The sequence below is a fragment of the Panthera onca genome, chromosome B3, assembly GCF_046562875.1.
Source record: "Panthera onca isolate mPanOnc1 chromosome B3, mPanOnc1 haplotype 2, whole genome shotgun sequence".
NCBI lineage: Eukaryota > Metazoa > Chordata > Mammalia > Carnivora > Felidae > Panthera > Panthera onca.
Window position 1 is genome coordinate 129,925,596 of NC_138344.1, and position 72,089 is coordinate 129,997,684.

General features: G+C 38.7%; 1 long non-coding RNA gene across 1 annotated transcript; it reads left to right on the forward strand.

Moving 5' to 3' along the window:
• Positions 1-13,607: 13,607 nt before the first annotated feature.
• On the forward strand, positions 13,608-56,117 carry LOC132668526 (uncharacterized). Its single transcript, XR_009605596.2, has 3 exons — positions 13,608-13,839; positions 51,421-51,564; positions 56,028-56,117. It is a non-coding gene; the product is annotated as an uncharacterized LOC132668526 (long non-coding RNA).
• Positions 56,118-72,089: the final 15,972 nt, after the last annotated feature.

Sequence of the window (72,089 nt, forward strand, 5' to 3'; positions counted from 1 at the left end):
AGAACACTACAAGAAGACATTAAGTGTGAAATATGAGCATTGGTCTGTGACTCACATTGAATTTTGGAGTCAGCAAGATTGTCCAGTAGATCACAGGTTTAATTTAACAGTATCGGAAAGGTCAAGATTGTATATTGAGTTGGAGAAGAGTAATATAAAAGAAGGGCAAAGGGATAAGGCCAAGAGAGCATCAAGAATCAAGAGGCAGACAGAGGTGGAGACAGTAGAGGGTAATAATAATAAAAGTGGTCAGTGAAGAGGAAAGAAAGGTTGAGAAAAGAGAAAAGAAATGAAAGAGGGAAATAGGCAACTGAGCTTCTTGCCCCACAGAAGCTTCAATAACTTAAGGACTGATTAGTTTCTGTTGATTTCTACAGCTTTAAGCCTGATGGAGGCTAACCCGTAGTGGATTCAGAAGGGATTGTGAATTCCAAATGTAAAATGTGTGATTGTGGTCTACTCTTTCCTATCTGCAAAGGAAAAATGCAAAAGAAATAAAAGTTTTATCACTGACAAGAAACAGGAGGAAAGGAATTAAAGAGGAAAATAGATTTTAAAAATTATGGTTAATGAGATGAAATCATGTCAAAAGCGGGAAGGAAAGCGATCAAGAGTTAAACTGGAAGAATTGGTCTGGAATCAGCAAGTAACAGCCTCTTTCATGGAGGAAAAGATGGAAAGTGGAGACGATAGGCATACATGTGACTATGTACAGCAGTAATTGGGATAATCTCATAACTCGTGGCCCATCTTTTCCTGCGTGAAATAGAACATTTTCCCTCTACTGAAATAGGGAGCCCCAGGGGGTGAGTAGAGTATTTTAGGGAGATGGCTGTGGAAAGGGAGTTTGCATAAGTTAAGAAAAGTAATTGTTAAGTGATGTTAAAGTCCCACTTGTGTTCTGAAAGTATGAATCTGTGTGAAACCAAAACGCTCCATTGTGTAGTGCCCAGGCATCAGATGTAGAGACAAAGACGATTAATCCAGCATTGAGGCTGGTTGGAAAAGAGGAACAGAAAGAGAAGAAATGAGAAAGTAGAAGTTGCAGGTAATAGATCGGAAAAGTAGTCTATGTTGGGTCTAGCCTCAAGTAAGGAAGAACCTGAAGGTGAGGAAAATTAAGAAGAAACACTCCCCGCCCCCCCGACACCCATTACCACTAGGCTCAGATCACACTGACCTTTTCTCTGTTCCTTGAAAACACTAAGTATTTTCTCAATCTAGGCCTTGTTCCAATGATTTCTTCTGCCTGGAACAGTCTCCCCTGAGATCTTACTGATTTTTTCTTTTCTTTTTTTTTTTTTAATTCTTTTAATGTTAATTTATTTTTGAGAGACAGAGACAAAGCATGAGAAGGGAGGGGCAGAAAGAGAGGGAGAGGGAGAGAATCCGAAACAGGCTCCAGGCTCTGAGCTGTCAGCCCAGAGCCCGAGGGGTTCAAACTCACGGACTGTGAGATCATGACCTGAGCCAAAGTTGGATGCTTAACCGACTGAGCCACCCAGGGGTCCCTATTTTTTCTTTTTATTCTGATTTCATCTCAAATGTCACCTGCTCTTGGAGGCTATTTCTGTGGACCTTATCGAAGTTGCTGTTCCCATAATCCTTCACACATTCAAGTAAAAGGTAATGTCTTTTGTATTATTTTGTATTATATTCTCAACTGCTTTATCACCTGCCCACTCACTAGAAGGTAAGCTGTGTGAGAGCCTTTACTCGGTGTCCCTGCCAGCAGGTCCATACTCTTACCATGGCACCTGGCACCCTGGAGTGACCCCAGGAATTTGTGTGGCCTGATCAGGGTCGTGCTGAGAAAATAGAATATAGAAGCTTTGATAGGTGGACTAATTCTGAATGGGAGAATATCTAGCATATGGCTACAGGGTAGTTGCTGAAACAGAGTATAAGTGAGATTACTGTCATGGAGGAGAATAAGGGAGAAGGTCTAGAGAGAGGTCAGTGGAGTCAGCAAATGGTTTTTAAATCAACAAGATTTAGAATGCAGACAGAGGAAGACTAAAAATGATGACTCTGGCTGTGTAGCAACCGCTAGGAGTTTCGAAGGAAGGTGAGACAGACTAGAGAATGGCACCGACACCTTGTGGCCCGAGGGACTCAGAATAATGAGCAGGTTTCATTTTAGGACCTTAAAGGGAAGTGTGGCCCCAGAGAGAGCCAGTCCTTAATTGTAGCAGGAGTAGTGTCTGAAAAAGCTGAAGAAAGAGAAGGATGTGTTTAAAATGAATGATTGGTTCCAGATACGCAGCGTGTTTCTTTTTCTTTATTTCTGAATCTCTTAGCTTAGTTAAATCATAAACAAAACATAATATTTTAGGGTTTGAGTTAGAGATAATATGTCCACACTGGTGGCAGTGTGGGGCTCGGCATATATTAACACTCAATAAATAATTGTTCAATTACCAAATGGATGATGAGAAATCTCATCCAAATCCTCATCAAGGATCCAGCACATGTGGCCTTGATTTGATTTGATTTTCTGTCTCAGTGAAAATGTTGACATTGTCATTATGCCCTAGAACTGCTCTCTCCAGCGTGGTAGCCACTAATCACATGTGGCTATTTACATCTCAAGTGAAATTAGTTGAAATGAAATAAAATTTGAAAGTCAGCATTTCTGTCCCACTTGCGATATTTCAGAGGCTGAAGAGCCACTTGTGGGCCAGTGGCTACAAGGTTGGACAGTGCAGATATAGAATATTCCCGCTATCCCAGAGAATTCTACCGGAGAACACTGCCATAAAACAAACGCAGCCAAGGCTACTTTTCCCAATTCATTCATCATTTTGTGTGTGTTTTTGACATTTCAGTCTATTCTATACCTGTTGCTCTAAGACACCGGAGAACTGTATTAAGATACACACTTTTTTTTGTTTTTCATTGACGTTATACTTAAGTCTCCTGCAAACATGCTTGGACATCGGGTCCCCTTCAGTTCAGGCTTCTTAGACCAGCCTATGCTGGCTTGTTTCAATTTCCCTTGAACCCAAGTTGCTAAAATCCTAGTGTCCCTGAAGCCTGGATCTTTAAGTTATCAGAGCGGTGACTGATGAACACCACAAGAGAAAACATGTTTTCTGATGTGGCATGTTAGAAGAAGATGTAGGGCCAGCCGGGTGGCTCGACTGGTAAAACATCCAACTCTTGATTTCGGCTCAGGTCATGATCACCAAGTTTGTGGGTTCGAGCCCCACGTGGGGCTTTGGGTTGACAGCACAAAGCCTGCTTAGGATTCTGTCTCTCCCACTCTCTCTGCCCCTCCCCTGCTTGTGCTCTCTCTCAAAATAAATAAACATTAAAAAAAATATATAGAAGTTGTAGATGAAATTATATTCCCTGGTGGGGAAAGATGTGTCTAAAAGGCCAAAATGCAGGTGAGTTCTTTATTCTAACTCCTGATGTTATCATTTGTCATTCTTGATTTTTAAAAAAAAAAGTTTTTTAGAATTTTCTTTCTGCTTTCATCATCAGTATTGTTACTCAACTGTGGGTTACGCTTTTCTTCAGTTGGCTTCATCTTTAGCATTTAGTATGTCTTGTTTCTCTATGACTGCAATCTCATCGGTGTGCATTTGTGTCATTTAGAGATCATAATTCCAAGTTTCTCCTTCTCCAGAATGCAGTCAGCCTTATTTATTCATTACCCTTCTTCCAATTTGCTTGAGAAGTTCATTTTAATTACCCAAAATTCAAACATGCATTATACACTGTGTACTGAAGGTAAATATTGCAGAAGGAATATACCTTTACTAGGTTAGTGATGCGTGCATACTTAATTTTCTAAGGATGTTGTGTGCTAATGGTCTTGCACTTCATCAGCCTGAATATGAAAAAAATATATATATATAAACAAAATACAATAAATGTACACAGCTTTTAAAAATCTTATTACTGTTCTCATGTTCAGGAAAGAAATGATGTTAAACCAGATGGCAATCACACTGTGCCTCTTAAGTTCCTAAAACATGTTTCTGAAAATCAATTGATTTAGAATTTCAACCTCCAGTTTTTAGCAAATATTCACGATAGTGATGAGCCATATAAATTTTAGAATCTTCTTATCAAAAATGCACGTGAGCTTTATTGTGCAGCTGTAGTAACGTATAATGAAGGAAACTGGATTCTTCTTTCAGCCTTTAAGTCTGAGACCTTTGCTGTTTTCTTAGATTTGCTGTTTGCTGATCTTCGGATCTAGGTAGCCTTCTGCAAAAGTGAAGGCTGCCTAGATAGAACTAGCGAAGGGATCCACCTGGTCCTTCGATTAGAATGGCCACTAAGAATGAATAGGGAGCAAGGTGAAAGATCTCGCCTGTATCTCCAGCTTTGCAGATGCTGCAAACTGCTTCCAAGAATCTAGCTTTCTACAGACGTGTTGTGCCTGGCCTTACATGAGTCACATTTGTAGCGAAGTGGAGACATTTTTACTTTATGATAAATGTTTTGGTTTTGGAGAGATGCAACATCGGTGTGGTTCAGACTAACAGCGGTTTAGTGATTTTGTGTCTGTTCTAAGCATACATTCTGGTTATGGCAATGCTAGCCTGTCCACAACATACACTCAGAATGCCTGGGGTATCTGTGACCTGGGCTAATGAATTGTGGAAAGATAATTTCCTCTGCCTATTTTTCCCTTTAAACAAATTGCAGCCTCATATTTCAACCAAATGACCTTTCTAAAACTCCACAGTGACTAATTATAAGAGAACGAGAGAGAATTTACTATTAACAGAAATGAGATTAAGTTTTGCTATAACCTTGGGAGGCAACATAGCCAATGATGTTTATAATCTGGGGTGATTAGAAGGGGGTCTCCTCCAAAGGCAGTTGCAGATTGCTCCTGGCGCTGTGCTGCTGAGCTGAGTCTATACAATGCCACAAAGTCAGCAGCTTAAATTCCCTGTCTGGTTTTTATGTTGCTAATAATCTTCAATTTAGTCGTGATGAAAGGGAGGAGGGAGCCAAGAGGAATAGAGAGGATGGGGTATAAAGTGACAATATGAGAAGGTAGAAGTAAGAAAAGGTAACAGAATAAAAGAAGTATAACCATTTATCTGTTCCCTAAATACTAAGAACCTATTATTTATGAGGTACGAGGTTCTGGGTATTCAGAGGGCAGAATGGAAGACACATGCATAACCTCCAGCTTGGTGGTGCTTACAGTCAAGTTGGAGAGACAGACCAGAAATAAGAAAGCAAGTAAATAAAAATGTCATCACTATTTGTGAAGTAGTCTAAAGAAAATGAACAGAGTACAGAGACTTGTTAATACTAAGAAATTCTCCCAAGATAAGAGAATGGGTTTTAGATTTAAGCTGAAGGATGGGAAGGATCTGGACATTGCAATATCTTAGAAAAGAGGAAAAAGGAACAGGGTGTATGGCATCTAAGAATATGAAGAAGATAAGTTCATATATTAATGGTACATAAGAGGCCTGATAAGGCAGAGAATGAAAGTACCAAGAGGGAACCGAAAGGAGGGGAAATTGAACACATGTGTCAGACCCTCTACAGTGGATGGCAGATCAATATGCCTGATTCCAAATGATGGGATTCCTTCAGGGTTTTGAGCGCGTGACATGTCTGATTTATATGCATGGGGGGTGGATGTGTTGAACATGGACCAAATGGGCAGGGTAGAGTTGAGTATGATGATTGCGTCCGTGTGGAGGCACAAGATGGCGGTGGCGGTTGGGCAGAGTGAGGCAGCCATGGAGATGTATGCAAAGACTTGACAAACAAAGAGTATTAGATTGACTGAGGGACTGGGCATGAGCTGTGGACCATTTCGAAACATTTCCCGTATTTCTGACTTGAACAACTTTGATGAATTTAGATGTGTCGAATAGGTGGTTATAGGTTCTAGAGCTTTGCAAAGGGACCAATGCTAGTAAATTAGTCATGGTTCCCCAGAGAAATAGAACAAATAGGATAGATGAAGGCATAGATAAGACATAGATACATATTGAGATATATAGGACGGATAGATAGATAGATAAGTATCGAGAGAGAGAGAGAGAGGCAAGGAGGGAGAGAGGGAGGGAGGGAGACAGGTATTTATTATAAGGAACTGACTCATGTGATTATGGAGGATGGCAAATCTCAAGATCTGCTGTCTGCAAGCTGGGGAGCCATGCTTTAATATGGGTGTGTATTTTCAGTCCCAGTCAGATGGGCTGAGAACCAGGCATACCCATGGCGTCCTTTCAATCTGAAAACCAGCAGGCTCAATACCCAAAGAAGAACCAATGTTTCAGTTCAAGTTCAAAGGCAGGAAAAAACTGATGTCTCAGGTTGAAGGTGACTAGTCAGGCAAAAGGAATTATCCCTCTCACTCGGCCTGTTTGTTCCTTGCAGACCCTCAACTGATTGGATGAGACAAGCCCTCATGGGGAGTACTGTTTTAAGTACTCTACTGATTCAAATGTCCACCTTATCCAGAAACATCCTCAGAGGCAGACCCAGAATAATGTTTGATCAAATACCTGGGCACCCTCTGGCCAAGTCAAATGCACACATAAATGACCATCACAGCTAGAAATAGAAATTTGAGACCTACAAGAATAGAGGCAGTATTTAAGCTGTGGGGATGAACGAGTGAACACAGAAATAACATACATATAGAAGAGTAGAAAGCCTAGGACTAACCCTTAAGGAACTGCCCGTTTTAAAAGTTAGAAAGAGAAGGAGGATCCAGAAAAGGATACCGAGAAGGAATATCCTGGTTCCAGGAAAACCTGATAAATGAGGAGAACAATCATTCACTCCCCATTTCCTAGTCAATGAAATTTACTTTGAGACTTTCTTTGTTTAAAGTAATCCATGGACTTTCAGTGTTCTTCACTTTCCCACTCTTGCTGGGCTCCAAATAAGCCTTTCCCTATTTTGAGTACCCACCTGACTTTTACCCTACCTCTGTTATGAACCACATAACTTTTAAAAAAAAATTATGATCCGTAATACTTAAAAATTACGTGCAGACTTCTTATCCTTACCAGAAGTTCGGCTTCTTGAGTATGCAGATTGTTTGTTTGAATTCCCCATGGGACTTTCAGAACATACCTTTTGTATATTGTAACTTCTGCGGTCAACGGTCATTGCCTTCTTGGAGACTTCTTGTGCTATGAGCTTGAGAAAACGAAAAATAACATTTCCCAGACACCTTCTAGATGGTTATATATGTAAGTTAGATTTTTGCCAAACAGAAGCAATGGCTTGAGAATTGGGAAGTTTTAAGTTATTCTCTTCCTTCCCCTTCTTCTTCTGGCAAGAAGCGCTGTGATGCTAAAAACAATGATGGCCCCGCACAGGCATTCCAGCCTGTAGATACTGGTTCAGTGCATGAGGCATGACAGGGGCAGTAATCAAGGCTCCCTGACCTCCAGAATGTGGCCGTGTCACCATACGGCTGTGTCCCCAGCAATATTTTCGTGGTGTCCATCTGACTTTTCCCACCTTTCAACAGTTTTTCAAAACTATAATCCCCTATAGTCAGTAAATTTATGCTCCAATTATGCAGAGGCTTGAAGGAATAAATGAAATAAGGTAGCAATCATGACATTGCTGTGACATTAACTGCAGTGAATGTGAAGTTGGTGTCTTTGGTCAGGCTCTGGGATGTCCCACAATCCAGTGCTAAGAAGTGACATACAGACGATGATAGTGGGTGAAGACTGAGATAGAGGCAAAGGGGAAAAGAAGAGTGGAACCTCAGCGAAAGCTTATCTGTGGAGTTCATGCTGGAGAGGACAACAAATATACCCAAAGGGTCGTAATGTTCTAGGTTGAAGTGCAGAGAGGTCGATAGTTCCAGGAAAGGTGGTTGAAGAAGCTTATATCCAAAGTGCATTATTTGGTATCTTTTTAATATTCAAACAAAAGATGCTGAAATACTGTATGTATGAAATATTAAAATGCTAATGTATATTTATGTCACATAACAAGGGCCTAAATGTCTGACATCCCAGCTTTGGTTTCTCACTACACAAAGGGCCCTAGCGTTTTCCAAACATTGCTCAGCCTTTTGCCACGATAACTGTCTTCATGGTGGTAAGACAGCTCTCGCAGCTGGAAGCATTGTGTCCTCAAAATGCAAAAAACACAAGCAAGGAGAGAGACTCAAACTTTCTTTATCCTGCTCTCTTTTTATTCCAAGAACAATCCTTTCCAGAGCTTACTGCCTACTTGCCCATGCCAGCTTCAAGAAGGCTGAGGTAGCAAGCGTCTATTCTTATAGGGAACGGAAAGTAAGTGTTATAGGCTGAATTAATGTCACCTAAAAATTTGCGTAGTGAAGTCCTCACCCTCAGTGCCTCAGAACGTGGCCTTATTTAGAAATGGAATTGTTACAGATACATTAGTAAGTTAAGAGGAGGTCATCTTAAAGTATGGCAGGCTCCTCATCCAATATGGCTGGTGTCCTCCTAAGGAGAGCATTCATGTGAAGATTGGAGTTGGAGTTATGTTGTCCCAAGTTAAGAAACTTTCAGAATCTAGGAGGTGGCTTAGGAGCCTTCCTTGGTGACTTTGGAGGGAGGATGGAGGGCCCTGCTAACACCCAGATTTCAGACCCAACTTCCAGAACTATGAGACCATGAATTTCTGTTTTCCTAAGCCACTCAGTTTACAGTACTTTGTTACGACAGCTCCTGGGAACAAATACATTCAATATCTGTAAAAGCTACATGATTTTCCTCAAATGTGGTTAGTAACATTTCCTTTAATTTTGATAATTAGCGGAGATATCATAAATCTCATAATATTTAATGATAATTTTTGAAGTATTCTGACATATAAGGCAGAGCCATCATAAACCTGGAAATATATTTCCCAATATTCCTAAGGATTTCTATGGGTGTTTAGTTTTGATTATAATTTTTATTTATGGAGATAGTTGTATTTTATGTAGTTATCCCGATGCATGTTAACTGTGCTAGGGAAGGAGGCCTACACCGTCCCGTGTTCCCCATTATCTTGGTATCATCGACACACATAGAGGCAGAATATGGTATTGCAGAGAAGAAAGAGGGGCTTTCATGCAAGGCTTTTTGGAAAAGTGTCATGTTGAAACTCTGAAATCAATTATGTGATAAGCTCTGATTTGTACTTATGTAATGTTAGCATCACCACTTATTTTTTCATTTCTAAAAGAAGAAATTAGAAGAGACACAAAATTGATTAAGTAAAAATCGAGTAATTAAGGCCATCCTACTATAGTTGCAAAATGTGTGTGTGTGTGTGTGTGTGTGTGTGTGTGTGTGTGTGATAAGATCTGACAGCCTTCATGACACTTTTTTGGGGGGAAACCTTAGCCAGTACATTAGCTATACTTACTAGGAGGAAAAAACCTAATTTCACCCAATGAATTTATTGTGATGGAATGTTTATTGGCTGAAAAATAAATAACACGTTCCTGAGATCCATCCAAGCAACAAAACTGATGTGAAGCATTCACTCCTAAAAAGAAAATCCACAGAAAATGCACCCATATTGAAAGTCTAACACACCAGAATGGAAAAGTCCTGGAAGGCCATGGCCAAAACATCTTTGCTGCAGCAGGAAAGAAATTTAAGTAAATCTTGGGTGTAATAAACACCAAAAGCCAGGTTGAAAGGAGCTGCAATGAATTGGTCTGCTTTACTTTCCTTTAAATGAGAAGAATATGATTATGGTTCAGGCTTTTGTACCTATTGAATTCACTCTCTTGACTTTCTTTTTTTTTTTTTTTTTTTGAAGCTTCAACTCTTAATAGTCACAGTAATGAAAGTAAAATGAAACAAGACTGTATTTTCTTGGAGCTAATTTCAACTCTAAAGTTTTTAACCTTCTGCAGAAGTACATGGGTGGCTATAACTGCTAATAGGCAAGCTTGAAGGTCTAATTCACACCCATGGTCCTGTCGTTTCCCAGTAGAAAGATTCGTGGCTCCCAGGTGGTTTTTGTTGCAAGTGACCTATGAAGGTCTTTTCCACCAGTGAAAGTAACAAACTCTCTTCCTTGGCAGGTGTTGGATTCTGTGATACACGGCACCGATTTCAAATCAAGTTCTTTAAACACTGTCTGGTTAGACTAGGACCAGAATGTGGACAAGAGGCATTAGCCCCAATTAAAAAAGAGGTCTCTGAAAATAGACCTTTTTTCGTCGGTTCAAATCCCAATAGGCTTGAGAAAAACAACAAACAATACAACAAAACAAAACATGGTTTAACTGAATTTTTTTTTCAAACTCTTACCGAACCCTGGTTACTATCCATTTGTTTGCATTTAACCTTTTTTACAAAACGCATTTTTGCCTGTGTGGGAGTGAAAAAACTGAGGTATAAATAATAAAAGGGCAGTTCAGGACGCCTGGGTGGCTCGGTCGGTTAAGCGTCTGACTTTGGCTGAAGTCATGATCCTGCAGTCTGTGAGTTTGAGCCCCACATCGGGCTCTGTGATGGCAGCTCAGAGCCTTGAGCCTGCTTCTGATTCTCTCTCTCTCTATCTCTCTCTCTCTCTCTCTCAAAAATAAGTAAACATTAGAAAAATAATAAAAAAAAATTAAAAAGGCAGTTCAACCTTTGTAACCAGATTACTGAGTAATAAAATCTTGGAAATTGAAAGGAACCCTACATATCTTCTAGGGTTTCTGCATGGATTCCTTAGAAATTCTCCTTGAAACACATTTCCTCAGTCTGTGCTTGCAAGCTTCCAGTGAGGTGGAGCTCGCCATCTTGAACAACTGCCCACTTAATTTGGGGGCAATTTTGATTGTGAGAAATATATTGCAATGTTCACTTGAAATGTCCACTTATATTTTCCTTCTACTGATGTACATTCAAGACTTGTCCCCAAATAAATCTAACTCTTCATATAGACTACTGACCTTCCAATATGTGAATCATAGGGAATCCTTTTGTAAGCGAAATATGCATCAATCTCAAGGTCTTTCTTCCTCATTTTTTCTGACCTTTTATCATACCTGGGTTTGTCAACTTTCTTCTGAAAGTATGATCTCGCAGTAGGGTTGCAGATACGGAGTGAAATCTACTTGGTTGTGGATATGGCTCTTTGATGAATGCATCTGAGGTCTATGTGGGCTTCAGTGGTGACTCAGTCACCCTGCTGGCTCCCATTAATCTTGTAGATGGAAAAAATGCCTGTAACATTTTAACCCGTGCTGCTGTTCAGGCTTGCCTCTCCTGACTCTCTTGAACCTTACGCTTTCTGACCCAGGCACAGAATATTGCATTTATCTTTATTAAATGGCACTTCTTGAACTCAACCCACTGCTTCACCCTGTCAAGATGCTTTTGAGTCCTGATTCTGTCATCCCCTGTATTAGTTATCTCCCTGAGCTCCTTGTCAGCCACAGATTTGATAACAGGCCTTCTTCGTCCTCATGGAAGTCAATGATAAAAACGCTAAGGGGGCCACGCCAAAGAAAGAGCAATGGAGCTGGCAGTCCTCCAAGCTGTGAAGGCTGTGTGTATCTAAATTTCATTCAACCAGTTGAAAAATCTACTCGACCATATTAAAGTTTCATACATGACCCTATCTCATATGTAAAGATATTTTGAATCTGGTCCCTACTTCCTTCCTTGACATGATCGGGTCCTTTATTTTCAGCTCTTGTTGTCTTCCAGCCAGAGTAGCAAGCTTTCTGTCCTTTATGGATACTGGGCTCCTTTCCCATCTCAGAGCTTTTGTAATTTTTCTCCCTTTACCTGAATTAGAAGAATTATTCTTCTACCAGATATTTGTGTGACTGGCTCCTTATCACTAAAGTCTTAGCTCAAAAACCACCTCCTGGAGGAACATTTCTTATCTCTATTTCTCGACTGTCGACATTTTGAGCTGGATAATTCTTGCGGGGGACGTTTTCCCCGAGAAATGTTTTGTGATTTTTAATATCTTCTTTTACCAAAAATAATATTCTGAAATCGGCTATTATTTTGATGCTATTTACAGCTCTTTCAAATTTCCTCTTAAACATATGTCTTTTAATTATTTCCTTTTAAACATTAACCTTAGTGAACATTTTCGATATTGATCACTAATCAAATAAAATCAGGTGCAGTTTCTGCTGGTCGGAATGCAAACTGGTACAAGCCACTCTGGAAAACGGTATGGAGCTTCCTCAAAAAATTAAAAATAGAGCGACTCTACCACCCAGCAATTGCACTACTAGGTATTTATTCATAGGATAAAAGTGTGCTGTTTTGAAGGGGCACAAGCACCCCAATGATTATAGCAACACTATCAACAATAGCCAAAGTATGGAAAGAGCCCAATGTCCATTGATGGATGAATGGATAAAGATGTGGTGTGTGTATATATATATATATATATATATATATATGTGTGTGTGTATGTATGTATATGTGTGTGTGTGTGTATATATATATATATATATATATATATATATATACACGTGTGTGTGTGTGTGTGTCTGTCTATACATATATACACACAATGGAACATTACCAGCAGTCAAAATGAATGAAATCTTGCCATTTGCAACAACGTGGTTGGAACTAGAGTGTATTATGCTAAGTGAAATTAGTCGGTCAGAGAAAAACAAATATCATATGACTTTACTCATAAATAGAATTTAAGGTACGAAACAGATGGACATAAGGGAAGGGAAGCAAAAATATAAAAACAGGGAGGGGGCAAAACATAAAAGACTCTTAAATACAGGAGAACAAATTGAAGGTTGCTGGAGAGGTGTTGAGTGGGGGAATGGGCTAAATGAACAAGGGGTATTAAGGAAGACACTTGTTGGGATGAGCACTGGGTGTTATATGTAAGGGATGAAACACTGGATTTTACTCCTGAAATCATTATTGCACTATATGCTAACTAAAGTGGATGTAAATTAAAAAATATATATGTATATGTATATATATATATATATATATATATATATATATATGCATCAAAATCCACGTAGCATATCTGCACATTTCTTCCCTAAATAATTTTCTCCACCTGATGTTACTGATAAGTATCTGAGCAGATATGCACCTTCCTAAACCTTCATATGCAAATAAAGGTATGGAATCATTCTAAAAAATCAGGTGCAATTCTTTTTGTAAGAAATATTCTACAAAAGAAAATGCGCCTATGTACCTTCTGTTGGATTTAAGACTGTTTTAGGTATTTCACCTGGGTATTCCATTATACACAAGTAAATGTTCTTGTTTTGCCTCAATAAATCACTATTCTCCTTCCATTCATATCCCCACAATAAAGAGCCTCTAAAATCGCACTTTATAATTTTGTTCACTCATCTCTCAATCATACACGAGAGATCCAGTTAAAATGCCTGGGTAGGTTTTCTTACAAAACAAAGAGAAGAGAAGAGTCATGGTAATCTTTCTGTCACCTGATCTGGAACTGGGTCTCAAAGTAGAAAAATGTGCTGATTTGACCGCACGTACGAGGCGCTCGCGTGTGTAAGTGCCAACGTAAGTGATTTTTCTCTCCCTTTCCCCTAACTTGCTGCTTCCCTGCACCGCTGACTAGCCTCCTTATGACAGCAAAATGAGACTGGAGTGTTCCCATAGCAGCCGTAAAGGCCCTTACTTGCCCTACTTCCATTCCTCATGACTTGGCTATGAGTAGATCGAAAGCAAACTGAGGCCAGGGGCCTTATCTTGTTCAATTTTGCATACTGCGTGGCTTTCATTTTCATTATGCATCAATCAGAGGTCCAGAAAAGTGTGTCTTCTTTTTCTTCTTTCTTTATTTGAACTCATGAACTATTAATGACCTGCGGTTGGCAACAGGGGAAGTATCCAAACATCAAAGTAACAGCAACTCCCTGCTTGAGTCTTACAAGTGAGTAACATAAGGCAAGAAGAAGAGCTTTATCTGGCATGTGACAATCTGTGTAAACTATTGGCAGTGGCTCATTAGAATTTAGATCAAAATGTTCATGATTTAATGGTTCTGATTCACAAAGCATCGTCCACAGGCGTTACATTCCACATTGACCCGCAGGCAATAGTGTTCACCCACGTAAGATCAACTAGCATTCCAAATTCACTGAAAGCCACACAGCCATACCACAAAACAAATAAGCTTTATCTTTCACCTTAGAATTGGGACATTCGATTTTATGTATATGGAACCTGGTTTCGGTGTTCTGCCACAGCACTTTCGTAAGCACAGCTGTATTGCAGCTTTTTATGCTCTGGGCTGTTTACCTCATCTTGGAGCATAAGGACCTTGTTTGAAGACCCTGTAAGGAAGTAAATATGTACGTGTGTGTGTGCACACTCATATATAATTAATATTAAAGAAAGAAACACTTTACCTCTAACTGATGCATAAGCAGCCTGCGCATTAGCGTACAAAACTCGTAGAAGTTCTACCAAAAAAAGACCAGTCAAACCTGACTCAGCTCATCATTTTACCATGTTTGACCATGAGTAACTTTATTCAAGCAGCACATATTAATTCCTGTGCTTCACCAATAACAATTTGAGAAACATTAATGTGGAGCCATAGGGAAAAGTTAAAGAAGCAGGATATGTGACTTTCTATATAGTATTAAAACATTTCCCATAATGGGGCCCCTGGGTGGCTGAATAGGTTGAGCGTTCGACTCCAGCTCAGGTCATGATCTCATGGTTTGTGGGTTCAAGCCCCACATCAGTCTCTCTGCTGTCAGTACAGAGCCCACTTTGGATCCTCTGTCCCCCTCTCTTCCTGATCTCTACCACTTGTGCTCTCTCTCAAAAATAAATAAAAAAATTAAAAAGATTCCTCTAAGAAGAAAACTATCATTATACAGATAGTTGCCTTTAGATAGTGTTACTTTCTTATTATTGCTATTTAATATTCATGTATGTCTTTTTTTAAATGAACATGCTATAGGGAAAAAAGAGGCAAATTATGATGAAGAAGGCAAGAGCTAGAATATGCACACAGTGGTCCTCCCTTATCCACAGTTTCACTTTCCAGAGTTTCAGTTACCTGAAGTCAACCGTGGTTGGGATGCAAAGGATGTCCCTTCAGACATATCTTCAGAAGGTCACTAGCAGCCTAATCTTATGTCACAGTGCCCACGTCATTCCCCTCATGTCATCTCATCACGTGGGCATTTGATTACCACCGATCATGTCACAAGAAAAGCAAGTAGAGTACAAGAAAATATTTCTTGTATTTAAAAAAAAAATTTCTTTAATGTTTATTTATTTTTGAGAGAGAGAGAGAAAGAGAGAGAGAGAGTGAGCAGGGGAGTGGCAGAGAGAGAGGGAGACACAGAATCCGAAGCAGGCTCCAGGCTCTGAGCCGTCAGCCCAGAGCCCGACGCGGGGCTCGAACTCACAGACGGCGAGATCATGACCTGAGCTGAAGTCGGACGCTTAACTGACTGAGCCACCCAGGCGCCCCAAGAAAATATTTTTTAAGCCTTCATTGACATAACTTGTATTACAATATATTGTTATAATTGTTCTATTTCATTACTGTTGTTAGTCCCTTACTATGGCTGATTTATAAATTATACTTTACTTTAGATATGTATGTATAGGAAAAAACATAATATTTATAGGATTTAGTACTATCTGTAGGTTCAGATACCACTGGGAGGTGTTGGAATATATCCCCTGCAGATGAAGGCGTACTATTACATACCATATATGTATATATTATATATTATTATATATATATTATATATTATTATTATATATTATATATATTATAATTATATACATTATATAATTTCCTTTATAATTAATCAAGAATCACAGCGTGCCTGGGTGGCTCAGTCAGTTAAGCGGCCAACTCTTGATTTCAGCTCAGGTCTTGACCTCATGGTCATGAGATTGAGCCCCCCATCAGACTATGCCCTGACAGCATGGAGTCTGCTTGGGATTCTCTCTCTCCCTCTCTCTCTCTGCCCCGCCACCTCCCCTCCTCAATAATCAATAAATAAACTTAAAAATAAAAGAATACCAAGAATCATAAGGACAGGAATTATAAATTCCATGACAAATTTTTCATATGTTGCCTTATTCCAAAAAACGAGATTTATTTTAGTCCAGTATCCATCACTGCAATCTTGTGATATAATAACAAATACACATTTTGGTCTTCATCTCCAGTTTGTGTCACATAGCTCCTGAAACCCTTGTAATTTTCCATATGAGAGCTGTAGGGGCATCTTTTCTTATAATATTTAGTTTTGCTCTGAGTTGCCGAAAGCTCCTGAGTGATCAAGGTGAAGCCGGTGTATTTTGTTATCATAACAAGTCCCTTTCAACCACACTTCAGCTTCTGTGAACGAGGTAAGTTTTGGAAAGCCCTTCAAAATAGGGATAGGTTGCCAGAAGAATCAACCCTGTTGTCAGACTGTTGAGATGTTGCACCCACTCTCTGTCTCACAGGAAGGGGAAAGGGATGGAAACTGACTCAATCACCAATGGTCAATGATTTGATGAGCCATGCCTATGTAATGAGCCTTCCATAAAAACCAAGAAAGGATGGAGTTTGGAGAGCTTCTGGGGTTGGTAAACAAGAATGCATCCATGGGATATAAGGACGGTGTGTCTCAAACCCAAGGGGGAACAATCTCCTGTGCTCAGCACTCTTCCAGACCCTGCCCAATGCATCTTTTCATCTGGCTTTTTATTTGTATATTTTAATGTCCTTGGTAGTAAACTGGTAATATAGTAAATAAGTTGTTTTCCTGAGTTCTGTGAGCCATTCTAGCAAAGTAGTCGAGCCTAAGCAGGGGTTAAGGGAGCCGCCAATCTATAGCCAGTCGATCAGAGACAGGTACAACCTGGATTTGCAATTAGGGACTGAAGGTCAAGGCTTTCTCGTGGGACTGAGCCCTTAGCCTGTGGAATCTTTTACTATCCCCAAGTAGATCATGTCAGAATTAACTTGAATTGTAAAACACCCAGCCGGTGTCACAGAATTGCCTGGTGTGTGGAAAAACCCACACACCTAGGGTCAGAAATTGAAATGTAGTATTAAGAGGAAACAAGCCGGAGTGGTTTTTCTCTTAAACAATAATTGGTGAAAATGATTATAAAACTTTTTTTCAAATGTCTAAGTACCTGCTTAGACTTATCTGCCAGGTTTTTTTTAAAGATTATTTTTAACATTTATTTATTTTTGAGAGAGAGAGAAAGACGGAACGCAAGTGGGGGAAGGGTAAAGAGAGAGGGAGACACAGAATCCGCAGCAGGCTCCAGGCTCCGAGCTGTCAGCACAGAGCCCGACGTGGGGCTCGAACCCACGAGCCCCGAGATCGTGACCTGAGCCGAAGTTGGCCGCTCAACTGACTGAGCCACCTAGGTGTCCGGCTGCTGGTTTTAGCTCAGCATGTTGTCATAACATAGCATGAGGAAAACTCCCATTGTTTGTATTGACCCTGTTTGTGTATCCACAATCTGAAGAATTCCACCAGTCCTATAGCTGTTGACTTCCATACTTCTGCTCCCCACAGTGTGGTGCTATGTCACAGGTGCTGGCTTTCATGAACACTTCATGAGATGAGTGTGGAGAAGTCATTGGCTTTAGAGTAGATGATATGAGTGCTGGTCCTAGGTCTGAAACTCATGAGCAATGTGGTCTAGGCAGATCATTCAATCTCCAGGTGCAACAATATGGCCGTTTAAATGACAAAAGCGATGTGGCTGCAGAGAACATTCTGTGGGTTGGTAACATTCTTAGTGATGCATACTGAAGCCGGAAGACAGAGGCTTCAATAACACAGGATCTGGACACAAGGTATTTTATCTGTGAAAGAATGAGTTATAGATGTGTTATGAAATAAATTTCCATCCCTGATCTGTTCAGTTGAGTATTCAAATATATACCTGACTAGAGTATTTTCTCAATGTTGAAATAACATGTAAAGAAATGGACTTCTATTTCCAGGAGTGTTTAGAGTATCCTACTAAGGATTACTCAAGACCTGGTTTGCCCCAGGGAGAGACCACGTGCCTAAAATTTCTTGCAATTGTTTTTATTTCATTCCTTGAGCTAAAACAGGTAACTCAATTTGTGTTACCTGACTTATTACGACTTTGGAACAAATGAATCACTTTAGTCAAGCACACAGAGGGGCTTCAGCAAAGGGAGGCTGGCTACCACAAAGGGCAACCCGGGTGAGAAACGACCAAATCAGCAAGGTCACGTCATGGCAGAAAGACCATCAAATTATGAAACCATCACCCACAAGTGAGGGAGACTGAACTCAGGTGAATAAAAGGCTAACACAGTTATTTTTAAGATCCAAGTATTCTTCTTTTCTTTATTTGTGAGATGAGGGGATAGACTCCTTATAGATTTTAAAATACCACCATTATTTGAATTCTAAAGGAAAGGTATACTGCACACTAGTAGTGAGAAACTGACCATAATATTAGCTTTAAAGAGAACCAAAGTGGGAAATATGAAAAGATTCGAACTGGATTTAGGTAAGTATGGGGATCTCAGCGTCATGATTGACTGAGATGGCCCGGGCGAGGCAAACATCTGAAGGTGAAGAGGGTGTTATGTAATGTGGCATTCCATTGTTTAAGGGTAGGAGAAAGCAGAGGTGAGTAGGTGGTGGGGATAGGTCTGCCCACAGTAGACAGGGTCCCCAGCCTGGTGGTGCTATGCACCTTGTATTTTGTCCCGTGGTAACCCCAGAACTTGCACAATACTTTTCACTAGAATATATTACACTCAAACAGTATGTATTTGTAGTACAGGTATGACTTGATCTGTTGCACTTTGCTTTATTGAACTTGCAAGGACTTAGTTCTTTATAAATTGAAGCAAACTTGCATTGAGCAAGCCTTCTGGCACCATTTTCCGAGCAGCGTTTGCTCACTTCTTGCCTCAACGTCACATTTTGACATTTTTTTGCGTTATTTCAAGCTTCCCCATTATTATTATTGTATTTGTTATGGTGATCTGTGATTGCTGACCATGACTCACTGAAAGCTCATATGATGGTTGGCACTTTGTAGTAATAAAGCATTTTTAATTAAGGTAGATACATTGTTATTTTAGACATAATGCTATTGCACACTTCATAGGCTATGGTATAGTGTAAACATAACTTTTATGTGCACTGGAGACTAAAGGAATATCATTTGACTTGCTTTGTTACAATATTTGTTTTATCGCGGTGGTCTGGAACCAAGCTCTCAGCATCTGTGAGATATGCCTGCATTGATATTTCAATAAAGAGAAAAGTCACAACTATCACAATAAGATACCTAAAGAACTAACACGTCACACGCACGCGCACACACACACACACACACACACACAATTGATGTGGGATAATTCCATCTGCTTAGAGAGAAACTCGTATAAGAACTAAATCAAGTCACATTTACTTCCAAGAAGGGATTTCTTTCCCCCACAAGCGAGGCTGTGTTTAGTAAATTGAATACGCTGTATGATTTTCATTCAAATACTGGCACAATTGAGAAGCTGCACAAAATACAGTCAAATAAGTCACTGAGACATCTGCATCGAGATTTGAATACGTTTACTCTAAGTTTGCACAGCCAACTTATTAGCTATTTTCTTAGGCATCGGGGATGATTTGAGAGGTGGAGCTCGTCAGTCCAGGCGAGGCCACTGGATGGCATATCTGGGTGCTGCAGGAGAGTTTTACTTAACTTTATTTCAAATTTAAGAGAAGTACATCATCCAGCAGTCCATAGTCTCTTACATTTGTTCTATTTTTTTTTTTTTTTTTTTTTTAGCTACGTGTGTCTTAATATGCTAGCCTTTGTATATCAAGTCTTTAAAAAAAAATTCTCCTTTGGCTCAAGGTGCTCATCAGCCATCTGGAACTGCTTCCCAAGCTTCATCCATTATGCAAATGAGATTTAGCATTCGTCATGTTTCATCTACTGATACTAATACATTAATGCTGGATGTTACAGCTTGAGCCCCTGAGAAGACATTGCCTTTTTATCAGTCATTGGCTTGAGCTCATACCTCATTACTTTTAATGGCTCTGTGGCACTTAAGGTCACTGGACTCCTAACGGCTGCTGCCTACGGTGTTACCAACATGAGCAATGGTCTCGATTTAAGTGATGCAGCTTTCCCATTTCATTCTTTTCTTCCTGTTCTTTTGTTTTATTTTAATTGTTTAGTTACTTGCACTTTTTATCACTTGGAAATAGATAGTACTGTTTGAGCAAATAGCAAGACGGCTGTCTTTCAGAAATACAGGTAAACAATACTCTTTCTGAAAGGAAATTTCATATATGTATGAAAGCTTTTATAGTATTTTTCAATTATCCCTCTTACAAGCGTTCTTCCTTTTAACATATAGTGTAGTGGTTAAAACATAAAACACTCTAGAGACAAACAGCTTTGTTTCACTCCTGGCTCTTCTATATTCTAGCTGTGTGAGTTTAGGTAAATTACTTAACCTCTCTGTGCCTCATTTTTTTTTTTTTTTCATCTGGCAAACGGGAACAATAAGAGAATTATCTCAAAGGTTTGTAGAAAGAATTAAATAATTTAATATTAAGTGCTTCGATACTCTGGCACATGTGTTAAACAAATGGTTATTAAATCAAATGGCATTGGTATTAATAATGTATAAATCTAGAAGTAATTTTAAAAACAACTATGAATAGGGGTGCCTGGGGGGGCTCAAAGCATCATTCAACTCTTGATTTTGGTGCAGGTCATGATCTCATGTTTCATGAGATTGAGCCTCACTTTGTGCTTCCCACTGAAAGCATGGAGCCTGTTTGGGATTCTCTCTCTCTGCCTCTCTCCTGCTCGCACATACATGCACACTCTCTCTCGCTCTCAAAATAAATAAGTGAACTTAAGAAAATAACTGTGAATAAAATTTGAGCTATTATCTAAATTAAGTTGTTAAAAATTAAATGAGAAAGGTAGCTCTTCTTAATGTTAATCAGCATAAATATTAATAAAATGTTGAATTTTCAAAGAAAATCTTAAAATGCATAGAAAAATTCAGAGAGCGCTATTTGACACATAATTATGAAATAATTATATATACATATATAAAGAGTGCCCTAAAATGGTGTCAGATCGAGACAACATTACAGACAATGTCCTGCAAAAAATTAAGGAATAGAAAATTCCAGGGCTCTGCAAACACTTCCGAACAAACTCTTAGTGTGTGTTTATGTGCACCTGTCTTATTTGAATCTAGATGTAAAATTCCTAAAACAAATTAGCAAATTGAATCCAGCATAATATTAAACTAATATCATGATGACTTTGAATATATTCCAGAAATGCAATAATGTTTCAGTAATGAGGGAACTGTAACATTTTTCACTATTTCATAAGTTAAAAGAGAAGTAGTGTTGGGACTTGCCCTCTAAGAGGCCCAGTTAAGCACATGAATTAACCTTCTCTCTTTCTCCAAATCCCATTGATACAGCAGAAAATGCGTAAGAAAATGTACATTAATAATAGCTCTAGAAAAAAAGCAATACGTATTAAAAACAGAGAATATATTTGAAGGAGGGTAAAATGCTTTCTCAACAAAGCCTCAAAGGTAGAAGTAAAGGTAAATATTGATGTATTTGATCGCATACATATTCAAAAATTATTTAATGCCAGGAAAATATAAACCTTGTTAGACGGCAAACAAGTAACTCAGAAAATTATCTACAACTTGTGTGACAAATAGTTTGCTGGGGTGCCTGGGTGTCTCAGTCGGTAAGCATTCCGCTTTGGCTCAGGTTCACGATCTTACAGTTTGTGAGTTCGAGCCCCACTTTGGGCTCTGCGCTGACAGCTCAGATCCTGGAGCTTGCCTCAGATTCTGTGTCTCCCTCTCTCTTTCTCTGTCGCTTCCCTGCTTGCACTCTGTCTCTCTCTCTCTCCCTGTCTCAAAATAATAAAAAAAAAATCATTTAAAATAAGAAAACAAAACAATTAGATTGCTTTATGTGTAAAATTGCTTACTAACCAATAAGCCTACATAAAGCTCTCTAACAGACACAACTGCGTCTCACTAAGCAGGAATTGTGTAAGAACAAACCAACAAACATGTACTGGGCTTCTAATATTCACAATGACTCACAAGGAACATGGACACAAATACATGTGCATACATACAAGCACATACAACCACTCAGTCTTTTTATACAGTGTTAAGTAATACAGTATTGAGTATTACCTATAAGTATTAATATTATAGTATTACATAAAATAAAAGATTTCAAAACAGAACGTTTAGTAGCTTCTATATGCACTCAATTCTTATTATTCACAGAAACTATGTTCTATGTAAAGTCATTGCAAATGCGGAATTATCGAATACAGAACTTCTTCTCCTAGGAGAAATATGGAGGGTAGGTTCCTGCAAGCCCTGGCCACAAGAATCTCATTAATCTCAATATATAACCTTCTTTTATGTATGTTTCTATGTAAGGATCCCTTATTTAATAAGTATTGTTCATTCTTTAGTCAACTTCAACAGCCACCTGTGCTATAATTTACTCCTGAACAAAGCTTATGTAACACACGTAGTTTTCTCTATAAACCATGTCACAACCTTCTTGCACGTGGGAATGCTGGGCAGTACCTCAGCAAGATGCTTGGGGGTTATTTTAAATAAAGGAATCACCCACAAAAAGGGCGAAAATGTGAAAAAAATGACAATAAATAAACAACGAAAAGGACACTCGTTGACGGCATGAGAGCTGAAACAGGAAGTCAGAACATCACCTTGTTTGACTTCAGCTGGGAACGCCCGCATGAGGTGAGAAAGTTTTATTAGTTCTCGGTGAGTCCACAAATGACCAGGAAAGCACCATGAGTATTGACTCCAGGGTCACAAATAAATTTCAGCAAGTAGACCAATTTGCAAATACAGAATCCATGAATAACGAAGACCAAGTGTAAGTATGAGTAATGACCTTTTTGGATGGAAGTGAAGCAATTTGTCAAAATAGATTGCCTTAAAAGGAAATTTACAGGATCATAAGAAAAGGTGAAGTCATGGTATGAAACTAGCCTCAGGTACGGTGACCTCCAGGGTAAACCACGTCCCGCTCTCCATTTTTCTGTCCCTCTTTTGTTCTGCTTTTCCTTCATTGAGGTTGCACGGTGCTGGGAGCTATTACAGTCTTCCATTCAACTTGCTTAGCAACTCTACTTGAGACAGTGCGTCAATATCTTCAATAAACGTCATAGGCAGTAATCATGGAGAGCACTTCCTTCCATGCTTGTCTCTGAAACAAGCAAGTGGAATTAGGTCTACAATGAGGGAGTCTTCCTGGGATTCAAGCCAATGAAAAGCACCCCGTCTACCAACAGAGGGTGGCAGAGAGAGCCAGATATGGATATCCTGGAAGACTTGAATGCACTGTTCTTGAAGCAAGTTTCATACCATAAATGTCCCTGTTTTGTGACACAGTGATTTTCCTTCAGCTTAAACCAGTTTAAATCACTCCCATCCAAACAATTCTTTGCTAAAACCACAGACCGATATTGCAAAAAAGGATATTCTCCATAGGGACAGGGATAATCTATTAACCTTTTTTTTCCAGGTAATTTCAATGAACAGATGCACACCAGAAAACATATAGAAAAATATGAGTTGCTAACTTTGGATGGATGGCTTTTAAGTGACTTGTTTTGTTTATTTATTTGAGTTTTCCTTCTTCTCTTTTTTTGGTCTGTGATGAGCATAAATTATTTGTGTATTGGAAACATATCAGAACTAATATATACAAAAATATAAATAAATATATACAAAAATATAAATATAATATATATAAAAATATACATGTACATTCAAGTTAGCATGGGAAGAGTAGGGACTGACTCAAAATTGTCATTATTCATAGCACATAAGACTCTTGTTTGTATCAGGTGGGATGTGGGTGAAGAATCAGCCTCCACTGAATTATTTAGCTCTCTTTTTGATAAGGCTTACTGTCCTTGGTGCCTGCTTTATTTATCTCTTTCCCTTTGTTGGAGGCCAGTTGTGCTGATTTTAAAAGGTGAGAAATTCAAATAATGTCACATATGCATTGTAAACGTAGTTCAATGCAAATACATGATGTGTTTTGAGCAAAACCTTGGTTTTGTCTCAAAGTGTGGCCATGGGCCACCTGCATCAGAGTTGCTGTAGTACTTGTTAAAAATGAAAGACTCAACACATCACATAATGATCAGAATATTTAGTGTTGGGGTACTGGAATCTGCATTTCTAAAAAGCTTATCAGGTGATGATCCTCATATCCTCCAAATTAAAAAAAATGTTCATTTATTTTTGAAAGAGAGAGAGAGAGAGGGCGGGGGAAGGACAGAGATAGAGGGAAAGAGAGAGAATCCCAAGCATACTACACACCTAGCATGGAGGCCAAATCCGGGCCCCATCTCACGACAGAGCCATCCAGGCGCCCCATCTTCCAAATTTTATAAACCAATGGTCTAGTATGATAAAAACCTACACTGTGTTCATAACAATATGTCCTGAACTCAAATTTATTTAAATTAATGTTCACAAGTAGACGTTATTAGATAGTCATCAAAAGCAAATATCTTTATGTGATTTTCAGCTGAACGCAAATACCGTCTCATATCTAGATCAAGAGGAAAAATTAAAAAGTAAAATGTATGTTCTCAAAGGTAGAACAAAGTTTTTATTTCCAGAGACTCAGATCTTAGAGAAAAATGTACTGATAGGCTTTAGTATTCAAGGAAAATAATAGAGTAAAACAATGGCTTTCCTGCCTTCAAACAGAAGAATAAAAACATTATCTAAGAACAGCAGGAGATTGAATTAGTGGTAGAACTAAAAGAAAATGGACCTGAGATCAATTTCCAGCAAATAAGAGAATCTGATGCTACTGAATTGAAAACTAACTTTCATTACAATGTATTTTGATTATAATCCATGCCCCGAGTTCATGTGTTCTAAGAATTATGTATCAATTTTCTGAGTCATTTTTAATCACTCCACAGAGCTGGGTGTTGCATTTGAATGACTGCATAGGGTTGGCACCATGGAGCTGTTTCTAAGACTCAATTCAATAAGAAAATATATGGGAAGACACTTTATAAACTTTTAGGTATTTCTCAACTATTACACAATATTATTTGTTACTGCATTTGCTTAACTGCCATAGAGCAGATTTGCATCTTTATACGATAACGGTGTGTTTTCAAGACATTGAAACGAAGACACTTTTATAATAAATATGATTAAAATTTAGAACAGAGAAGGTTTAAGGATGGAAAGACAAATAACATCCATCCATTCATTTAGCAAACAATGCTGAGTTCTTGCCGTGAACTACACACAATTAGTGGTTTGAGGGGCAGTTTAACTGGGAGGCAAAAATCATAGGTAAATAGATTGCAGCCTATATGTGCTTTGATGGAGGCGAGTGCAGAAAGTTCTGGGTTTACGTATTAAGGGGTATATCCCTCAGACTTCTAGGGTCAAAGAAAATTGTCCACAAGAAGAAATATTGATATCAAGCTGTGTGAGATGACAGGTAGTTTGCCAAACTCATACTGGTGACTGGAGGCTCTGAGTTAAGGACCGGTAGATGGGGTATGGCTGGGACATCAATTTAAATCAAGGAGTGTTGAGATATGAGCTTGAAGACTTCCATCCTGGGGACAATGGAAGACCATTGAGAGCATTGAAGCTGGGGAACCATTCGATATTGGACAGGCATTAGCGAAATTGCTCTGTAAAAAGTAGACAGTAAATACTTTAGGCTTCTTGGACCATTTGCTTAACTCTCTTTGGAGCATAAAGGCAGCATAAATAAGATATAAACAGACGAACATGCTGTGTCGCAATGAAATCTTATTTACCAAAACAAGTAACTGGCTGAATTTGGCTCCTGGCCACAGTTTGCCAGCTGCTGATTTTAAAGCTCACTATGGCTGAAGAATTAAAAATGGATGGAAGAGAGGCAAACATAGAAGAAATTAGCAGTGCCATGATGGATGGAAGATGAATACAGGAAATATTAGGAAGCTAAAAGACAGGTTGTAGGAGCCGGTGATCGTGAAGGAGGTAAACGGATGTGATAGGTGTAGGTTGAGAATGACTTGGGCCCTGTGAAGGTGACGGTGCCATTTACTGAGACAGAAAACATGAGGCCTGGAGCAGGGTTCGTGTTGAGTGGAAAAGAGATGGTTTCTGTTGTATACAACATGGAATCTGAAAGCTACGACAATCCAAACAAAGGGTGATGTGTCTAACAGGCTGGAAACTCAGAGCAGCTATCTGGGGTGCGGACGCGACTTGGATGTTGCAACTCTGAAGTTCACTTATCTGTAGGAATATGGAAGCGAAGAAATATTAAGCACAAATTAAAAAGAAAAAAGAAAGAGAAACCACAGCAGCATCAGATGACGAAGCCAATATTCTGCGGTACATTCATGTACCACATGAAGGCAGTGGTAAGGGAGGCTTCCACTGAGAAAATAATTGGACTATGGAAGGATGTAGAGGAAAAAAAAGTCTTTTTTGCATTATGTAGAAGAGGATACTTGAGGATAGCTTTTGTCCCCCCGTTTCTAAACCTTATAACGCTAAGACGATCTTGTAACGATTATAAACCTGACATAATAAATTGGGAATGTTAAAATGTAGTTATTTCCCATGGATTCAACCTGAAAATGTCAACCTGGTGGTTCTGTACTTAATGAAAGCAGTTCAGCTATTTCACTGACAGGCAACTTCAGATGTTGAGGTAAAGGTTTTTAAGCCATTGAGGAGAATAAAAGGTGTTCTCCCCTCGGTAATGGCAATGTCTGTTAAAATGATCTCTATTGCGTATTAATATAATAAGACCAATATTGATTGATTTGTTGTGCATACTCTTCTTTACTTTTTAACTTGGTGAAAAAATTTTCCCTAAATATATTTTCTGTATGCTAGAGTTTCATGATAATATGTTTTGTGACCGCAGAGATTTGAGAACAATCAGAACTCAAAAAGCCCATTGAAACATAATTACATTTAGCAATACCTAGAATATATGTGTTTCACCTAGAAAATGTTTCACCTGTTAAAAAGAAAACCAAAGGGGTTCCTGGGTGGCTCAGTTGGTTGAGCAACCGACTTCGGCTCAGGTCATGATCTCAAGGTTCCTGAGTTCCGGCCCCGCATCGGGCTCTGTGCTGACAGCTTGGAGCCTGGAGCCTGCTTTGGATTCTGTGTCTCCCTCTCTCTCTGCCCCTCTCCCACTCACACTCTGTCTCTCTCTCTCAAAAATAAATAAAGATTAAAAAAAATTTTAAATAAAATAAAAAGAAAACCACAGGCCCCAAATGGCCTTGCTTAGGCTAAGTCATCTAACTGGGGCTTAATACTTGACTAATTGCAGTTTGACCTCCCCTAGAAATGTCTTATCTGATCAGTTGGGAATTTTTTGATTAACATCACTGAGATAATCTGTCACATGGCACTCTCTATTTCCCAAAGGATGAAGAGGCAGTCTGCAAAATAAGACCCCCTCTGTTTCCCCCTAAGGGAAGGCGACCTTGTCTGAAACAATATTTATTTTGTTTATAACTTTTTTGCCCACCGTCCTTCCTACAAAAGCCTTCCATTTTGTACAGCTCCTAGGGGCTCCCCTCTATTGCTGGATGAGAAGCTACAGACTCGTGAATCACCTAGCAAAGCCAATTAGATCCTTAAATTTACTCAGTTGGATTTTTGTTCTTTAGCACGCCATATAGGGTTAGATTTTATTTTAGATTAGTGAAATAAGAGCACTACCCAAAGTCATTTTCCCAGGTGCCTGCTGCTTAAATTATAGTTGTATTACCATTTTATTAAAAGTGTGAATGTCATAATTCTAAACCTTTTATCTGTATGTCGTTATTTTTAACGTTATATGCTACTTGAAGACAACTCGCTCATAACCCAGGGTAAATAATTTATCACTTAGTGCAATTTCCATATGTTTATATTAAGTGTGTGTAAATATCTATGAACAGATGTGAAGGGTCAAGGGAAACATGTCAGGGTTGATTAGAGTAGAGAACAATAATTCTATATTTAGCCTCTATGATCATTATTTCTAGCCTCACGTATTCTGAGCTGAAAAGGTAGTATTTTCTTTTTTGACTTCACAGAAGAGAGTCAACTAGATATTATTTTGTGTAAAAAGTAAAGCTACATCTCATGACTTGAAATGAAAACATATGCATAAATAGAAGTCAGAAATTTTATTGTCAAATGCGCTGCTTCTGAACTGAAAGTTAAGAAAATAATGGAAGTTAGTAATAACTACTGATGCGTTTCACTGTAGCCCTACTCTGACACTTCTTCATTGGGAATGGACTCACCGTGTTGAATTTTATACATGTATTCTAAAGGCTTGTACAATCAACTAAGGTATTCCAGATGGAATATTAGCATGTCTTAGTGAACATTTTATGACACTATTAAGTGCAAAGTCAATGAACAGAACCAGAAGAAAGAACCTATCTATAAATCAAGGAAGATTTGCAATGAATCGTAAGACTATTTTACACAATAAATGCAGTTAGAATGTGCCGTCCAAGATTTAATTACAACCAAAGTTCATGATTACATCTCTTTGTTTGGCTCCCAAGCATGCTTTTCAGTGATCCAGAAGACCTCAGCATCATGAAGTTTATCTTTCCCTGAGTGCTATACTTTGTGTCCCAGATTTGTCCTGAAAACCAAGCTTGAATGCATCCATCTGCAAGAAATATTTGAAAGTCATGTGTCATTAAGCGATATCTCTGAGAGCGCCACATTAAAAATAGCAAACTCGGGGCCATGTTTTTCTATTTATGTTTCACCTAGTCAAGTAATCAAATTTTCAACCTTCCTCTAAGCCATCCAAAAAGTATATAACCTAGGTAAGCAGTGAGGGCAATTTCAAAGTAGCCACTACGGTTTCCTTCAGTCAGCTACTCAAGCAAAATCTTACCTCTGTTCAAATATGTTAAGAGTGAGTGTTGGTCTTCATGACTTTGTCCCAGACTAGCTGACTAAACTTGGAAAAATTGATGTGCTCAAGATACAGACTCTTGAACGGTTTCATACAAATGACTTTTCTCAGTTGGCCTGCTTCAAATGATCTCCTTCTTAATCTTTTCCTTACTTAAATTTGACAGCACTCTTCATTTAGGAAAAGATTTCTAAGAGCACTGAACGTGAATTCAGAATGAGAAACAAAAATCTTGAAGTTAATATACGTCTTTTGAGGTTATTAACAATCGTCAACAATATGAAATGCATTGAGTTTGTTACCAAACATTACCTGTTGACTATACTTTCCTTTGTCTCTTCAGTATAATTCATCTGGCTATTATTTGTAGGAGCACATTTTGAAATAGGCATAGAAAATTACAGGCTTTAAAATTTTCTGCATTTACTACATAATATCAGAGCTAATTCAACTTTATTCATCCTCCTGAAATTGAGCTCAATTTTATATTAGTGCTTCAATGAATTCCAACTTGGGAAATCAATAGGAAACTTGTAAATACTCTCTCTTACCCAAGGTTCTAGATGCTTTTGGAATTCACAATGCATGCGCAGGTTGTTTAATACCATTCAGGGGCTCTAAAGAGAAGTTTAATTTCATCTGGACTGAAGGCAAACTGTGTACAAAAGAATTCAGAATTAATCCATGTGCCTCAGAAGACTAATATGTGACCGAAGGCCTGGAATCAAAGAGAAAAGAAGGTAGATGTTTAAAAAAAGATAAAGAGGGAGATTAAAGTTGTGTAGCGATATCATCACTTAATCTTTCACCTGTGTGAGCTTGTGCTAAAACCCTTTTCAGTGTTTCCCAGTCCTTGGTGCATTCTTTATAGAAACCTGGATTATTGGGGTGCCTGGTGACGCCGTTGGTTAAGCATCTGACTCTGGCTCAGGCCATGATCTCATGGTTCATGGGCTCGAGCCCCACATAGGGTTCTGTGCTGACAGCTCAGAGCCTGGAACCTATTTCGGATTCTATGTCTCTGTCACTTTCTTTCCCTTCCCCACTTGTGCTCACACTTTCTCACTCTCTCTCAAAAATAAAAAATAAACATTAAAAAAGATTTTAGAAAGCTAGTTATTTACCCAAATTATGAAAAATACTACCTAACACATAGTTAGGTACATGTTCTGCCCAGAAATCTTCAGGAGGTTATGGTTTATATGATTCCCAAGTCTTTGACAAAGGCCTGAAGGGGTGTAATAACACACACACACACATACACACACACTCACACACACTTATGTGTGTATGTAGCTAGATAAATATTATATACAGAGAGAGGAATGAGAGACTGATATTTGTTTTAGGGTTCAAAAGCATGTGTGTCTATTTTCATCTCATACTTCCTGTTTTCCAAATAAGAAGTAATTCTAATTTGAACATCAGCTTGACCATTTCTAAAACCATATCCTCGATGGTCACCTAAATATACCCACAGCATTTATAAAAAAAAATTATCTTTATTTTTCAAAAGCACAAATTAGGAGCAATTAAAATTATTTTACATAAGATTTAAGCATAAACAAAGAACAAAATGAGATAGATGAATTAAGATAATCTTTAATTTTTTTTTTTATTATCTTTTAGAGAGAGAGAGAGAAAATCTGAAGCAGGCTCCACTCTCAGCAACAAGCCTGACATGGGGCTCGATCCCATGGCTCTGGAATCATGACCTGAGCCCAAATCAAGAGCTGGTTGTCCTACCTACTCATCCACCCAGTCGCCTTAAGATAATCTTTAAGAAATGATCAATTATAAGGATGTTAAGGTTCAAGCATCCATACCTACATAATACCGTATATATGTTATTTACTTTTGAAAAATATAATAATGAATGCTTTAAAAACATTCTGTGTGATTGCATGAATCACCGTGACATATGTAATAATAATAATAATAATAACACAGTAATAAGAATGTTTGTCATCCTTGTAAAAATTATTAATAATTAGGTCCATTGTGTTAATTCTACAAGGAACTGATTTTTATATTCACTCAATAATTACCATTGAAGGAGATGAACCATTGTAATAAATTAGTTTATATAACCAAAGTCTAGACCAGGGGTACATTGTTATGCTTTAGTGTTGACCAGAGGGTGCCTTATCATGAAAAATAAATCACCTCTGACTTTTTCTTCATCAATCTCCTTTCTTTCTTTTTTTTTTTTAATTTTTTTTAACGTTTATTTATTTTTGAGACAGAGAGAGACAGAGCATGAACGGGGGAGGGGCAGAGAGAGAGGGAGACACAGAATTGGAAGCAGGCTCCAGGCTCTGAGCCATCAGCCCAGAGCCCGACGCGGGGCTCGAACTCATGGACCTCGAGATCGTGACCCGAGCTGAAGTCGGACGCCCAACCAACTGAGCCACCCAGGCGCCCCTCTCCTTTCTTTCTGATAATCACTACTCTTCTATTGGCATTGAGGACAGAGAAACTTTTTTGTTTTTTCTTTTCCTTTAACATTATTTGACCGCACCGTCCCTATCTGACTCTCAGGCACCTTGCACAATTTTACACAACCAGATCATACTTAGGGACATTTCCCCCCATTTCAAAGATGAGAGCCCTGAAATAATGCAGTTATTGACTTGTCCAAGGTTGTGCCAAGTATGAGAGATTTGAATCAAAAACAGTTCTGTTGGATTCCTGTTCTCATACATTCAGTCTGGACATTTATTATCATTATTTTTTTAAGAAGTATATATTTAAAAAAAATTTTTTTAATGTTTTTTTAAATTTATTTTTGAGACAGAGAGAGACAGAGCATGAGCAGGGGAGGGGCAGAGAGAGAGGGAGACACAGAATCGGAAGCAGGCTCCAGGCTCCGAGATGTCAGCACAGAGCCTGACGTGGGGCTCAAACTCAGGAACCTGTGACATCATCACCTGAACCGAAGTCAGACACTTAACTGAGCCATCCAGGTGCCCCATGACATTTATTCTTAATAAATGTCATTTTCCTTCCCTTTCTGTCTCCTATGTCATAACCATTCAAAGAGAAACTCATGGGTTAGTGGCTGAAGGTTTCTTTCATAAACAAAATACAAGTACAACTATTTGTAGTGGGTTTTGTGGTGAACAGCTTTGGGGTTGTTTATTTCTCCGCTTTAGTGACTTTCCTCCTGCCCCCATTCGCCCAGCTTTAAGGTCGCTTTCTTGGGAACTCTCTGACTTTCCAACACTGGGTTATCCCCTGAGGGCAGCTGTCAGGCACAGCCTTCCTGGTGTCTGAAATGGATCCCTGAGCTGGCAGAGTGTCACTGAGCAACTTGGTCCTCCTTTCATCTTGCATTTTATGCTCGCAAAGGTGTTAGCAATGTCACTGCCAACCCATGCCCACCAGCCATGCCAGCTGTCAACTTGCTGACTGACACATTTGCAAATTCCTCACCGTGTCTCCAGAGCGCTAGACCTTGGATGGTGATATATCCACTGAACGCCATTGTAAGGTGCCAGAAGGACAACTCGGGGACTTGGTTTCCTTCTCAATTTTATTTTAGATGACACTCTGTAATATTCTATCACAGAAACACCTTTTTTTGTTTTTTTTTTCAGATTCACAGCAGTCTCAAAATCATTTCCATTTCTTCCGATTTTATGGTCAGGGTTTCAATGCAACCTTATCATTGTATTTATTTTGTACATCATGAAATTCTTGTATTATTTTTAAAAATTTTCTTCTGTTATTAAACAAACGAAAAACAACAAACGATGTGACCTTTAAGAACTAGGTTAGGTTTGGAGTCACTTTTAATGTTAACGGAAATTTGAACAGGAGCACCTGGGCAGCTCTGTAGGTTAAGCGTCCGACTTTGGCTCAGGTCACGATCTCACGGTCTGTGGGTTCGAGCCCCGCGTCGGGCTCTGTGCTGACAGCTCAGAGCCTGGAGCCTGCTGCGAATTCTGTGTTTCCCTCTCTCTCTGCCCTTACCCCATTTGCACTCTGTCTCTACCTCTCAAAAATAAGTAAACATTAAAAAAAAAAATTTAAATAGGGGCACGTGGGTGGCTCAGTTGGTTAAGCATCCAACTTAAGCTCAGGTCATGATCTCACAGTTTGTGGGTTTGAGCCCTGCATCAGGCTCTGTGCTGACAGCTCAGAGCCTGGAGCCTGCTCCTAATCCTGTGTCTCCTCTCTCTGTCCCTCTCCCATTCATGCTCCATCTCTCTCTCTCAAAAATAAACAAACGTTAAAAAAAATTAAAACAAAAGAAATTTGAACAATTGTGTTGGGACGTCTCCTTTTTTAGTCCCAAAGCCACAATAATGTATTATTACGTATGCGACAGCACAGAGGTGATGATCCATTCTACCTGTTCATCTTACTGCTGATGCCTCCGCTGAGTTTCCCACAGACACCTGTCAGCCCAGCCCCCCGATACAGACTCTACCCACGACAGATACGTCCTCCTAGATTTATCTTTCTGAAATGGCTGATGATTTTATGGCCCTAGCCCTATATAAAACCTAACATCATTTTCCATTTCCTATAGGAAACAGGTTACAACCCTTCCCAATTTGTCTCCCAACATTTTCCTTATAGACACCTTAGAAACGTTTCATCCCTTAACATATTACTTCCTTGTTATCCAAAACCCAGTTAACCACTCTCTCCAAATCAGGTTCTCTTCTATGGAGAGACTGTCCGACCAGTCGATCTGGCCCTAACAGTTTCTTACCTATGCCATCTCTGTGATTCCCATCAACAGAAGGATTCCTCTCCTTCCCTGTAAGGGTTTGGGAAGACATACTAGGGATTTCACTGTCTCGTGTTGGTCACTTCCACTCAGTTTCGCTCCTTTTTTTGCCATTGATGCAAACTAGACCAAGTGAGGTTTCTCAAACGTGCCCACTCTCAGCTCTGGATCTTTGTCATACCCATGCTGTGTGTGATGTTTTAATTTGTTTAACGTTTATTTATTTTTGAGAGAGAGTGTGTAAGCAGGGAAGGGGCAGGGAGAGAGGCAGATTCCTCACTATCAGTGCAAAGCCTGGAGTGGAGCTCACACCCACGAACTGTGGAATCATGACCTGAGCGGAAGTTGGATGCTCAACCAACTGAGCCCCCCAGGGGTCCCTTTTTAATTTTGTTTAATGTTTATTTATTTTTGCAGTCCCTGCGTTCTTCGCACAAACATGCACATGCACGCATACACCCACACCACTCTCATTTGGAAGACATCCATTCAGTTCAAGGACAACATCTTCTGGTTCTTAATCGCTGTTCCTGAAATGTCTCTTTGCATCTCGTTTTCAGTCATCGTCATACTGGATTGTAGTGTTCTGCACCTGCTTTTCCATTAGACCGTACATTTCTTTTAGGGCAGGGCTATATTGTGCTTTTGTAATTGTTTATCAGCGTCTTAGATCATGTCTATGATGATACCGGTTCCTGATAAAATCAGAGGCTCGAGTACTTAAATTAAGGAGTCACCATGAAGGAAAGAAACGTTCCCACATAGAGATACCCTGGAACTTCTCTGTGTTTATGAACATTCAGATCCCTTGTTCCTTATAAGTTCCCACATGTCTCCAGCTGAAGAGCTCCTACACATCCTTCAAGGCTCAGCACAAGGATCATCTCCACCGTGAAACCTTCTCTGTCTACTCCAGCCACTCCCTCTTTGTGCCCCATAATAGTCCCCATACGTTATAGCACTCGTGTTTTATTTCACTGATTTATGTGGCTTTCCTTCCCCACTCAGCTTTCGAGAATGATGTGGTTACCATAAAATATCCAACTCCTAACGCTGTGGCCGATGCATACGAGGGTGTCAATTAGTAAATGATCAATAGATGTGAACAAATCTCAGATAGTTTCTGACTGGAGATCAAGATTCTAACCTTGTAGAACGTTATTTCTGTGTATCTAACTTTCTTCTTTGATAAGATTTAATATGGAACATCTCAACTTAAGTATCTGAACTCACTCATTCTCATCTATAAAGAGTCTGTCAATTCTAAAGCAGCTCCTTTTATCCTGTGGGAATCAATGGGAAAAAACCTTAAAATATTATTCTTCTCAATTTTATTGATATGCACACACGTCTCCATACTACTTGATTTAATACTTGCCTTTAATTACCGACCACTGACTTTGGATACTGTGCTACTTAGACTCTCTTTCCTTTGATTACCTCCTCTGGCATCCTAGAACCCAATCACCCTATCTTGGTCATTAATTAAATAGGTACAGGCAGAAGTTATAGAAGTATAGCACTATGTGCCAAGTTCTATTCTAGGCGTTGGAGACAATACCTTGCTTACTAGAAGGTGAAATATTATTGCATAAATAAAATTAGGGTAAGGAATAACAAAAGAGCAAGGATGAGGTGGTGGTTGGATTTTAAACAGAATGACCATTGAATGATCATTGAGGGCCTCATGGAAGGGAACTTTGAACAATGACCTGAAGAAGAAGAGAGGTGGGAGCCAGGCAGATTCTGTGCAGATTACAAGGAACAGAAAAATAGGTGTGAATGCACTCAAACAGCAACGCGTTTGGGCTAGGAAATGCAAAGGGGGCCAACAGGTCTAGGATAGAACACGAGAGGGGAAGATTATTAGAAATTGGAAGCCATCAGAGATTTTGAGCGGAAGGTTTGCGTAATTGGGCTTGACCGAATCCCTGGGGCTGTGATGCTGAAGTTAGAGTGTAGGGGGGTAGCCAGGAGAGCAGCCAGGGGGTGAAAGCAATAATCCAGCCAGAGAGAGCAGTTGCCGGGACTGTGATGGATGCGGCGATGAGGTGACGAGGTGATGAGAAGTGGTGGGAATTCGCATATGCTTCGCAGGTAGAGCAAATTGAATTTGTTATTAATGCAACGTGATGTGCGAGGAAAAGAGGGGTCAAGGAGGGCTGTAAGTTGAGTTATCCCGAACAACGAAGAAATGACATTGCAGAGTACTGGGGTGGCCCCGTCGGTTAAGCATCTGACTTTTGATTTCTGCTCAGATCATGATCTCTTGGCCATGGGATGGAGCCTCACGTCAGACTCCATGCTGAGTGTGGAGTCAGCTTAAGATTCTCTCTCTCTGCCCCTCTCCCACTCGCACACGTGCACTTTCTCTTTCTCAAAAACAATATGTAACTATACAAATTAAAATAAAAAATTTATGAAATTCCTATTAAATTCAAGAGAAGTTGTTTTGAGAACATGGAGGTATGAAAAACTTAGTTTTGAACATGGTGAGTTTGAGATGTTCGCTAGACAATTAAGTGGAGATGAATAGTAGACCACTCTATTGAGACAGTAGACAACTCTGTGTATGAGTCTGGAGTTCAGAGAACAGATACGGATGGAGACAAACTTGAGCGGCACAAGCAGTGTTTAAAGCCATGAAATTAAGTGAGAGGAGATCCCAGGACTCATTCGTGTTTTATTCAAAGGTGAGAGAGAGTTGAGGAGCTGGCATAGCAAATGGTGAAAGAGTCGTCGTGAAGGAAGAAAGCCAGGCAAGCACGCAGTGTTACAAAGAGAAGGAAATGGAATATTGTCTCCAAATGAGAGCTCATGTAAGATGACGGCTGCAAAGCGACAATCCAAATTAGCAGTTAGGAGGCTATTGGTGACCCTGGCAAAGCTATTTAATAAAAAGTATATGTAAAGCCCGACTGGAGTTGCTTTCTGTGACTGTTTCATTCACACTCTGGGAAGTATTGAATCTTAGCCGTGTTTTCTCATAGCTTTGACATTGCTCCCCTAAGCGCTCTGCTCCCCTAAGTGAAGTAACATACTGTGCATAATTAACTAAATTGTGTTTGTTAAAAATAGTACCAACAATAAAATAACAGTGGCAAGTGGCTGGATGTATTTTGGGGAAGAGAAAGAAGAAATAAATTATTGAAGACTTTCTTCCATCATACTCAATGAGACTATTCTCTTCAGAAGGAAGACTGTGTACAGTTGCGTAGGTTGTGCACTGCATAAATCCTAGAGAAATCATTCATCTCTTTGTGTACATGAATGGCACCATCTAGGGTTGTACAGTTTAAATACAGAATAACTGTTCATGTGGCTCTGCTCTAAATTGGTATAGGATGGGGGATGTAAATCTACTGTTGTTTTCGTCTTGACTTCCATGTATTTTATGTTTGAGCATTTCATTGCAAAAAATGGAATTTACCAGTTTAAACAAATACACTTTTCAAATAGTATGTAAATTTAATCCAAAGCCTTTTGGAATGCACAAAACCACATATTCCATTTTACTACATGCATTTTAAAATTTGTTAAGGATAATTTTTGATGATAGGCCTTATGTGCCAGCCTTAGAATATAAGATGAATGTTTCTGTATCTCAAACGTCCTTATTGACCAAATAAGGTACTGGTACTGAGATGGTGTAATCACATATTTCATCCAATGATTTAACAAATGACTCAAATCCTCATGCTTATATGCATCTTTCCATGAGTTAAGAATCTTATTTCTTTATCTTCTATTTAAACATGCACTCAAAAAGTAACTCCTAATCCCCCAACATATGCCAGACTGAATGCTAGAGATTCCAAGAAAATAAAGATATGTTATCCACTGTTCATGCCGCTAGGTTACCAATTATTCGAGAACAAATTCTCCCCAAACTTAGTGATTTTGAAAGAACAACCAGGGTGCGTGGGTGGCTCAGTCGGTTGAGTGTCCGACTTTGGCTCAGGTCATGATCTCACGGTTTCTGAGTTCGAACCCCAATTCGGGCTCTGTGCTGACAGCTCAGAGCCTGGAGCCTGTTTCAGATTCTGTGTCTCCCTCGTTCCCTGCCCCTCCCGCACTCACGCTCTGTCTGACTGTCTCTCTCAAAAATAAATAAACATTACAAAAATAAAAATAGAACAACCGTTTTACTATATATTAGGAGTTAGTAGATCCAGGACCTGTGCAGGGCTCGGCTGGGCAATTCTTCTTTTCCATGTGTCAGAGTCTCATACTTGGTGGTATTCAACAGAGATCGGTGTTGGTCTGGAGGGAAGGAGACAGCTTTGCTCAAATTCCTAATGTCATGGGCTGGGAGGATGGCTGGGAAGGCTGGGTTTCACGGAGTCTCCTTCCCTCTCTGTAGTCTCACACCCTTCCCACATGTTGTCTCCAGAAAGGCAGAAAGACTTCTTGTATCACAATACATGCGTCCCAAAATAAATGGTTTGAGAAAAAGAAACTGGAAGAACAGATTCTTAATCCTCGGCCTAGAGATCGTCTCGTCACTTCTACTATATACTCTTGGTTAAAGAAACCACACACCCTTCCTAGATTTAAGGGAACAGCACACGGACCACAGCGGCCTGTGTAGCAAAGGTTCTGCGGCCTTTTCTCATCTGCCACATCCACTGATCTTTTGATGGGGAAAGCATACTTGTAACACAAGGCTTTGCTCTGACCGAAAGAAGAGTCGCGAACATTCTTGATAAGATCATTTTCTTCTGCCAAGTCTATCTGGAAAGCCTGCCTTAGAGCTTAAGTGGCAAAATATTTGCTTTGCCAACCCAAATATGGACAAAGACTAAGAAACCTGAGCTTTAAATTCTTTCCGCGTAATGCTGTGCTCGTTAAAGGAAGTGTTTCTGAGAAGGCAAAGACCACCACCATAATCAACAAGAATGTGACACCTCATTTGCAAAATCTCCTCTGGCTCCAAATAACTGATCTCCCCGTACATCCCCTTAAAACTGGGTCTGTGCAACAATGGAATGCCAGGATGGCCATCTGTAAATTCAGGTCAGCAGAATACCCAGGGCACAGTGACCCTGCCGTGGAGTGAATGGGGGACTGGAGACACAAATCTATTGTGTGTGATTTTGCGGCTATGGAATTCAAGACAGTTCAAATACCCTACGAAGCCCTGATCACCTTGCCCTGCTTATTGACCCAAAGTCATGCTGTGGAAGAAAGACTGGCTCGGAGTCAATGTCGAAGATGGGTAAGGGTTCATGCAAACCACCCAGGACTCCAACGGAAGCCTTAAGAACCAACCCATACCTGTAAAAGAATTGCTCACAACGTCGTCATATATCCCATAGGTAACTATACGGGAGGCAACAATCATGAGCCTGAGAGTAGCCTCAGAGTAGAGGTTTTAGTGTGTTAGGAGTAAAAGTGCATTCAGAAGGCAAAAATTGTTACTCCCAAAGCAGAGCAAGATTGTTTTCTGTCTGAGGCTTCAGTGCCTGGATCTTCTTTTAAGTACTGACTGACGATTTTGTATTTTCATGAGGAATTAAATGTGTAGTGAAGAAAGATTGATTTTTAGACCTCTTCTTGAATTTTCAAAAGTGACAGAAGAGAAGACAAAACAGAAAAACAAAAAAACAAAAAAACAAAAAAACAAAAAAACTCAACAGCAGCTTAGGCATCCTAAATGGAGTGAGGGATTTTTTTTTGATGTATTCTGATCCTTATAATATTGGCTTTACCTTTCCTGTGTATGGTATTAGAAAAAGAAAAAAAAAAAAAAAGAAAATATACCACAGTGGGAAAGGATTTATTAACAGAAGATAGCTGTATAAATTCACTTGTAATAAAATAAATTATTTTAATGAGTGATGAATTTTAAAAGGGTTCTTTCCCCAACATGAACAGTCTTGTAAAAATGATCTATTTTCTTACCAACATGATTATGTACAGAAAATATGTTTGTAGCAGTACAAAAATCACTTTTAATACCTAGTTTTCAAAATTAGAAGTCTGATTATGAATTATCACTCTTATTTTAGTCTTTTTTTATATAACGGAACATGAATTAGAAACAGAATTGTCCACTCTTCATAAAAATATACTGAATTTTATGTTTAAAGCCTTTGATACCTAAACTATAGCTTTAGTAAATACCATTCTTTTTACTTTCGTCAAGAGGCTATAAGCAATACCAAAAGGTTAGCTTGAAGAAGGTTTATAGTGCCATCAAAATAGAGTATTTTATATTTATCTAGCAGTTTACATTTTTCAAAGTTTGGTCAATTCTTTGATTTCCTTTACTCCCCAACAATCTCTGTGAAGCAAGTCACAAATAAGTGCTTTGGTGCGAGTTGTATTTTTCAGATAAAAACACTGAAGCACAGTGAAACAATCAAATTATCAAAGTCACGTGTGGACTAAAGTCTCTCCTCTGTTCGCAAGGGTTCTTACTTATGGAGACTAATGTCGCGCTCAGCCAGCCTCTAATGCTTTTGAGACAATTGGATGTTTCACATTTTATCATCAGATGTTCAACATACGCTTAAGCTCATTCTAAGCTCATGCTAAGCATCTTATGAGACCCAACTAGAGTCTGTTGGGTGGATGTGGTTGGGGCTGGGGGAACCCTCCAATCAAAAACAAATCCAGATTGTGTTCTAGCTCAAATCAGATACATGGCAGAAGAGTTTAGTACTTACCAAGTAGGTAAGAAGTCTACATTTTGCAACCTCCTTTGAAGTAACATTGCAGCCATGTGATTAATCGTCAGGGAACTAGGGGCCAAACTGACGCGTGTTATTTCCAGATCAACGCAGTTAAGGGGGGAAATGCGTGCGTCTTCTCCATCACCCTACTGCATGCACCAGATGGTGCAGTTTCAAGATGGAAGAGGGCAGCCTGACCTACCTCAGGCTGAGACATGAACAAGAATAAACCAATAGGGTGTTAAGCCAGGAAAATGTCAGGGGTTCCTTTATTGCAGCAACTAGCTTCAAATATTCTATTGAAGATAGTAGAGTATTTTCAAGAAACAAAAGGGTTTCTGGATCTGGGGCAGTATCCACGATTCCATGATGGTTGCCATAAACTGGTTAACGGCAGCATCTCAGCTACAGAGCGTATTTCAAAGCCCCAGAACTTTTGTCCTGATGGGGCACTTAGGCTCACCCTGGAACCCCCTGGTTCCCACTCACCACCAGATCATACAATAACCCCTTCTCTGTTTTACAGCATGTGACACATCACGAGATGTTTGGGTTACAGAAGAACTGAGAATCACAACAGACTGTGGTAGTGCCGGTCAAGACAGAGGAATGATCGGTCGCTGAAAAATACTTTGAGATATTGGACAGAGGAATGAGGGCTTTACACACATGCAATGAACGATAAAAATAGTTAGAGATTTGAACATGACAGCAGAGAAATCTCTGAAATGACATTTTGCCCTTCTATCAGTTAAAGCTGGAAAGATGGACACAGGCTTCCAGTTACGGGATGAATATGTCATGGGGATAAGGTTCCATCATCGGGAATGTAGTCCAATATATCATAGTAGCACGATGTGGTGACAGATAGTAGCCTACACTTGTGGTGAACATAGCATGATGTATTATTTAATGTTTTTTACTTTTAAGTTTATTCATTTATTTTGAGAGAGACAGAGACAGCACAAGTGGAGGAGGGCAGAGGTAGGGAGAGAACAAGAATCCCAATCAGGTTCCACGCTGCCAGCGTGGAGCCTGACGCAGGGTTCCAACCCACAAAACTGCAAGATCATGACCTGAGCCTAAACCAGGAGTCAGTCCCTCAACTGGCTGAGCCACCCAGGCGTCCCTCTAATGAATTTTATTTATTTTTTATTCTTTTTTATTGCAATGTTTATTTATTTTTGTGAGACAGAGAGACAGAGGCAGAGCGTGAGTAGGGGAGGGACGGAGAGAGAGAGGGAGACACAGAATCTGAAGCAGGTTCCAGGCTCTGAGCTGTCAGCACAGAGCCCGACGCTGGGCTCGAACTCACAGACCGTGAGATCATGACCTGAGCTGAAGTCAGACGCTCAACCCACTGAGCCACCCAGGCACCCCACCCTCTAGTGAATTGTAAACCAGACCATAAGAAAAGTTACTAGCCTTCCCACCGCACACTCACTTGGGATTTCGAAACATGGGATATATAAAAGGAGCCACAAAAGGAAAAGAGAGTTAAAAGAGACAGTGTTTCTTTTTCATCAAAGGTTACCTGGATAACCGTGGTGCCGAGTCCTAAACACAAGAAATAGAAGTTAATACTCCCACACACTTTGGGTATTCTCTTCTGGCGTCCCTGTGAAGACAAAATAACCAATGTACTTTAAATATATTAGAATTCTGAGTGGTGGGGATCTTAAGCTCCCATTCAAATATTCATGAAGGCACATCTGATTTGTGATTGGATTGGACCAAGAATGAAATCTCAGTCTGGTTCTAGATTAAAGTCATCTCTTTTAGAATTAGATGGAGATAGATTTTATAGCTGACTCTGATAAGCATCAGAAGCTAGGCAGGGCTGGCTTTCAGTGTTAACCTTGTAGCTGCCTGGGCCACTGGGATGGAAACTGTAATGCCATTCTTAAAGTATCCCTCAAAGCCAGGTTAAGGGGTGCTGACCAGTCGTCATGGGAGAGAAGCAATCCACAGTTCGTTCTTGGTCATGTTTCAGACAGAAAAGGAAAAGCTATCTTAGTTTAATGAGGCAGAGAGTTTCCAGTTGGAAACCAGCATACTGCATCACTGGTTTCAGTAACTTTTGTTATTTTTTGAATCCTTAAGAGAGTCATAAAACAGGGGCCCCCTGGGTGGCTTAGTTGGCTAAGCATCCAACTTCCGTTCAGGTCATGATCTCATAGTTCGTCGGTTTGAGCCCCATGTCCGGCTCTCCATTGACAGCTCGGAGCCTGGAGCCTGCTTTGGATTCTGTGTCTCCCTCTCTCTCTCTGCCCTCCCCTACTCATCATCTTTTTCTCTCTCTCTCTTCAAAAATAAATAAATATTAAATTTTTTAAGAAAAGCAATAAAACAGAGGGAACTAAGAGATCCAAACAAACTTTATTTTTTTAAGCATCATTTAAGATGACCGTAAGTATTTCTGTTCTTCTTTGAGATACTACGTTTTTTAACTTTTAATATTTTTAATGCTTATTTATTTTTGAGAGGGAGAGAAAGAGAGAGCAAGCGAGTGGGGGAAGGGAAGAGAGAGAAAGGAGGCAGAGGATCCGATGCAGGCTCTGCACTGACAGGAGAGAGCCCGATGTGGGGCTCAAACTCACAAACCATGAGATCGTGACCTGAGCCGAAATCGAAGTCCGACACTTAACTGACTGAGCCACCCAGCTACCCCCAAGCTATAAATTCTTTGATATACTTCTAAACACACACAAGTAGAGGCGTGCACACGCTCCCATGTGCTCGCTCACACACATGCACTCACATTCACACTCATACAATCCTGGGGCTGAGGTTAAAAGCAAAAGGCTTACGAGGGGCTGCAGGAATCTAAGTGTTCAGGTACAGAGAAATGTGTGGGTTATTTAATCATCGAATTGTCTTTCTATATCTTTTGCAATACCGCCTTGCCAATAAATAGGCTATGCGTGTTTTATCGTAGATGTTTAAAGTTGTGTTGGAGGGGCGCCTGGGTGGCTCAGTCGGTTGAGCGACCGACTTCGGCTCAGATCATTATCTCATGGTCTGTGGGTTCGAGCCCCTCGTCGGACTACGTGCTGACAGCTCAGAGCCTGGATCCTGCTTCGGATTCTGTGTCTCCCTCTCTCTCTGCGCCTCCCCCACTCATGCTCTGTCTCTCTCTGTCTCAGAAATAAATAAACATTAAAAAAAAGATATTTATAAAGTTGTGTTGGAGTTTTGTATGCCAGAGACTTCAAAATCCGTAACGTACAAATAACGTAAACAATGACTGGTGTTGTGACATCTCAAATCTCATAACTGATTTATAGGTAATGATTCGTCAGTGATATTAAGTCAAGTATGGGAAGCTTTTCTTGTATTGCAAACACAGTTTTTTGAATTTTCAATTTTATCTTCCCTTTCCTGTTTTTATTGTCTGAGTTCTTGCTTTGTCTGTTTATTCCAATCCAGACATTATCCTGGTTTCAACCTTGCACATTCCTTGGGAGAGTTCATTGATTTCTTTTCAAGGTGGCATTTCCAATTTAATGAACGAGACACTTACTGTGTGACCTTAGGGAGAACACTTAGCCTCTCTGGGCTTTACCTTTTCCATGTGTAAATGCAAATGAGAAATCAGGGATCACTCAGTGATTTCTTTAAGATGTGTTACTGGGCAACATTTTTATGCTGTTCCCAAAGCATTTTATTTTTCCTAATAATATTTAATACTGCACACTCACCTAGGAGAATAAAAGAAATAAATAAGATGAATACATTTCTAACATCTACTCCATAATCCCAGACTTTTTTTTTTAAGATGCGTGCCTAAACTCTGCTTTCCAGATTGAAGCTTCTTTTCTTTTGGGAAGGGAAATACCTGCATCATAGAAATCACGGTCCCTACTAATGCCTGTCAAGGACAAGAACATATCAAAAGGGAAGGAGCCTTTGTCCTATGTTGAGGTTAAACACTTACCACTCCTAGGGAAAGCTTACATTTCTTTTGTACTATGTGTCTGTGAATGTTTTATGAATCCGATTGAGCTTAAGTATCAAGTTTCTCTGACAGACACAGTTGATTCTGAAGAATAAAGATACAGCAGAAAGTTATTGATTTTTAGAGGTCTACGCCTTGTGAAAAATTAACCAGACATTCCTTCAAAATCGATACGATTACCCTTGCTGCTTCAGACCGGTTACCCCGAGGCTGACACAAAGAATGTCTCCATCACAGAGGGCAGTGGTTTTGTGGGTTTTTTAAAACCATCGGCAGGTGTTTTCCCCCTATAATGAATCTTTCCTTTCTTCCCACCGTGTCTAACCCCCCACGCCTTTGCACAAACGTACCTGTAAACACACCTTCCATTTTCTCCATTTTCTGTGACTTTGCTGCCTTCTGTGGAAATGGCATGGAAGCTGGGAGTAACCCACTGAACCCAGTTCCAGCCTACGTAGTTCAGAAGACACCAATATCAGATGCTAACTCCATATCACGTTTTATTATTGATTTCTGACTGAGGTGACCACTCTGCTCTCTGTGACTTACCAATTCTGATCACTTTTTTTTTTTTGACAACTGAGAACGGACGGCCCTTTCCCACGTCTGCTCAGACACGAGAGTGTCTATTCTTTCCACCATCGAATCCATATAAAGTCATACATTTATACATTGTTGTATTCCTATCCAGCTCATTGGCAAGTAACTGAAGTCCATTTCCAATATGCATTCGCTGTAGGTCAAGCACTGTGCTTGCCGAAATACCCAGAGGAATGAGAGGTTAAACCCTGTGGTCAAGGAGCTTGCTGACTTACAACATTTGTCCAAGGGGGTGCTCTTGGCATATAGGGCAAGCAAATCCTTTATTGTACAGAATCGTCTTGTGCTTTTGCAGGACATTCAGCATCCTTAGCCCAAATCCATTGCCAGGAACACCTCTCTGTTATTGTGGCAATCAAAAATACCTCCTCATATTTAGGAGACAAAACTGAACAAGTAGCACTGACCCTATGTGGGCTAGCGAAAGTCTGTCTTGATGCCCAGGTAGCAGATATCTAAGATATCTAACCTGAGTTTGAAAACAGACTCATGGCCTAAACTCTCTACATTGATCTTTAGATCCCAAATTTTACTCACTAAAGTCCCTGGTCTCTATGGGAACCTTAGTTTCTGAATGCCAACATCGTCTCTGGATCTCTTGTCTAACACACCTATCTTTGCAGATACTGCCTAACTCACTCGGTCTGCCCTTAATGGGCAAACAGTCCTGCAGTGCCTTGAGTAATTTCCTTAGCAGAGGACTGGAGATAGAGGGGTGCACTTTTCCAAGATTTTCTAAAACAATTAGCAATGTAATATATTTATTGGCGTAGTTTTACTAGGAAAAAAACCTACTTCTTTTGCATTTTCATGAAATAATTTATTTAACTGTTTAGAATTAACCAAGCTGCTACTAAGTAATAGGCATTTGACTGGTCTTTGGGAATACTCATATATTTGTAAACAAACACAATCCCTTCCTTTCAAGACTGTACATTCTATCGGCAAAAGACACTAGTCAAACAATCACACAAATAAATGAAAACGGAAGTGATATTATGTGTCAAAAAAGAGATAACTCAGAATGAATATAATGGGGACATCATCTTTGCCAAACAGCACTGGGGCAATTGTCCAGATGAACTGCTGGTTGAGATGAGGTCTAAACTTTAGATTCTAAAGAAAGAAGGAATTAACTAAATGATGACAAGAGGGGAGAATCCAATCAGAAGAACTAACTTTCTTCAGTGAGTATATCAAGATTTATGCATATGTAAATCCCTGTTTAAATATATATACACACACACACACATATATTTATACATTTATACATATATGCATATATACACACATAGATATGTGTATATACGTATACATGTATATATACGTATATATGTATATCTATGTGTGTATATATGTATATATATATATATATACATACACATGGATATACATATATATGTTTGTATACATATATACACATATATATATACACACACACATATATATATACACACATATATATATTACATAAATGGATAAAAACTTCCAATATTTGAAAGAAATTAGCTGATGGGGCCCCTGGGTGGCTCAGCTGGTTAAGCGTCCAACTTCGGCTCAGGTCATGATCTTGTGATTTGTGAGTTCGAGCCCCAAGTCAGGCTCTGTGCTGACAGCTCAGAGCCCAGAGCCTGCTTCGGATTCTGTGTCTCCCTCTCTCTCTTCCCCTCCCTGCTCGTGCTCTCTCTCCCTCTCTCTCTCCGTCTCTCAAAAATAAATAAACATTAAAAAAGAAAAAAAAGATAGCAATTAGCTGAATTCTCCTCCCAAGTCTGGCTTAGATATTCTTATTTAGATGAGATAAATAATTTAGTCTCTTTAGACCTCGTTTTCTCTTATGAAAAGTGAAACAACGAAATAACGTCTTTTCATAGTCCGTCAAGTTCGGGCTTATAGATTTGTTTTGTAAAAATAGACCGGGATTTAAAGCCAGGCATGAGATCAAAGCCAGCTTTGTCACTCATTTAACTATGTGAAGATGGGCACGGTATTTAACTTGGAAAAACCACAGTGTCATTTGAGCAAACAAAATGGTAGGTTCACCAAGCTTCTCTGTATGTTTAATTTCTAGCACAAGTCAAATAATCAAGAAAAAGTAACCATCATTGCTCTCTAAAATACCAGAATTCGGAAATTCAGGTGAAGGAAATTTAAGTTATTATAAATATACATAATTTCAAAAAAAGGTTTTTTTTTAACAACATTATACATTCTATTCAGGTTAACTATGATATTGTGGTTAGAGGATCTTTTAATGAAATCTTGATTTTCTAGAAACTGTAAAAAATTTAAAAGCCATAGTAAAATGTAAAGCATAGTGAAAATACCTTACGCTGATGTTTCTTCTCTTCTACTATTTTTTTTTTTTTTTTGGTCTATAATTGGTCATTATGCACATGTATCTTTTGACAATATCTATGGCTATTTCTGGATGCACCAATTGAAGAATGGTGCTATTTTTCAGTTTTCCTTTTTATGTTCTTGGCCCATGCTAAATGACTCTTTCACAAGGAGTAATGGACACATATTTAGCCATCTATCCGATAGTAGGACAGATCATATGTCACATGCAGGTTAAGCTAGTTTGTCTATCAGTTGGTTAAATCCTAATAATCTCAATTAGATGCTGTCTCATTAGTTTAATTAGCTCTGCTTTAAACTGATGTTTTGAATCTGCCTTCCACTCATAAAGCAAATCCTGCCAGAAGGGATGCTCTTGAGAATTACCATTACCAAAGTGGATTAAATTAAATCGAGTGGATTCTAGCCTCCACCAACTCTGTTTTGTTCCGCAGTCATATCACACTTCCTTGTTCCTTTCTCCTCAAAGTTACCAAACTTACCAAAGTTGTGTTGGAAAAGAGATTAGTGGCTTTCCTACTATGATTTTATTTGGCCCTTTAGGTTTTTGAAGAGACACTCCTGAAGATGCCTGGAGGAAAGATAAAGAAAATGTTCAGTCTGCATAGTTGATCTACTTTTACTGACTTATGTTTGGTCATTACATGGAATTTTTCATATAATGAAGAGTTCTATAGCCATACGAACAAAAATGCACCAAACTGTGTGTTTTTTCTCATGTTCCTCACATTTCTAACTTTCTATGAACTTATGAATTCAACAATTGATTCATTAGTTTTATCTCTAAGAAGGAACCACAGTATGTATACAACCTTGGTTAATGCTCACCTTTAATAGAGCATGGATTGTAGGAAGGAAGACAGAAATACTTCCTCAGGCAGCACGATAAGGCAACTCAACTTCACAAAAGAGACTGATTAATTCCTTCATTTAGTAACATGCTGGGGATACAAAGGTGAACAAAACATAATCTGCTTTCTTGGAGCTCATGGTATATTGGAGGAAATAGAAACAAACAAATAAACACACACACACACACACACACACACACACACACACACTATTATGTCAAATACCAGTGCAAGGCATTGAAAAAATAAATCGGGGGCAGCCACAGTAACTAAAGAGGAGTTTATCAATTATCTATTGCTAACAAGCAACCCCAAAATTTAGAGGACTGAAACAAATAAGAACCATTTTATTTGCTCATGTTTCACTAATATGCATTGGGCTGTGTGGTTCTGCTCTCCCTGCAGGAGATACCATATGACTGCATTCAGGAGGCTGATTAGCTCTGGGCTGGGCTCCACTGGATGGTGGGGCTTTGCTCCCTCTCTATTGGTGTCTCCACAAAGTCTGTGCACCTGATCTCTTCATGGGGTTGTTCTCCTAGCAGTGTAGCCAGACTTCCGGCATGGTGGCTCAGGGCTTAAATAAACAGAAAAGTAGAAGCTCTTGAGATTACTTAAGACTTGTACCCAGAGACAGTAGAGTGTTACTACTATTTGTTCTATTGATTAAATTGAGCCCTAAGGATAGCCCAATTCCTGGGGAGGTGACTACGAAAGTGTGTGAATACCAGGGATCATGTTCTTATTAGGATCCCTAATATAACATAAGTATCCCGGGAGGTTCTAGTTTAGAGAGTGATGTGGGGAAAAGTTTTCAAGTCATCAGAAGAGCAAATCCATGACCCCAAAGTAGGAAAACAGATTACATAAGGACTGGAAAGAAGATAGGCATGGGCAGAGTCGAGGGAATCAGTAGGAGAGTGATAAGAAATAAGGTCAGAAAGAAGTTCGCATCACAAAGGGCCTTAGAGACCTTAGCCAGAAACCTGAATTTTATCATTTTTCCAGTAGGAAACCATGGGAGAGTATTGGCCAGAAGAATGATACATTTGATTTTTAAAAAATCACTTGCCTTCTGTGTGAATTGAGTTATGGAGTCAGAATGAAACAAAGAGGGGGCTAGGAGGCAATCATAGCATTGTATATGAGAATATTACAAAAAATGGATAGGTGGTGATGAGCATTAAGAGGATGGATAGACTCTGGAAGTATCTTGGAGGCAGACTGACAGAACTTGGTAAAGAACATGATACGGATCGTTGAGCAGAGAGGGGCATAGTTTAGCATGAAAACCTAAGTTGAGATGATGTCTTTTAGGGATATGGAGAAGACCACAAAAACTGCTTGGTAGGAGCTTGAGAAATCAAGAGATCTGTTTTGGACCTGTTAACTTTGAGATGCTTACTCAACATTCAAATGGATTTGAAAACTGACCAATTAGATATGACAACTCAGGGACTGAAGAGAGTCAAAAGCGTTTATATGGCCTTTAAAGCCATTGGACAATATGATCTCTCTTAGGGCATAAGTACAGACAGATAAAAGTTGAGCCAAAGACTGTGAAATTTTGAGATGGGAAGAAGAGGAAGAACCTTGCTGACTGTAAACAGTGCCATGATCAGATTCAATGACTAATAATCCTAGCAGCAAAGAGAGCTTGAGTTAGAAGAGGTAGGCCCCAGTAGTAAGGAGACAAATTAAGAGGATTTAGCAATAATGAAGGGAACAGATGGCAGTCTTAAATTTAAGGAGTAGCAATGAGAGACAGAAGGGAATTGGGGGTTTGTTTAGGGAGAAAAACAGGGTTTGATGCCTGAAAGGATATGGAGTTACTGGCTAACATTTTCTTTAATTAATTAATAATTAATTAATTTATATGTCTGTATAAATTCGGTATTTAAGACTTTGAGGTCTTAGAAACCAAATCATTAGAAAATTATGGAAACCACCTAGAACGCAGTTCATATAGAAATATTGGACTGGGGCGCCTGGGTGGCTCAGTCAGTAAAGCATCTGCCTCTTGATTTCAGCTCAGGTCATGATCTCACTGTTTGTGAGCTGGAGCCCCACATCAGGCTCTGAGCTGTGAGTGGAAAGGATTCTCTCTTTCCCTCTCTGTCCCTCTCCTGCTGGCACTCTCTGTGTCTCTCTCAAAATAAATAAATAAACTTAGAAAAGAAAGAAAGAAATATTGGATTGATAGAGCACTGGCTGCTTTTATAACCCAGGACAAGACAAAAGTATTAACATGCAACTTCTTCCGCACAATTTGGGATGTCTTCAAGCATTGAGCTATACGCAGGTTATCTCCTATCTTCATTTATTTTTCCTTTTTTAAAAGGAACATTTTCTCAATCTCATTATGTCTTTTTTCAATAAGTCCTATTTTGGTTGCTTGTGGTCTTCTGAAAGACAAGTTCAAAATGACATCCATGTTGGTAAAAGGAATGTGTGTGAGAGGTAATTACTACACCTCTATAATGTGACTCCTATATGACTTTGGGAACCTTAGAGAATCCCTTGGCTTTACTTTGGGTTAGATAAATTCCTGCTGCCCCCTAGTGGCCCTTGGTCCAGCAACAAAATCTCTGTGTCCCTAGTTTATTTTGTAGCAGAAGCATGCATTGGTGACACCAACATAGCCCATGGGGGACAACTCTAGAAACGGAGGTATTTTACAGACATCAAAACTCTATGTATTCATAATTGCCTAAAATGGCGGTCTGGCTGTTAGCACTGCAATCAATGAAGCTCTTAATTGTTCAATGGTGGCACCACCATGTCATTTGTCAGTCAGAAGTCAGCCGTTTCTTTTCTTGAATTTTTTAGTTATTTATGTGTTTATTTTTGAGAAAGAGAGAGAGAGAGAGAGAGCATGAGCAGTAGGGGCAGAGAGAGAGGGAGACAGAATTTGAAGCAGGCTCCAGGCTCCAGGCTGTCGGCACAGAGCCTGACACAGGGCTCGAACTCAGGAACCTTGAGATCACGACCTGAGCTGAAGTCAGCTGCTTAACTGACTGAGCCACTCAGGCGCCCCGGAAGTCAGTCATTCCTTGATAGGTCTAGAAGTTTGCTCTTTTTCATGATTGAAATTCTGAATTTTCTTATCCACAACGTAGGCATCATCGCCATCATGTGAATGAACATTTGGGCTTTACTGAACGTCGAATGGCCACAATAGCAAGAGTGTGTTCCCTTGCCTTGTACTTTATTCTACTCCTCAATTTTTCTTTCCTGATCCCCTGTCCCCTGTTTGAACATGGTTTATTGACTATGAGAAATGTCATTTACTTCAGGAGAAACCCAACTCCTGCTTGTACTTGGGATATTACCCTCTGAACTGAAGGACATGATGACATCAGAACACAGTAATCCAACTTCAGAGTTCATCCACTCTTGGTCCTTTGCATGGCTGAAATAAAGAATATGTATTTATAATAGTAAGTATATTAGTATATATTATCTATTTACTAATTACAATATTATTCATTCATATTCACCACTTCCCCAAGATTCTTCCTGTGCAGCTTCTCATTTACAAACGACTGCTCAAAAAAAGGCCACATACAAATCTACGAGAAAAATCCAAAATTTACAAAGATAAGAAAGGTGTTCTAAATCAAACAGAAAAACGTAATATTTCTCCCCAAGGAGACATGAAAAAAAATTGCATTTATTTTCTTTTGCTGGAAGACACATCCAGTTTGATTTACCAAACAGAACAATCCACTTGTGAACCTAAGATATCTGCATAAGGTGAAAGATGGCTTAGGTATTCCAGGAATGCAATGGTAACTAAATGGTTTGCACTCACATGATATTTCTGTGTGTGTGTGTGTGTGTGTGTGTGTGTGTGTGTGTGTGAAAACAAAGATACCTGTTGCTTTTGTAAGGGAGAAAGCTTTTACCTCTTTCTCTTTTAGGTTCTTTGGCTGGTCTAATAATTAAATTGGCATAAGACAGATTAACAGGAGGAAAAAACATTTAGTTTCATTCCTACAGGAACCCCAAGGATATGAGACTCCCTGAAATCAAGGCAATTGAAACTTACATGCCATTCTGAGCTTAGGAGAAGTGGGTGGGAGTCTGAGACTTCAAAGGGGAGGAACACAATTCAAGGGAAGATAGAAAGAGCCAATGTTTTGTAAACGGGTGTCTGCCCTGCCTTGTTTATAAGCTTTGTAAGAAGTTACCTCTGGTGATGGCTCTCTTCCCTTTCTAAATTCTTTTAAGCAGTTAAGGGGAGGTAAGAAGACCTTCTTGAATCTGGTGAACCTTGATTGCCTCCAGTTGGAAACAATCCACACACCAAAGTGGCACAATCTTTGGTGGCCTGTCCTGAACCTCATTTTCTCCAGATAAATTTACCTCCATGGAGACAGAAACTATTTTAAAAGTGTGAAAACCTTTGCTATCTTGATCGTAAATTTTTAGTGCAAGTGCAAGTTTTTCCCCTCTACATTCCACACCCTCTAACATTAAAAAAAAAAAAATGTTTGACTGCATCTCAGTCTTAAGGTAAAGTCATAGGAAGTCAATATGATTTTGTGCCACCTTTTTGCCCTCCTGTGAGACCTGTAAACTTTTCTTTCTTTTTTTAATGTTTATTTATTTTTGAGAGAGAGATAGACAGAGTGTGAGCATGGGAAGGGCAGAAAGAGAGGGAGACACAGAATCTGAAGCAGGCGCCAGGCACTGAGCTGTCAGCACAGAGCCTGATGTGGGGCTCGAGCTCATGAACTGTGAGATCATGACCTGAGCTGAAGTTGGACGCTTAACCAACTGAGCCACCCAGGTGACCTAGACCTGGAAACTTCTTAACGCAACTTCTGTGACAACTGAACTTCTTTGACAATTTAACACAACTTCTTTGACACAAAAGACAAATCCATTTTTGTAACCCCAGAGCTTAGATATAGTCTGGCTTATAGTAGATGATCAACGAAAGTCTGTTGAAGAGAACCAAGAAAAGAAGAACAGAGGTGACATCAACAACAAGAGATAAAATGTAAGTGGTATCCACTGAGAGACAAGGCACCACGGAGGGAAACCTGTGAGATGATTTAATATTGATTGGGAAGGAATATAAATTCCTCAATTATACTTTGAATTAAGGACTCCTGGTCGATTCATGGTAAGTCTTTGAATGTAAATTTATATTTCAAAATATTGAAAAGACTGTAAACCTGAACCAATGGATGTGAGTTACAGCTAAATTTGAGACTGGGTCCAGATGCAGTGGAGAAGTTGACAAAACTTGCTTCTGTCTCTCGTTACAAAATACTTTATTTTCTACCTACATTGGCCAGGGATATCCTGCCAAGAAAGGATGCTATCTAATATGTAATCTCCATTGTTGGAATATAAATATCTTAAAATAAGACTCCAGGGAAGAGTCATGCCATTTTGATGGAGGTATTTTAGGTACTGTAGGGACCACATTTTATGAAAGGCAGTTTGGGAAATAATGTCCCTCCATTATAAGATATAAACATCATTTTGATATTACTTAATGAGTCTATAGTTCAGCTAGTCATAATTGTTACACCTTTATGGCACATCCCTCTGGGCTCTTTAACTCAGAGCCTTGATAGTTTCTACCCATGCACATTGAAGAACCAGAAACTCAATGCTATTTTTTTTCAATAAGTTTTTTTGTGAATCTTATTTTCCATCGAAATCTTATGTTTGCGTCAATGTTTAACATTCTGGAAACATATGCTACAACTTATAAATGAACAACATTCACGATTTACTTGTTGCTTTTCCAAAAGGCAGAGATATCGAAAGATCATCTTTTAAACGGGGTGCTGAGAACCCTTGTGGTATATTCAAATCGCAGTTTTCATTGGAATAATAATTAATAACACACCTCCATTCGTCCCAACAATTAATATAGATAATAATAAGAATCAGTAACTATTTTCCAGTGATTTTAAACCCAATCCATTTGTTTCAAACTCTAGAATTGATTTCTCAGTCTGAAAGGAAATTAATTGCTTTAGTTTTAATTTTAATCGACTTTTAAACCTTCTTTGCTTCTCTTTTTCCCTGCAATTAGAGATTTCTCTAAATGGCATTACTTCTTGGTGGTCATGATTGTAGAGGTGATTTCTCCAGATTTTATTTAATTTGAATTGCCTGTCCAAAATGATAATTCCTGCAGAAAAAGGGTAGTATACAATAATTCAAAGGGCACACATTTCAAGGTAGACCACGCTAAGCCAAAATCTCACCTTGGAAACTTACTAGATGCACAATTGGCCAAGTCGTTTCTGCTCTTTGATTTTCTTTACATATTCCATTGTGTACAATATCTTCTTCCTTAAAGCTGTTTTGAAGGTTAAATAAAATAACACCCAATAAGACCTGATGAAAATAAATACAGGAAAAAGATTAGCTCCCACTATTTCTTATCCAGTTTTTCATTAGAGATAATATCCAAGCTTTACTAAGATGTTCTATTAGATGCCTAAATAAAGTGAGCATTTGCAGCAATATAATTTATTTATTTAATATATGAAGAAAGAGTGTAATTAGACGCATCTGGAAAAATACCTTCAGGGTACTGAAATGTGTATTCCACATTTATGTACTTGCTCACCAATAAAACTTAGTAAGAGATAAGAAAAATTTAAGAACTTCGGCAGAAAGCTGAGCTAGAACAGTCTGCCGGACCCTATATAATGCATTAACAGCAGTAAAGAAATGAGCAGAAATGAATGTAATTAGGTGCCTCTCTGTAAATAAGGTTTACTATGCAGCACTAGCTGAGTAAGCTAATGAAAGAAAGACATTTTAATTACCAGAAAATTATTTCTGTAATACCTTAGACAGAGTGTCTTAAACATGGCACTAAATATACTGTGTATATCAGTTAATTGCTTAAACAGTGAGATTCTTTTTACTACTTTTTGGGACAAAGTTTTCCTATCTGTGAGATGAAGTTAACCAGGGGAAAGTGAGTGGAAACTGAGTGTTTAAAAGGTGGGCAGACATAAAAGAATGCATTAACAAACTCTGCTGAGGTAATGTTTTAGAAATACCTCAGGTTGTGGTAAGCGAATAGGATATACTCAGTAGTAAGAAAAAAAGCTCATCAAGATTTGAAATTGGAAAGAATTTCTCTCGCTTATGGAGAGAAATAAGCGAGATATATACACATCATGTGTTTGATATATACACATCATGTGTTTCAGTGAGGTTGTAACACACAGACAAAACATGCAGCCATCTCTCCTTCCTTCCAGGAATTTAAAATAATAAATAGCTTCATCAGATTCCAAACACAGCTGGTTATTTTCTAATAATATTTGAAGAAGCTAACATCAAGCGACGTCATGTGCATGCTTCTCTAAATATAAACATGGCACCCAGAAAGTAGTGTTTCATTTATTTGATAGAGCGAGGAGCTGGTAGGATAATGGCAGATGTTTCAATCATTTTATCGGTGCCTCGCTCTGTAACTGTCTGTCAGTCAATAGGCTTTTGCTGCTTTCTGCTGCTGAAATGGTCAATGGTAATGAAGTCATCCTATTCTTCTTTGACTCACTTATTACCAAGAGAATTGAAAAATAGCATTTATTAAACGGGTTTTGCCACATACTTACTGCACTCACAGCACGTTCAAAAGCTGAGTAAAAGAAGGCTTGAAATGCTGCACAAGCCAGTTCTCAAAGAGAATGATAAGACATCACATGGCAGAAAATTATAGGGGATCGTTTTGCTTTGGGGATCATGAAATATATCGCTAATCTGTTATCACCACAGGTCATGCCAGCCCCATCTTCTAAATCCAGTCCTTTAATTAGTACATGCTGCCCTGGAAACATTTGAACAAAATAATCCCAGGGTTGGAAGTAACTTTTAAGAAAACTTATTAAACTATGTGCGTTATGCTTAGGTCACCTCTGGAATATCACAGACAAGTGGTCACCCAGTGGAAGCGTGAACACTCACTCCTATGCGGACCACCGATTTCACCCCTGGAACGACTTTGGCAGTGAGAATGAAACTCTTTCTATTAATAATAAATATGACTGCCTCCAGCATCTACTCGAATTGTGTTTTGTGAGAGGATAATAAGCTAGCTTGATCACACCTTTTTTGCACATTCAGGAAGCAATTTAACAAGTAAGAATTACGTGCTTGCTCTCAACCAGGTATTGTTTTGGATATAGTAAATAATATAATGAATAAACTCCTCAATCGCATGGAGTTAGCTGTCTGGCTGTGGGATAGCTAGGAAACAGGCACATACACAAACAAGTGCAGTCTGGTAATACGTAGTAGGATAAGGGTTTGCCTAGAATGCAGTGGAATCACCCAGAAGGTAGTTAGATTACAGAGGCGGCCTCAGTCAAGGACAGAGGTACAAACTATTGTTCCCTGCCAGTAAACAGTACTCACATTCACAGCAAGTTTGTTAGCTCATCATAAATATCATGCATGGCTAAGTCCAATCAGATGACCACCATGTGGCAGCCATGTAGTTAGGTACCTTCCCTAGACGGTACCTCCTAATACTTGTAGATGTCGTAGGAGACAGGTACTATTATTTCCCTTTTACAGATGAAGGAACTGAAGTTTGGAGAGGTCAAGTCATTCGCCGAAGGTCACAGGATGAGCAAGCAGCTAAGATTTGAACATTAACCCCTGGAGAGCCTCTCTCCAGGGTAGCACTACAAGAATGAACTCTATAGCAAAGCCAATTTGTGAGATGATTCCTTTTTTGACCATCTGTTTTTTTTCTTTTTAGGAGGCACCAGATAATTTCTAGAACTTTAAGGGCAAGTTTTTCGTTCACAAATCAAATCCTGGCGACTTGGGACACTTCACAAGACAACAATACAAGGTCTGGTATCACTTTGGATGCCCTTTCAAAGCTCAGTTTCTCGGTGGCTTCGGCTTTTGGCGAGGTCCCTGCGGCCTGACGTTTGCCTGCTGCTTCAAGGTCCTCATGTCTAAATACCTTCCTCCTAGCTCAGTGGACTCCGGCCAACATCCCTCAAATACTCCTCAAAGCCTCCACTCTGGGCCTTTGCATTTGCTCTGGCCTCTTCCTAAAACATTATTCCTCCACATTTTCCAATGACCTTTTGGCTCTTTCTTGTCTCAGATCAAACACAAGGAGCCAGATTTGCCCTGTTAGGCTTCCATGGCTTCCTACACCCACAGCTGAACATTTTCTCTAGCTTAGCCGATGTTATCTTCCTGAGCGTCCTCATTGTCTAACGAATCACGTATATTTATTTGCTTAATTATTTTTAACACCCTCTACTGGAATAAAAGCAGTAGGAGGTCAAGAGTTCTGACAGGCCATATTCAGTATGTACCCCTGGCAATTAGAATAATACTAGGGACATACTGAGAGTAGAAGAGGTAAAAAGGATGATGCATTCTTTCTTTCAGGGACTACTTGTTGAGGACCTCCTATGTGTTGGACCCAAACGTATTAAAGAAAGTGAAAACTGGCTCCTGCCAAAGGAATACCAATAAAATGCGATGTAAAGTAATCTCCTTTTTCCTATTTAAGGTGAGGAAACCGAGGCTGACAGGTTAAAAAACAGCATCAGAAGATTTAGTAGCTGGCGGATGGATGAGCTAGAAATTGAAATCAAACTCTAACTCCAAAGCATTTCGTCCTGCTCCTATATTTCATGAAATATAGTTGGTGCTCAACTAAAAGTGTGACAATGGAAAGAAATCATAGAGGGTAAGGAGCAGCTAATTCAGCCTGAGCGAATCAGAGAGGGTTTTCAGAAGTGATTTTGTCACTGGGTTTGGAAATTTGAGGAAGAATTTGACAGATGGAGAAGAGCGACCAGGAGACATTGCTCGCAGAAAGGAAGCAGGGTGCATAAAAGCACGGGTGTGCAAATAAACAAAGGTCCATTTAACACCTGCCTCCTTGAAAATAGACTCTACCATGGCAGCAGGGTTTTATAAATTGTTTGTAAGAATATCTACAAAACGAGATCCAGCCACTAAAATTCAAACCAAGACATTGAGAGCCGTCATTCAGCCCAATGAAAGTGTAACAAATCAGCACCTGGTCCCGTCCACCAAGTGCAGAGAGATAAATTTAACACTACTGGGTGGACATCAAAACCTCGCTGCAGTGAAAGGGGGTAGCGGTTGAGCACCAGAGATCACGGGCTTGCCCTCTTTATATACTAGGTTCTCATAAGGGACGCAGGTTACAGTCTGTCCTTTTTACATTCATGTTCATTTGAGACCCGTGATCAGATCTACGAGGTTAACTGCCCCTTGAATAGCAGTGTGAAGTCTGTGAAAGAGAATGAGTATTGATCGGCGTGCCTCGCAAGGTGAACTGGAGTCAGAAATTTCCTCCACGATCAGCACACGTATTTATACCCTGAAGTCATTGAAAAATTGTTCCTGAGACAGGTTTTTTTTTTATAACTCAAGTAATTGTCGAAAATATTAATTACCAATGTAAATATTAAACAGTAAAGTTACCCATGTTTCCTTTCTGTGTATTAGAACTAAATCCGCTCTGGTCTGTAAAGAGGAAATTTCCTGGCAGGTTTCTGGTGGTGTGAATGTCCTAATGCATCTCAAAACCAAAGTGTATTTTATTTTCCTGCCAGAAATCACTGTCCTTAGCCAACTTTGCCTACACTGGGCTTGGAACAAGTTAGGTTGTTTTTAAAGAACTCTATCTCAAATAATGTCTATCACATGGAAGTAGGTTGTTTGGTACATGTCTGTGTGTTTGCGAGAGTGTGTCTGTATATCTGTGTGTGTGTTTCTCCAAGAATTTCATTTCACTTTATTTTCATAATTGAAATGAGAGCAAGCCTCAGTTATCAGATATCAAACAGTACAGAGGCCACTTTTCTGATGAATTCTTGCAGTGGATTCTTTTGTAGAAGTGTCTCCTTGAATTGCTTGCATTTTTAAACATCTGTAATAAGTTATGTACCATTTCTAACCGTATTAGCATTGAATCATTGACTTTTCCAGGAAATAAAATCTTTTTCTTGGTTTTATCACTTTTTATTTCATGATCATGCACATGTGAATGTCTTAGATATTTTTTTTTACCCCCAAGGGCTTTACATACCTATAAGAAATGACAATGAGAAGAAAGTTACTCAACCCATTAAATGTCTTTCCAACTGCCGGTAGGAATGCATTTGTGAGCTAAAAATGTGCTATGGTTTGATCTAGGGGAGCTGTAAATGGACCTTTAGAACTCTATGTAGGATATAAAATTGTGGAGATATAGTTCTGTTTCTACTTCATCTCCACCAGCTTTAATTTCTACACAAAGGGAATATTAAATCTTGAAAAAACCTGGAAAAGGACAAAGACTATTTCTTTGTGAGCACATTAAATATACCAGGCTTCTCCTTTGTCATAAAACATGTATGAACAGATACAAGCAGAGGCAAGGAATGAGGGTCATTCCCTTTTCCAAGCTAAATTCACCAACAAATCATTTGTAGATTCTATCAAAATGTGAGCTAATGAATTGTAGTCTGAATATACACTGGCAACACCATTTTTTCTATCTCTTTTTACAAAAATATTCTGCGGGACCAATTCTCTTAAATGGAAGGAGGGAAAGGAATAAGAGAGCAACAGGCTTAGTAATATTTTCATAATAAAGTTGCAGAAACTCTCACTTTTTGTGCAAAGTAATGGAAATAAGTACAAAAATAGTTACTGGGTACAAACAACTTAAGTGTTAAATATATATAAAAAATATCTCCTAGAAACATATGCAAAGTGATATTTGTAAAATTAAATTTGTGATTTGAGCTACTACCCCACAATTCCTCATTTATAATAGAGATAGTTGCACAAACGTACCATAGAGTATTTATTTCCTTCTTATGCAATTTTTGGCAAAATGTTGATATATCATGAAAAAAACCATTTGTTTCTGGGCCCTATTATTTTAACCAGGCTCTGTAAGGTTGGAGAAAATGGAAATGTGAATAATCTGATTAAGGACAGTATACACCCACAGATTTGAAATCCATCCTTTTGTTAATATTATGCCACCAACATGATTTCTCTATGGGCTTCCTGGAAATCGAGAGTCAAATTCTTTCGTAAAATTCGAAAAAGAAAAATCTCGGATTTGGTTCTTCAGTTAGACTTCAGTCCCCCAATACCTTGAAAATGTTTGATTTCCTGTTGATTCGGTGGTGAAACTTGAGCTGGTTTGGGTTTCCAGTTTAAAACGAGTGAGAGCTGTGGGTGCCTGGGTGGCTCAGTCAGTTAAGCAACTGACTCTTGATTTCAGCTCAGGTCATGATGTCTTGGTTCCTGGGATGGAGCCCCATGTCTGCACGGTCAGCGCTGCATGTCTGCCCCATGTCTGCAGCCCCATGTCTGCACAGCAGCTGCACGGCTCTGCACGGTCAGCGCTTGAGACTCTCTCGCTCCCCCTCCTCCTCTATAGAAAGAAAGAAAGAAAGAAAGAAAGAAAGAAAGAAAGAAAGAAAGGAAGAAAGAAAACAAAACAAAAACAAAAAACAAGTGAGAGGCCTTCCAACTCTACAAAGTCGGAGTTAACAGTAGGATTCAAAGGTTTGAACCTCTACAACAGCGCCCTTGAGAGTGCTTGTTTGGAAGGTGGTAGTTCCCCCTTATCCGTGGTTTCACTTCCTGCAGTCAACTGCAGTCTCGAAGGGGATGATCCTCTTCTGACATATGGTCAGGGCAGTAGTAGCCTAAGGCTGCGTCATAATGTCTACACCATTCACCTTATTTCATCTTATCCCACCAGCCTTTATTTTATCATCTGACGCCACACACAAGATGAAGAAGGGTAAGTACAGTACAATAAGATGTTTTGAGAAAGAGAGCATATTCACATAACTTCTATTACAGTATATTGTTAGAACGGTTATATTTTATTATGAGTTATTGCTGTTAATCTCTCACTATGCCTAGTTTGTTTATAAATTGAGCTTTATCCCAGGTATGTATGTATAGGGAAAAATAAAAACATGTATTGTATGTAGGGTTCAGTACTATTCCAAGTTTCAGGCATCCACTGGAGGTCTTGAAAGATCCTCCTGCAGAGAAGGAGGGATTCGTATATAGAAACTGAACTTTGAAAGCTTAGCCGGGGAAAATTTGCTTTTCTTCCAATATAGACGGTGTCTTTGAGTTTTGATCAAATCAGCAACATCTGAAGGATGCCTTTGTCACTGGATTTCTCACGTCTTCAACCAGAACCTTAAGAAAGCTGCCTATAGAGGCAGAACTGTATATGTACAATCTATTGATGCCCTTCCTATTGGAAGACAGCACTTCTTGCTGGTGATTCATGTGATAGAGGAACTGAGAAGAATCCTTTGCCTCCTTCCCTTCAGTTATTTATAGGACTACATAAAGTCTACATTGCACAAAGCAAAAAATGTCTACTAAAAGCAACCAGAGCTAAAGGAATCTTACTATTTTCAAAATCATAGAAGCAAAATTTCTTGTCATGTGGAGTGATGCATTGAAAAGAGCCTAGTTCTAGGCTCTTATGAGCCTTTTTCATTATGAAAAAGATGACCTTTTAATTTTGAAAGCCAATAAAGTGAAATTTCTTTTCAAGTTCTTTTTGTGGAAGCAATTATGAGATTAGGTCTATTTGCTTTCCGTCTTCATTCCTTCTTTGTCAGATCTACAAAATAACTTTTAAGAACATCTGGGTGGTAACAGCCAAGAATGGCAATGGTTTTAGATATTTTAATTTCCTCCCCTTCCTTTCCTTTCTTTCTTTTTCTTTTCTTTTTCTCTTTCTCTCTTTTTTTCTCTTTCTCTTGATTTCCTATTGGTTCAGTGGTGAAATTTGAGCTGATTTTGGTTTCCAGATTAAAACAAGTGAGAGCTGTGGGCGCCTGGGTGGCATTTCTTCTGCTTAGGAAGCTCTTTGTCCTAAAAGTCTGGATGTAGAGGATGAGAAGAAAATAGAAAGATTTTTATCACAACAGAATGTAATAGATGAGGCATTACGAACTTATGTGCATTTGGGGCCAGATTTGGCAATTTTAGTTATATGTACATAATTTTATAAAGCAGTCACTCAAAATCTGTAGTCTATAGTATATCTTCATCTTTATTATATTCGGGCCTGATCTTTCGTTTGGCAGTAAATGAAATTTTAACTTCGCAGAGGACTTTTACTTAGCAGTCATTCAATGTTCTTCAACCCTACACAAATCAAGTAGAGTATAGAAAGCTAAGGAGACACCAGAAAGTTTGGATAGAGGTCTGTCATTGCTTGACCCTGGTCCTGAATTCATATGCACCATCATTATGCATCTGTTCCTTACTTTCTGGGTGACGATTGACGTGTTAATGGTCCCAGCTCAATCTAAGGATCTTCACTTGTGAAAAAAAGAATGATATAATATTTGCTTCACCACATTGATATGGGGTCTGGAGCTGGCATGTTTTTCGAGCCCCCCACCATACTGCAAGGCAGACTTTAGCCTCAACAAGTCAACAGCTGGTTAGTTGGTACTACATTATTTCCTTCTCTCTTTGTCATGTGAATGTACAAATGTGTTTAATGTCTCCCATACGAGAAGCAAAATACAACGTCCTTTCATTTGACTTCTTCTCCTGTGCACATACCAGCCAGCTTCTCTGTTGCTATGAAAGAGGTAAAGTTGAAGGAAATATGGTCACCATCCATTCTTACCATCCATTCTCCTTAACCCTAGTCCAGTCAAGGTACAGCCTACATTTTTCTCTCATGCTGTCAAATCCCTTAACTATTTCTGTACACTCCTATTTTTTGACAACATTCGACATAATCAACCAATTCCCATTTGTTAAAATATTTCCCTTTGGCCTTCTGACATACCTATTTCCCAGTTTTCTATTGACCATGCTGGCCTTTCTATCTCAGCCTTTCCATAAGGTTGTTATATCTAAATAAATCATATTTCTCAGTTTTTCATGGGTATTTTTCACACTCTGTTGTAAGTCTGCCATGTGATGTCACCCATTTTTATGGCTTTAAGTATCACATATAACATTGAGAAACAAACATGAGACCCAAACATGAGATATGCTTATCTCCAAGCCAGAAGTCTCACCTGCATGTGAAGCTATCAAGTTGAAATCTTAGACTTTTCTTGTCCAAAAATGATGCTCTTGATTCAGTACTTCACTTCTACCTCAACTCCTCAATCTTTCCCTCATTCCAAATGGCTTTACTATTGCTTAGTTGTTCAGGGCAGAAAACTTAGATATCAGTTAGATACAATGACCAAGAACATGGTCTCTATGGTTCAGATGTTGCCCCTGCCATATTATGCTAGATGATGGTCTAAATCTATTCAGGCTGCTATAATAAAATATATTATGACTTAAACATCAGAATTTATTTCTTTGCACTTTTTAAGACTGGGAAATCCAAGACCAAGGTACCTGAAGATTTGGTGTCTGGTGAGGTCCGCTTCCTGGATCATAGATGGTCATCTTTTTGCTGTATCCTATGTGGTAGAAGGAGAAAAGGAGCTCCCTGGAGCCTTTCTAATCCCATTCATGAGGGTTCTACCATCATGACCTTATCATCTCCCAAAGGCTCCACTTCTAAACATATTTGGGGTTAGGTGCCAATATGCCGATTTGGGGGGGCCATAAACATCTAGTATACAATAGTGACTCTGGGTAATTGTCTATACCTCTCTGAATCACAGTTTCCTCACCCGCATTTTAGTCAGTTTGAGTTGCATTAAGAAATTACAACAGACTGGGTGGGTGCAAAAACAGAAATTCATTTCACGTAATTCTAGCGGCTGGAAAGTTCAAGATCTTGGTGTCATCATGGTGAAGTTCTAGCGAAGGCCTTTTTCCTGGTTTTCTGATGACTGACATCATGCTGCATCCTCAGGTGACAGAGAGAGAGAGAGAGGAGAGAGAGAGAAAGAAAGAGAGAGAGATCATTTCTCTTACGTTTCTTCTTATAAGAAACGCATTCATGCAGGTTCCAATCTCTGAGCAGTTTACCTTCCATAGGCCCCAGCTCTAAAGACCATCACATTGGAGGAAAAGGCTTCAACGTATGCATTTTGAGAGACCACAAGCGTTCAGTCCATAGCAACCTACAAAATGAAGATAATCGTTAGTAAAACCTATATGTTGAGGTTATTGTAAGGACTACATTAATGACATTAAGAATGTTTTGCTCAGTGCTCTACCTAGAGAAAATACACAGTAAATGCTACCTCTCCCCGTCACCATCATATCACTGTCACCTTCACCCTTACTGCTGCTACATCAGCAGCAGCAGAAGCAGGAATGTTGTCATCATCATTTGTTTGTTTATAACCACCGCTCTCCACATCCAGCCCATAAGAACTCCTTCCTTCTCAGACACCATACTACTGAAGGTCAATATTACTTCTTACTTGGGTTATGACAATAGCCTTCTTGTTGGACTTGCCAATTCTTTTCTTTTTGCCTTCTAATTTTTCACTTTGGAAAAAATGCATTTCCAACATATCAATAATTTGTCTTCAGCTACTTCACATTGTAATTTAGAATAAAAATATATATATGAATGTGATTAGACACTTCTTGCTTCACTTTTCCTTTCCTTTTCCCTGTCTTCTGTTTATCATATTTGTTTTTTATTAAATAGTTTTATGCATTTATAATGGAAATGGAAGTATATGTACACACTAATTGGCAAATACAGATTACCCAAATCGCTGCCGTAGTGTCCAAGATTAATAATTAGTCTACATAGAATCAGTTTTCAAATACAAATTTTGGTAAGTTTCCATAGTCACTCAAGTGGAAATATGAAGCCCACCAAACTACCAAAGAAAAAGAAAAAGAAGGACTAGTAGAAGGAAAAATAAAATGCAAAAATACAGGAAAAGGATGAAACAAAACTCTACTAAAGACAATGCTACATGACTTAAATGTCACTGCACAATAAATAAATTTATTTACACACACATACGCAAACACATATAATGCTAGAAAACCTAGCATCTAAAAGAAAGTAAATGGAAAAAAGAGAAAGTAAATGATGCCTCATTCTATTCCCTGTAGATACATATCTATAGCTCAATACCTCATTCACAATATCAAGGAGCAAATTATTAAGTCAATTTTATTTTAAATACAAAGGTGTTTTGCTTATTTGAGGATTACTTAAGTATAATTATACTTAAGAATAATTATATACTTAATTATATACTAATAAATTAAATAAATTAATAATTTTTTAAACGTTTATTTATTTTTGAGACAGAGAGAGACAGAGCATGAACGGGGGAGGGGCAGAGAGAGAGGGAGACACAGAATCGGAAGCAGGCTCCAGGCTCCGAGCCGTCAACCCAGAGCCCGACTCGGGGCTCGAAATCACGGACCGTGAGATTGTGACCTGAGCTGAAGTCGGACGCCCAACCGACTGAGCCACCCAGGCGCCCCAAATTAAATAATTTTTTACATAAGAAAATTTTATAATAAAATCACGACAAAGAATAAAAAATCACCAAAGACCAAAACTCAAATGCATTTACTATTATCATTTAAATGCATTGGTCTCCAATTATACCTATTTTAATGAGTAAACTTGTATAGATTTAGGAAAGGTTCCTGCCAAATATTAGGATATATTTAAGAAATTGCTATTAACTCAGCATGCAGTAGTCTAACTTCCATTAGAGAAAACTTCTCAGTATAGTGAATAAGCTAGTTCTAAATTTTTCATACATCAAAAACAAAAACAAAAACAAAAAAAAATCTAATTCAATCATCTGCAACACAATACAAATATTTCAGGACATTTATTACATAGAATGAGAGTGAGCTAATGGGTAAAGTACACTTTTCTTTTAGTAATTTTGTAGCCTACAGTGATATAAGCAGATAAATATCGAAAGAAAAGCCAGCATTTAAAATGAAGTAAATGATGCCTCAGTCTATTTCTCAGATGTTTATAGTTTTTGTTTTTTTACACACTTTGGCAGACAATATATGTAGTTTAGTGAGCTTGTACTGACACATTTTATGTGTTTTCTCCTCATTTTCTTTAGCAGTAAAATTTTATCATCTTTTGATTAGATGAACAGAGAAATCTGAAGCTAATTAGAAACCGCAAACATTTAGTGAGGTTTGTTGAGTTCTCTGTGTTTGAAGCACAAAACCTTGTTTCTTAGAGCTCCCAGAAAGCTGGGCTACTAAATAGGACTTCTCAGGTAGCTGCATAGCCTCCACACAATTTCACACCCTGCCCCGACACTTGTGTTTATGACACTGTTGGCACAAAATAATGCTTACCCAAATATTCCTGTTGATTTAAGAAAGAGAACACAGAGGCAAACAGAATACACAAAGGATGAATTCATACCGAAATAAGACTAAACGAAAACTAAGGCACATCAAGACAAGACAAAAGTAGGATGCGCCTTTAAAACAAGAAACATGATAGAGAAGCTGAAAAGCTGAATCACCATGCCGTGCACAGAAATAACAGTGGATAAGATGAAGTACAACAAATTGTGTCTTAACAGTCAGAACCATATTCACATTGTAATTGCTGATTTAGTGTCAACAAAGGAACATCATTTGTCACAGGAAACGAATGGTTTTAGTTTGGATTTTATTGTTTGTTCAGTTTTGTTTGCATTTAATTTATAAATTCTTCTGACTTTATAGCTTCATGGAAGCTATAAGTAAATAAATTTAGGCACTTTGTTTACGTTTATGCTGATTTAACTAACATTATAATAAAAATAATGCAAGTCAACGAGGAAAGCTAACGCATATGCCATGAATTCTCAAAAAATACCAGTAAAAGCGGAAATATTTGTTACGATATTTTTGTGTATTATCTACATACATGAAAATCAGGTACAAGACCAAGTAAGTAAGGGGACTTCATGCTTTCCACTTTATTCTGTTCTTAAAATTTTTATTTTGAGATAGTTGTAGTTTTACATGCAGTTATAAGAAATAATACGTAGAGATTCAGCCTGTCCTTTACCCAATTCCCCTATAGCAATACGCTACAAAACTTTAGTACAATATACAAAGCAGAAAACTGACACTGATATAGTCAAAGTATTGAATATTTCATCACCAGGTTCTCTCCTGTGTTTCCCATTTATAGCCAAACTCACTTCCCTTCTATCTTTACCCCACCTCCCTTAACTCCTGATGACCAGTAATCTGTTCTCCACTTTTTTATAATCTTGGCATTTCAAGAAAGCAGTATAAATAAAATCCTACAGGGTGCTAGCCTACTAATGTGGAAGATTACTTTGATTATTAAGTATTTTTTAATATAATTTATTGTCAAGTTAGCTAACATAGAGTGTATACAGTGTGCCCTTGGCTCCAGGAGTAGATTCCCATGATTCATCACTTATATACTACACCCAGTGCTTATCCCCAAAAGTGCCCTCCTCAATGTCGATCACCCATTTCCCCTCCCCGCCGCTTCTCCCCATCAACCCTCAGTTTGTTCTCTGCATTTAAGAGTCTCTTATGGTTCACCTCCCTCCCTCTTGTTTGAAACTATTTCCCCCCTTCCCTTCCCCCATAGTCTTCTGTTAAGTTTCTCAAATTCCACATATGAGTGAAAACATATGATATCTGTCTTTCTCTGGCTGATTTATTTCACTTAACGTAATACCCTCCAGTTCCATCCACGTTGTTGCAGATGGCAAGACTGTATTCTTTCTCATTGCCAAGTAGTATTCCATTGTGTATATAAACCACATCTTCCTTATCCATTCACCAGTTGATGGACATTTGGGCTCTGTCCATAATTCAGCTATTGTTGATAGTGCGGCTATAAACATTGGGGTATTTGTGCCCCTATGAATCAGCACTCCTGTATTCTTTTTTTAAAGTTTTTTTTTTTTTACATTTAATTATTTTTGAGAGACAGAGAGAGACAGAGCACAAGTGGGGGAGGGGCAGAGAGAGAATGAGAGAATCAGAAGCAGGCTCCAGGCTCTGAGCTGTCCCCACAGAGCCCGAAGCGGGGCTCGGATTCATGAACCGTGAGATCATGACCTGAGCCGGAGTTGGACACTCAACCACCTGAGCCACCCAGCCGCCCCAGAACTCCTGTATCCTTTGGATAAATTCCTAGTAGTGCTATTGCTGGGTCATAGGGTAATTCTATTTTAAATTTTTTGAGGAACCTCCGCACTGTTTTCCAGAGAGGCTGCTCCAGTTTGTATCTCTACCAACAGTGCATCACAATCCCAGACTTTAGCCTCCACTACAAATCTGTAATCATTAAGACAGTATGGTATTGGCTCAAAAACAGACACATAGACCAATGGAATAGAATAGAGAAGCCAGAGTTGGGTCCAAAAATGTATGGCCAACTAGTCTTTGACAAAGCAGGAAAGAGTATCCAATGGATAAAAGTCGGTCTCTTTAGCAAATGATGCTGGGAGAACGGGACAGCCACATGCAGAAGAACGAAACTGGACCCCCTTTCTTCCACCATACATGAAAATAAACTCAAAATGAATTAAAGACCTAAATGTGAGACAGGAAACCATCAAACCCCTGGAGGAAAAAACAGTCAATAACCTCTTTGAGCTCAGCCGTAGCAACTTTTACCTCGACATATCTCTGAAGGCAAGGGAAATAAAAGCAAAAATGAGCTATTGGGATCTCATCATGATGAAAAGCTTCTGCACAGCAAAGGAAACAATCAGCAACACTAAAAAGCAAACAATGAACGGGAGAAGATATTTGCAAATGACATATCGGATTAAGGGTTAGTATCCAAAATCTATAAAGAACTTATCAAACTCAATACCCAAAAAACAATCCAGGGAAGAGATGGGAAGAAGACATGAATAGTCACTTTTCCACAGAAGACATTCAGATGACCAACAGATACATAAAAAGATGCTCAACATCGCTCATCATCAGGGAAATGCAAAGCAAAACCACATAGAGATATCACCGATACTGGTCACAGTGGCTAAAATTAACAACTCAAGAAACAACAGATGTTGGCAAGGATGTGGAGAAATGATTTTTTAAAATATTAAACCAGGCTTATTTCCCTATAGTTAATCCCACTTGGTTATAGTATATATTATTATTTATATTGTCATATGCTACTTACTACTATGTTATTTAAAACGTTTGCTACTTTGTTCAATGGAGATATTTGTTTGGGTTTTGGGTTTTGGTTTTTTTTGTTTGTTTTTTGTTTTGTTCTGTTTTTGTTTGAGTGTCAGAGTAATGCTAACTTAATAAAATAAATTGTGAAGTGTTTTCCCCTGTTGGATTTTCTGGAAGAGACTTGTACGATTTGTATCAATTCTACTTAAAGTGTTTGGTAGAATTGTCCAATGTAACCATCTATGCCTGGAGATTTCCTTGGGAGAGGGATTATTAAACTACAAATTCAGTTTCCCTATCAGTTACAGGAATATCCAAATTATCTATTTGATAGTCAATAAGCTATCACAGCCTGTGTTTTTCATGGAACTGGTTAATTTTATCTAAGTTGTGAAAATTGTGTATGTAGCATTGTTCCTGGCCTCCCCCTATTTTCCTTTCAGTGTCTGTACAATCAATAGAGATAGTTCTTGTTTCATTCATGATATTGGTAGTTTGTGTTTTCTTTCTTTTCTTTGTCAGTCTTGCTAGAAGTTTGCCAATTTTGCTGTTCTTTTCAAAGAACCAGCTCTTTGTACATTTTTTTTCTGTTTTCAATTTTACTTTTAATGCTTTTATCTCTGTTTTCCTCCTTATGCTTGTACTTGGCTTATTTTTTTCCTTTTTTCCCCCTAGGTTATTGATATGGAATCTTACATTATTTATTAGAGATTTTTCCTCTTTTCTAATTTCTACATTTAGTGATACAAATTTCTTCTCAGCTGTGCTTGACTTATACTTCAGAAATTATTCCAAATTGTATTTTAGCTTCCATTGAGTCCAATGCATGCTTTATTTCTCTTGAGACTTCTTTAGGAGAGGATTTTATGAAAGTGTGCTTCTTCGTTTTCAAATGTTTGGAGATTTTCCTTTTATATTTCTGTTATTCATTTCTAGTTTGATTGTATTATGGTTGGAGAACACACAATGTAGGATTTAAATTATCTTAAAGTTTAAAAAAATTTAAATTTTTAAAAAGGTTCATTTATTTTTGAGAGAGAGAGCAAGAGAGCAAGAGAGCACAGCAGGGGAAGAGCAGAGAGGGAGATACAGAATCCGAAGCAGGCTCCAGGCTCTGAGCAGTCAGCACACAGCCCGACACGGGGCTCGAACTCATGAACTATGAGATCATGACCTGAGCTGAAGTCAGACACTTATCCACCTGAGCTACCCAGGTGCCCCTGATTTCAATTATTTTAAATTTGTTGAGGTTTGCTTTATGGCCTAGGATATGGTCTCTTGTGGTATATGTCTCATGTAAACTTGAAGAATATGCAAACTCATTAGTGGATGGAGTATTCTATAAATGTTGATTAGATCCTGTTGGTTGTGGTATTGTTAAGTTTCTCTGTATCTTCACTGATTTTTTTTTCTCTAATTGCTCTATCAGTTTCCTAGAGGGACTGTTGAAATATCCAAATGTAATTGCGCATCTGTCTAATTTTCCTTTTCATTTTACCAGGTTTTGCTGCGCATGATTTGCATTTTTTGTTGTTTGGTTCGGATGCTAAACTTATTAGTAGATTGACTCTTTTATCATTATTAAATATTCATCACTGCTTCTTGTAACTTTCTTTTCTCTGAAGTACACCCAGTATTATATACTTACACCTGCTTTCTTTTGCTTGATATATGCATAATGTCTATATTTTTTGGTCCTTTTGCTTTCAACTTGATTATATTCTTATATTTGAAGTGAGCTTCTTGTAGATAGCATGTAATTGTGTCATGATTTTTAATCTGTGTTGCGATATCTGTTAATTGATATATTTAGATCATTTACATTTAATGTAATTATTCATATTAGGGCTTAAGTCTGACTTTTTTGTATTTTGTTTTCTGTTTGTTCACTATTTCTCTGTTTGTTTTTTCATATCTTTCTGTGGATTGAAACTTTTAGGAATCAACTTTGTCTTTAGTGTTTTTGAGTGCATATCTCTGTATAGCTTTTTTGAGTGGTTGTTACAAAAACTAAATAATACATATATAGTTTATCACAATCTACTGGAATTCTCATTTTATCAGTTAGAGTGAAATGTAGAAACATTTTATCTTTGCACTTTTCTACCCTTCCTCACTTTCAATACAATCTTTAATATTTATATGTATTTATAGCTGCTTCAGAAAGTGGTAGAGTTTTTCTTTCCACCACAAAGAAACTTTAGAAAACTCAAGAGAAGAAGGAAAGTACACTGCATTTATCCCTATTTTTTCTAACTGTAGTCTTTCTTCCTTTCTGGCGTTCTTAGATTACTTCTTGTATTATTTTTTGTCTGTTTAGAAACCAAATTTCATTTTAGTCTTTATCCATATTTATCCATATATTTTCTGTGTTCTTCCTTCCTTACTAGTGTTCCTGGATTACTTCTTGTATTATTTTCTGTATGTTTAGAAACTTCCTGTAGCCGTTCCTATAGGATAGGTGTGCTAGTAACAACTCCTCCTTATTTTCCTTCATCTGAGTATGTCTTGATTTCTTTCTTCCTTAAGGATATATTTTGGCGATAATATAGGGTTAGCAATTATTTTCTTCCAGCTCTTGAAAAATATTCTGTGACTTCCTTCTGACCTCTATGGCCTCTGATATGAAAGCTATTATTTAAATTGTTTTTCCACTATAGGCAATGTGTTCTTTCTTTCTGTTTCTCAAACTTTTTCTTTGTCTTCTGCTATCAGGGTTTTGACTATAAGTATCTCAGCATGGATTTCTTAGAGTTTATGCTTTTTTAGGCTTACTCAGCTTCTTGAATCTATAAGTATTTATTTTGCTAAATTTGGGAGGTTTTTGTCATTATTTTTAGTGCTTTTTCCTCCCAACCCTTTT